This window comes from Rhinolophus sinicus, chromosome 16 (genome assembly GCF_057876585.1).
Source record: "Rhinolophus sinicus isolate RSI-liver-muscle chromosome 16, RSI-T2T, whole genome shotgun sequence".
In the NCBI taxonomy this organism is placed as follows: Eukaryota; Metazoa; Chordata; class Mammalia; order Chiroptera; family Rhinolophidae; genus Rhinolophus; species Rhinolophus sinicus.
This window is the reverse complement of record NC_142516.1, coordinates 134,583,701-134,634,637: the sequence shown is the minus strand read 5'-3', so window position 1 is coordinate 134,634,637 and position 50,937 is coordinate 134,583,701. Positions and strand designations below refer to the sequence as shown.

The 50,937-nt window shown below is 44.9% G+C and overlaps 1 protein-coding gene across 2 annotated transcripts; it reads right to left on the bottom strand.

The window, feature by feature from the left end:
• Window positions 1-14,367: 14,367 nt before the first annotated feature.
• On the bottom strand, window positions 14,368-48,363 carry GPAT4 (glycerol-3-phosphate acyltransferase 4). 2 transcript variants are annotated; one of them, XM_074329605.2, is made up of 14 exons: window positions 48,183-48,319; window positions 39,886-40,080; window positions 33,271-34,223; window positions 25,846-25,915; window positions 25,376-25,676; window positions 24,539-24,613; window positions 23,497-23,586; window positions 23,220-23,313; window positions 22,496-22,611; window positions 21,593-21,648; window positions 20,985-21,070; window positions 17,467-17,595; window positions 17,299-17,378; window positions 14,368-15,349 (listed from the first exon to the last, which is right to left on the bottom strand). In XM_074329605.2, the coding sequence occupies exons 3-14, from the start codon at window positions 33,433-33,435 to the stop codon at window positions 15,241-15,243; spliced, it is 1,371 nt and encodes a 456-aa protein (XP_074185706.1). In that variant the 5' UTR covers window positions 33,436-34,223; window positions 39,886-40,080; window positions 48,183-48,319; the 3' UTR covers window positions 14,368-15,240. The 2 variants fall into 2 exon arrangements, with proteins under 2 accessions (XP_074185706.1, XP_019597659.1); XM_019742100.3 differs by lacking the exon at window positions 39,886-40,080 and having other exon boundaries at window positions 48,183-48,363.
• Between the last annotated feature and the right edge of the window lie 2,574 nt (window positions 48,364-50,937).

The following is a 50,937-nucleotide window of genomic DNA, read 5'->3' as shown; positions in this document are numbered from 1 at the left end:
CATTGCAAACTTTTCACTGATGAGACATGAAGAAAGAAACAGTCCTGTGCTCTCAATAGCCATGGAGTCCTGCTCTGACAGGCAGCCCAGTCAGCTCCACCAGGCAGGCACAGACCCTACCCCACTTCTCACAGCCCTCACATTTGTGACTTTGGATGTTAGAAGGACCTGGGACATGTACCCGGCAGGTCGGGGGTGAAGGTAAGGAATGGCAGTGTCTTACCAGGTTCAGAATGGCCATATCCTGATGTCAATCATCCAGAAGGAGATGGGGCACTGAAATCCCACCTCTGCAACCCCATTTCATACTCAGGCCACCCCTAGGATTTGAGCCCAGAAACCAGCTAACCTGAGTCTCTGTGTGCAGCAAGGCACAGTGGAGCAGGGCTCAAGTCCTGGCTCTGCCACCATGGCCATGGGTGAGTTTAACCTCTGAGCCTCAGTTTGCTCAACTGTAAGACAGGAATAATGATACATACCTTGCAGGGTGTCTGTAAGATTAGAGCTAATGAGTGTGCCTGGCATATACAGACACTCAGCTGCTATATTATTCAAAGAGAGCTTCGGAGGCCCACAATCCTGAGTTTGAGTTCCCACTCCACCGAGTAGTAGCTGGGTCATTGTGACCAAGTCAGTTAACCTCTTGAAATCTAGTTTCTTCATCTGTTAAGTGAAGCCAATGACCAACTCTGCAAGACTGAGGAGATTACATGAAATCATGTACAATGCCAGAATGGCGTGGGCACTTACACATTAGTGCACTTACATGCTCTCTTTCCACCTCAAATTCCTGGGAAGCGTCAAAGCCAGTTCTAAACAGGTCTTCTCAACAAGAGGACAAACTACCTACTTCTGTACGTCTTCAGGCACCACAGGTCAACTGCTACGTAGGAGGTCACGGAAGGACGTGTATGTGTTACCAAATTAGTTCACTTGCAAAATGCCTGAGATTCTGGACTCTCGGGCAAGGAGCTAAACCAGATGCGGAGGGCTGAATTCAGCTTGCAGGTGTGTTTCTCAGGGACAAAGCAGTGCTTTTATGAAAGTTTCAGCTAGCCTTTAGGCAGGGCAAGCCTGGTTCAGTGAGCGACCCCCACCATTCCCCTGGCACTTCCACACGTGAAGTCACCTGCCTGGTCCTTGAAGACATTTGGGTCTGTATATGCTGCTAAAGCCTTGATACTGTAACACATGGACCAGCAGCATTGGCCGCACCTGGGAACTTGTTAGGAATGTGGGCTCTCAGGCCCCATCTCAGACCTCCCGAATCGGAAGCTGCACTTTAACGAGCTGCCCAGTGGTTGGCACGTACATCACGGTGTGAGAAGCCTGTGTGGGTGAGTCTGGATAACATTCCTCTCCCAGAGCCCAGAGCCGGGCCCAAATGTGGTGTTCAGTAAAAAATTTCTAGGCAGTTAAAGATGGATGTAGGTAGAGTCCTAGCCTTTGTGACCATGTAAAACACAGTTGGAGCCTGATTGTGAGGGGGGCGGAAATTCTGAGGACAAGAAAGTGGCGGCCACAGGGCACACACATGACTCTCCCAGGCAAGGCTGGAGCTGCCTCAGGTACAACAGGCCTGGAGCCAAGGTTCAGAGAGGGAACTGCTGGCAGCAGCCACCAAAGGAGAAGGAGGAGTTTCAGGAGCACAGCCCTTTGTGGGCATTTGGTAGTAGGACTGACAAGCCAGATTAGGGCAGACGTCTTTGTGGATGGCAGTGAAGGTCATTATAATGATGTCCCAGAGCTATCAGAAAGATTAAACTTGGTCCTTTGTCTTCTACATGAGTTGGCCAGAAGAATATACTGTTTGAGAAAGATTTTTCATTGGGAAATTATTTTGCTTAGAGCAATTCACTCCCTAATGATGTTCAGATGAACAAAATTGTACCAAATAAAAATCTGCTGTGCCGATTGTTGGATCACGTCCTTTCAGCCTGGTTCAGAAGTTGGGTTGGGAGTTTATGGAGGAATCTCATACAAACATGCAGTGGAAAGGATTTCCATCATTCAGGAGGCAGAAGTCATGGGAATGAGGCTAAGGGATTCCCTGAGGTCACCTTGTCCCCAGGGCCCAGAGCTCCAGCAGGATCCACCAGGCCTCAGGCCAGGATGCCTAAGAGGCATTTCTTTGTTCCCTATAAGGCAGGAGGTCCATGGTGTAGGGAAGATTTCCAAAAAAGAGACTCCTAAATACTTTACTCACATCCAGTCATTTGTCTTCCAATAGCTATGTGTGATTTGGTAGCCCCATTTTCCACATGAAGAAACTGAGGCAGAGAAATGAACTGATGAACCCAGGACCACGAATAGTCAGTAGTGATTCTGTTCAACTTCACAGCCCATGCTCTGTCCTCTCACCACACTGCTGTTGCAATGACCATATCTACCACCACCCCTGCTGTTACTTCCCACTGGTGTTTATTAAACGTTCACTATGCCATGCGCTGTTCTAGGGACTTCACTTAGCTCATTTAACTAAAAAAAATTAAAAAGCCACATAAAATAAGCACTATTGTTATACCCATTTGATAGCCAAGGACACTGGGGTACAGAGAAGTTAAGTAAGTTGCCCTAGGTCACACAGCTTACCCCAGTCAGATTGACTCTGGAGCTTCCACTCTTAACCACCATAAAAGGGGAAAGAGAAAAGGCCCATTTTAAGTAAGCCTGGGCTGTGAACTGTTTAAAAAGAAAAGTAGGATTATATGTGTTATAAATGAAACTCCATGCAATCAACATGAGAGGTCTGCTTTATGCCCGGCACTGCGCTCATTGCTGAGAATACAAACATAGGACAAGCTCCCTAGCCTCTTGCTGCTCAGAGTCTAGACGGAGAGTGCAAGAAAAAAAGGGAATGCAGTGCTGTTAGTGCTCTGACGCATGTCTTCACAGGGAACAGAGGACCCACCGGAGGCAGTGGTTAACAATAAGAGAGAATCTAATTAATGACAAAGCATATTAACAAAAATGCGATTCACAGTTGAGCCACACAGCACCGTATCTCATCAAAAGTATTACAATCCCTTAACATATAAGAAGGAGCACTAGAATAAAGGCAACTTTCATCAGTAAGAGTCACTGTGTCCACACCACCTAAAGTTGAGAATTTATAGAGTTTGAATGGGAAGCAATAACCAAATCCCATTTAAAACAATAATACTGTGCTCACCATGGCATTCTATCCACTCCCATGTACATTATTCCGTTTGATTCACAGACTGGCCATTAGGTTTTATCCCCAACTAGCATATGAGGAAACTGAAGCTTGGAGCATTGAGGACACCTATCCAAGGTCAAAACTCCCTGTTTTCCAACTCTAAATCCAGGGCTGTGTCTCTTCCCTGGGTGTATGAAAACCTGAAAGCTACAGAGGGCACAAGTCCTCTCATCAAAGACACACTGATCAAATGCGTTGTAGTGCACGATTACAGCAAGCGTCATTTTTCTTGGTGTGGTTTCTGCTGTTTTGTAATTGACTGCCGGTGTCCCTGGATGGAGCAGACATGCCACCGCCAGAGAAGATGGTCATTTAGGCACTTTCCCAAGCTTGCCTGACAACAGGACTTGTCAGACATACAGATTCCCAGGGCCCTTCCTGGATATTCTGACTCAGTTGGACAGTGTGCCTGGAAGTGGACAAATTTGGCAAATAGTGATTTTCGAAGCCCAACTCAATTTATTTATTTATTTTATTTTTTAAAAGATTTTATTGGGGAAAGGGAACAGGACTTTATTGGGAAACAGTGTTTACTTCCAGGACTTTTTCCAAGTGTGGGGGCAGAGCCCCAGAAAGTAGTTTCCAGGCTCTCGGCCTCACATAGACAGGTGCCTGGCTCAGGTAGTAAATGGCCATCAACTGTGATTGCATGGCCATCAGCTGTGGCTAGTTGGCTGTCAGCTGTAACTAGTGAGCCATTGGCCACTAATATAACTGCTGTGGCTACGCTAGCAGAGAGAAGAGAGAAGAATGGGGGCTAGCAAGACGATGGCGGCTGGGCTGGCAAGCGCGGATTGCAGTTAGGATGGCTGATTGCGGACAGTGTGGATCCAGCCTCCAGTGAGAGTATAGTGCCGCCAGAGAGAATATACTAGTATGACTCCCCTATCTATTGCTCCGTGGGTGTTCCTTTTTGGCCTCACCATATCCTGCGTTCTTGTATGGGGAGCGGGAGCAGAGACCCCACCGGACGCCCTGTACTACAAATGGCGCAGCGAGCAGGGTCCCCCGCATGACAAATGGCGCAGCGAGCAGGGTCCCCCGCATGACACCAAGTCAAGTTGTTGTCCTTTCAATCTTAGTTGTGGAGGGCACAGCTCAACTCTACATCCAGTTGCCATTGTTAGTTGCAGGGGGTGCAGCCCACCATCCCTTGCGGGAGTCGAGGAATCAAACCGGCAACCTTGTGGTTGAGAGCCCACTGGCCCATGAGGGAATCGAATTGCAGCCTTCAGTGTTGTTAGGAGCATGGAGCTCCAACCACCTGAGCCACTGGGCCGGCCCAGCCCAACTCAATTTAAACCAACACTCCCTGCTTGCTCTGGAGTTGTTCATAAAGACACGTTGAGTTCTATAGCTTGTCCTTCTTCCCCAGGTGACAATGATTTGAAATCAGGGAAGGCAGCCTGGGTGGAAGCAAAGCTACAAAATGTCTGAATCTTCTTCCCAATGAAAGAGGGAGTGGTGGCAGGACCTTTGAGGTTTCTTGTTGCCACTTGCATCAGCCCTGTGACTGTGATTCTTACAGGAAGCTCAAATATAATAAAACTTCCAAGTGCTCTTGGGAGAGACCCTTCTCTAACAAATTTGCTAAACCACTGCCGCTATGTTCTGGAAAAGAAAAGCAACATTGGGTTTGCAGTTCTAGTACTGCACTGCTTTGCTGGGACTGTCACATGCCAAGGTGAAAACAGGGCAGAGGGTGTGGGGACAGAGTCCCAGACAGCAGTTTCCAGGCTCTCGGCCTCACGTGGCAAGGTGCTGGCTCGGGTAGTAGATGGCCATCAGCTGTGACTAGTTGGCCATCAGCTGTTACTGGTTAGCCATTAGCCACTGGTATAACTGCTGTGGCTAAGCTAGCAAGCGTGATTGCAGTTAGCAAGGGGTTGGTTGGCACAGAAGCAGACAGCAGATTGCGGATTGTGTGGCTCCTGCTTCCTGTGTCTCCAACCCAGCCGCCAGCGAGAATATAGTGATATGACTCCCCTATCCATGGCTCTGTTGGGGTTCCTTTTTGGCCTCACCATGTCCTGCGTTCTTGTGCAGGGAGCGGGACTGGAGACCCCGCCTGACACCCTGCATGACAGAGGGGTCTGTGGCCAAGCTGCAGGATACCTGTAAAGTAGACTGCATTGCTCAGTGAATGGCTGCTTCTACCTTAAAAGTAGTAAAAGGGCGCAGTGCGCTTCTGTGGTTTGGGCTTGCTTGGCACTGATCCTTGCCTTCTTCTGGTAATGCCACCTGATTTTTCTAAGGAGAAGCAACCCTCCTGCAGTGTTTGATTGATCTAAGGTGATCAGGCTGACCCCAACCCTATCTACAGGTATCGATGAGTGACACGGTCTTAAGCCAATCATTGAATGCCAACTCTCTGGTCATGTGGTGGATTGGTCCACGGATGGGCCCAGGCTCAATTCCAGCCAATGAGCAAAGGACCCAGGTTGTTCTCAGGAGTGCCTCCTTTACCTCTCTACCTGGAGCTCTTTCTGGCTGCTGCAGCCGTCTTGCCTCTGTGAGGGACACCCACCTGAGAAGGGAGACAAACCAGAGAAAAGTAGATCTGAAAGATGGAGGGAGAGCAAGAGTGAATTGGTAACATTGTTTCAGGCCCCAATTCAGCCAGGCCTGAGATAATAATAATCTTTTGTCTTGAGTCTGGTTTCGTATAATTTATAACAGAAAGAACACTAACAGTAAAAAAAAAACTTTAAGCCTGCTGTTTGTTATAGGCTGGCCCTGCCAGGGAGCCCCCAACATGCGGAGCTGCCCTGGGTTAGAATTCCCCAGCATTCCTTCCCTTGCAACCATGACCTGAGAGCTGGGTCCTACCCTTTCTCTCTCTTTACTCCCCAGCTCTCTACTCAGCTTAGATGGCCAGGTTACAGTGGACCATCCTTAGAGACACGACAGAAAGGAACTGTATTCAAGGATTCCTCCCATCTCCAAGTTGAGTCTTGGTAAAATTCCTAATAAGAGCTGTGGCTGGTTTGCATGGGGAGTGAGCCTGCAGTTCCTTGGGGGGCCTGCCAACACCGGCTGCCTTATGGGAGGTGGCCTGGTCATCCGATTCCACCCCCAGGGGTGAGGAAAGCCTCAAGAGACACTGACAGTCCATGGATGTGGAAGGGCCTTGGGCTGGAGCGACTCCACCCCCTGGCACCTCCTCTACCATCTGCCTGGGCTGTTCTGAAGAGAGACTGTGGTAGGGCTGGTTCCTTCTTGCCCTATTTAAGCTGTGCTGAACCTACGGAGTCACGCAACAGAAGCTTTACAGACCCAATCTTGTTACGTCACCCACAGATCCTGGAGTCTCTTATCCTGAGGTCCTGGGGCATCCTTTGTTGCCCTGATGCTCTTCTACCAGCACCCCACTTCGGGAGCCCCGACCTGACCCCTCCATTACTGTTTGTCACTCTTCAGGGCAATGAAACACAGACTGACTCTTCCTTTGGCAACAGCACTAGGTACCAATGGGGTGAGAAGCCCAGTTGCACAGGTGGGAAGAGAGCTTCAGGTAACAGGCAGGGGGAGGGGCAGGCTGCCCTCCAGGTCCCCATGTGCAGGTCTGAGGAAAAGGTCTCCTTGTCAGTAATAACCCCGGGACAGGACACAGATAACTTTCATTCTTTTACCAATATTTCTTTCATCCTGTTTCTTCCAGGGTGGATGCACCTGCACCCGAATGGGGACAGTGATGTTGGAAGTGACAGAGGTGGCTGGTTTTCCTGCAGAAGAGGCTTTGCCAGCCTGTTTCCTCATAGCCAACCCACGGGGCATGCATTCAAAAGCCCCTCATTAGGCCTCTCTTTGCAGGCAAACAAATACCATTAATCTTGGTAAAGTGAGTGAAAGCACATTCACCTGTCCAGGCAAGAGAATTAATGTTGTGTCAATAGGAAATTAGTGTTTACCTCTGGCCTTTACATCTTCCCTTTGTTATAGAAAGCCCAGGGCGGACCAACCCCAATGCAGAGCCATAAGCAGAAGAGAGAAAAATAGAACTCCCCAAAGTGGGTGCCCGCCGGAACTATTCTGGGGATGGGATGCCAGGTGACAGGAAAGGCCTTGCTGAGAGTGAATTCCCTGGTGCAGGGAAAGGGCAGGAGCCATCCCTGGCCTCGGACAGGGGGAGTGGTGACAGCAGTGCCTTGCGATCAGCGGTTCTCACTGTGAGCCCTAGGGAGACATGCTCCCCCACCCTGCGTGGACACACAGCGTTGGCCGCAGGGGCTCCTTTTTCTTTCCCATGCACGAGGCTACGACCTTTTACACCCGGCAGGTAGTGCACGGCGCTGCTCAGGCTGCAGGGGCAGTGTTACTGACCAAGGAGCTGCTTCTTGCTGAGTGCCCACTAGGTGCCAGGCACATGCGTGCTGACTGACTGATATTCTCTAAGAATCCTTCAAAGCAGGCATTTTGCCTTTTTCTCAGATAATGAAGACACTGCAATGCAGGAAAATTCAATAGGTTAGCCTCAAGGCCACACACAGGGAGAGGTGGATTTAAACCCAGTCTGACTCCAAAGCTGGCGTTTCCCCCAATCATCATCACACACACACACTTCCACACTAGGAAGGATCACAGCACGTGAGAGCAAATGTGAGGACAGGAAGTCTCTGAGAAAGCCCTCTGAGTCATTCTCCTTTCCCCCACCCCCGCCCCCCAGGAATGCCTCCTGGCAAGAGGGTTAGGGAGAGGCAGGGCTGGGCCAACCAACTTGAGAGTGTGAGGGCGTGTGCGTGCCTGTGTGCCCCAGGAAAAGAAACCAAACAGGCCGATAAGATCTCTCGTTTCCAGAGCAAGCACCAATTAAACACAAGGCAGATGTGAGCAAATAAAGCTGTGGCGTCCAGAGAGAAAATCAATACTAGATTGTATGTCCTTGCTCAATCATATACCAATTAATACAGAGCAGGTGGGGCTGGGTGCCGGGGGAAGGTAAATCCAGCCTGCATGGGGGAGACTGACCTGTCTGCCCTCCTCCTTCCCCATAATGCTCGCCCTGATTCTAAAGGGCCTGTAGGGCCTGGGGCCTCTGTGGGGGGCACCTGTGTGAATGTGAAGCAAGAGGGAAGGAGGATAAAAGGCGCTTCCCCTCAGTCCTGCAGGCAGCTGGGAGCGGAAGGAAGAAGGGCAAGGTGGGAGGGTGGGACCCACTGGAAAGGAAGACAACTCAGACCAGGCAGACAGGCTACTTGATACTTAATTTGCCATAGAAAAAAATGAACGGGCTTGCTGTTGGAAATTGACAGAAAATGAGGCAACCTGGAAACCAAATTTCTACCCCCAAGAAATGATATGGAAGCCCCTGGTTATTCTATCCATGTTTTATTTAATTCAGAATGTACGGTCAAGCTGTCAGTAAATAATTTTCAAGAGGGGTGATAAAAGCACAGGACCAGGAGACCGTGGGATGGGGTGGTTCAGAACCTTCCATGGAAGGGCTTCAGGCTTATCACCATGCCAGGGACGAGGCTGTGGGACGCACAGCCACCTGCCATCAGTTACCAGGTTGAGCGGGCTCCTAACCTGGGGAGGTGGCTTAACATCATCAGGGTAAGTCAAAAGTGCCAATGTCCAGGGCGAGGAGATCTGGCTGCCGTCTGGGTGCATGGCCCCAAGGGCAGTGACAGACGGTGAAGTTCTGCCCTTGTGGGCACCGGGTCCCACACCTGGTCCAGAGCAAGCACACCTTTCCTCAAACACTCCCAACACTCTTGGGAAAAGGAGACCCAAGGTTGTGTGGGAAGCAGAGAACAAAAAATAGAAGGAAAGATGGCAAAACTGTGATGAGAAGGGTTTCTGCTTCTGTTTTTCCCACAGGAAGCCTCTCTGGCCAGAGTCCCTCCTGTACCCTGAATATGCCTGGACGCAAACCTCAGACACAGAGGCCCTTTTTCAAGTGGGAGTTCTGTGGGCCGAGGACTGTTGCTTGCCAAAGAAAGGCGAAATTTGCTAGCTGAATATTTTTTAGACATTTTGCAAGATGCACGGCCTCTCTGACAATTTTTAATGTACTAACTGCCTGGTCCAGTGAGCTGATTAATTGGTGCTGGAGAGATCAATAAAAAACAGAAAATTAAAACAATTTTAAAGTGATTAAGTAGTTTAACACCTGTCTCCCGTCACGTCAGCGCAGGAAGAAAAATAAAGCAGGTGTCGAAGGGGCCTTCTGAAGCAAGAGAAAACAGCGCCTGCCTCGGAGAAATGACAAATCACAGCTGGTGGATCAATCTGAGTTGCAAGCAGCCCTTCCCCGAGCCCCCTGCTACAGCAGCAGGAACCAGGGACCCCAAAAAGCCCTTCCCTGAGACTAGTGCCACAGTAGCAGAAACCAGGGGCCCCAAGACATGGGGCACCTTCCCTGGCCAGTCCTGCAGAGGAGCGCTCCTCAGTGAGGGAGGCAAATGTCTGTCCAGACACCAAACCAGGTCGGGAGGGAGCACAGAGCACTGAAGAATATCTTGGCCTAAAACTCCAGATGGGATCACATGGGACGGCACCAGCTAACCTTCTCTTGACCTCATTTTCAGCCATTCAGAGCTGAGTCTGCAATATGTGGAGGGGTTCAAGTGCAATGAAAATGTATTTTGGGAGCCGTAAGGGGGTCAAGAGAAGTAAACACACTGTCCTAACTCTCTACAATCACCAGATCCTCCATTCTGGAAGCGTCAGGTCTCCATCCTTACTCTCAGGGGAGACAGCCTCCCGACCACCACCTTCCCCTGGTCTCCTGCTGCCTAGTTATACCTACAGGGGGTGCAGGTCCCTGCTGGATGGTGGTCCAAGTGCCCTTGTAATTCCTTTATGCCAATCTCATTCCCTTCGCGTCACCCCAACCCCCACCCAGTAGCTATCATGGAAACTGCACAGCAAGTCACTCCTTTCCCATAGTTTAATGTACTTGACTCAAAATCACCGGAAGTAAACTCGCCGAGTGCAGGAAACTCGAAGATGATTCCAACTTCCCCGCCAAAGTCTTAACAACAGAGTGGAACGAATATGAACAGGGGAAGCAGAGTAAGGGAGAATTAACAAAAGCTAGAGGTAAACCCCAAGGGAAACAAAAGCCTCCTGTTTAACCTTGAAAGTGGACTTGAAGTTTGCATGTGTAAAATGCAGATAGACTTGATGTGACTCATGTTCCAGAAAACTGTGAACATGCTGGAGAATGGGCCACTCTCCAGAAAACCCCTACGTTAATACTTACCAACTGGGCAGGACAGTCATGTTTGTTTTCTGCTCTCCAGCTTCCTGTTCCCCTTCCAGGTCCCCTGGTGCAGCAGCTTCCACCCCCAACACCAGGACAGAAGAGGAACTCCAAACCACAACAGAGAAAACTTGCAGCAGGTTTAAAACATCATTTAACAAACTTTTAAATGTGATTTAAACATGTTTGAAAACATCAAAATGCTTAGCTGAACTTACTAGCAATCCTCACTTCAAAAGCCCTTCTCTTGTTAACACGTCACAGAAATATTAATGGAAAAGAAGCCAGCAGCAGTGGCCTGCATAAGGGCAGGGCCGAGGAGGCGTTCCAACTAGTGTTTAGTCATAAAAACATTTAACTAGCCAGATTTTTTCCCTTTCTCAGACTTGCCTCTGAGCTGGGAGTTCTGGTTCTGTAGTCAGTGGTTGAGCCACTCTAAATTCATGTTTGGGGCTGTTATTAATCTCAATAAAAAGGTGTCAAAACCTTTACAGGGAATTTTGTCAGTGACAATCTCACAAAAAAGATGTCCAATCGCCAGCTATTGGCTTTTTAAAATAATCTATACAGCCAAATCTCTACATAACAAAACATAGACCATCTCTCGGCATGTCCTGCCACAAGATGTGACTTTGGGGGTTTGGCCAGGAAGGAAGCTCAAAGGTCCTGCAGTCCAGCTTGCCTCATGGATCGCAAATGTTTGCCAAAGGTTGCCATCCTCAGGGTGCATCTCTCAGCCGGGGAGAGCTGACCAGGGGACCCGTCTGTGGAACCCGCAAAAGTCTGTGCTACCCAGAAGGCACGGAGGGGGGTGCCCAGCCCGGGGACCTCACCACTCTCAGAAGTAAACACAAAGTTCTTGACACGGAGCCCTCAGGCCTGCTGCTCCCTGCAGAGTAAGCCTCAGACTGACGGAGATAAAGTTTCCCTGGGTCCAAGTTCCAAACTCGGCTGTTTTGTTTCTGTTAAAATGCAATTGTTTTTCTCTGGAGTGTGTGGTGACTGCTCAGCGTCAGGAAGATGTATGAAAACCTCCACTTCAATTCAGCATTCCTTTTCTCCCAGACAAACACGGTCGGATTTTAATAAATCAAAGAGCCACACTGTTTAATAAAAATTTATTGACTTACAAGTGATTATTTATCAAAAGACCATTAATAGCCGGTACTGAAATGATGTGTTACTGGGTGGTGCTGGGAGACTAATAGGAAATCAATGCAGCTGGCCAGCCAGAATGCATATGAGAAGCCCACCCCGCCGACAGCTAGCGCAATTCCACCAGCAAAATACACCAGACGCTACCCCTGGTGCAATGAAAAGTTCCCCCTTTTTATTTATCGTTTACAAATGAAATGATCAATACTTTTAATCTAGAGCAAAATTTATTAACTTTCCCATCGGAGAGAGACATATTGACTGGGGGGAGAAGGGGTGTTAGTGCAATGGAAGATGGATGGCTGGATGGTCGTCTCTTAACCTGTCCAAGAGTCAGTGTGCATGCAGCTCCCCTTCTAGTCCCAACGACCCAGGCCACACAGGTTGACACAACTGGAGAAACCGAGTCTGGCCACGCCACATGCACAACAGGCAGATGGGACCTATGACACAGTAGACTCTCATGCATCAGGGACAGTGGGAAGCATTATCCTACAGACCACTGAGTTTTTGGTCAATTCCAGGAAGGAAATGGCAGGCTATCCATAGTCTCAGATTTCGAAGGACAGCAGTGAGAGCCACCGTTGGTAGGGTGCTGCTGTGAAGGGCTGACACAGGACAGTGCCCGAGGACTCGTCACTGGGCCGGTCGAGGCATTCAGGGCTCGGAACCCTCACCTCCTCCTCACATCAAGCAACAGGGAGTGGGGCTTGACATTAGGTAAAGAAGCAAGTTGCAAAGTTGGTTCTACTACGTCACAAGGATGTCATCTCAAACTGCTCCGTCAAGCTCAGCTTGCTGCACCCTGGCCTGGCTGACAGCTTCCTAGTCCTCTGGCAGGGGAATTTTACCAGCCTTTTTAGAAAGTTCCTTATCTAACTGGCTGGGGAAAAAAAAAATCTCATGTTTGAGTGAAAAGTCTTTCCAGGATCCACAATCAAACCCACCCAGGCCCACAATCCAATCACCTGAAACACTGGGGACTGTCTTTCACACGTGGGACTCCCGCTACCTAGTGGAGTGTCACTAGCCCCATTGTTTCAGAGGAAGCAAATGCCTTTGAACTGATTTCTCTTTATTTCTGAACCCAGAGGACTTTAGAGCTTAAAGCCAACGTTTGAACTATGTATGGGCTTAAGAATTACAGAAACTAAGGAGGTGGAAAGGGCCTTAGAGACCATCCAGCCGAAGTCTGTGGTTATGGATCACGGAAGTGAGACAGAGAAATAAAGTCCGAACAGCAAAGGAGGAGCAGGTTTGCAAGTGGGATTAGTGCTCATCCCACTAATTAATGCCCCTTGGTTTTACTCCGAGAGCGTCCTCATCACTGCTGGGGTCACAGGAGTGAGTGTATTTTGTCCTTTACATGCTTCTCGTTGCTATTCCTAAGTGCCAAGTGGTGTTACCACACAAGAACTCGGTTATCCCAAACCAAGTATTTTGGCTACGGATAAACTAGAGGCCTGCAGGCTCCCCAAGGAAAAGAACAAAGCAGTCTGATGAGTCCGCATGCGTATAGCAAGCACCAAATTAAAACTTTAAGATACTTTTTTTTGGGGGGGGTGGGGATGTTAATTCACATCCCCTCTTCTTACTTAGTAGGAGGAAAAGAATCATTGCTTAGTCTCCACAAGTATTTCTTTACATAGTGGTGATTCTAAACCAGGTACCTGCAATACTGTTATGTCATCAACAGACAGGTTTGTTGAAAAGAATGTGAGAAACGTTAAAATATTACAAAATACCTATGAAAATCATGAAATAAATGTACTAATCATCAGAAGGCTTTTAAAGGAAACATTTAAAAAGGGAACTTGGTTTTCAAGACCAATTTTTAAAGATCATTCCAGATAGCTTTTAAACACTGTAAATATCACTTATAAAGACTGAAAACCACAGTTTACTCTTGATTATTTTGCAAAACAGTTCATAAGAGGCTGTTCTTACAGTCATGATAGTGTATTTTAGTTGAGAGGAAAAAGAATTTCCCACTGGTTAGCACAAGGGCAGGTGAGAGGAAAGGGGACGCTATTCGGGGAGGCAAAGCAACAGGCAGGCAGTTGGGGTGAGAATCACAGCACCGTCCGTTGAGACCTAGTGCTCCTGGCCCAGGAACCGACGGAGCAGGCTTCGCTGCCACCACGTCCCCAAATCGCAGGCTGGAGGGTGGCCTCAGAAACGACACTTACCATGGCTGCTGGCACAGGTGTGGGGACTGTCATGAGGCAGTCAGGCAGGGAGGGGGTGAGGCCTCTTCTGAGGGCTTTGAACCTGCTGGACCCTAGCAGCGGTCGGGGGGGCTGGCTTTGGACCTGCCTTTAGTGACTGCATGTGCAGGAGGCCGGGAAGCCTGGTTCCCTCTGGCCACACGGAAGCCCACGGTGCACCAAATGCCCACTGCCCATCCTACCACCCTCACGGATGCAGAACCTCCGCTCCTACCTCGCCCCTGCAGCTTCTCGTGGCTTCCCACAGTCCTTACACACTGTCCCCCCCCCCCACCCCGACCTCAACAAATGGTGCCCCAATTACACACCTCTAACCCCACGGCACCCATCTGTGCAGAAATCCACATCCCAGTCTGTGGTGGGGATTCTAAATGAACCAGCGAATTCTAAATGAAGCATTCGATATGAGTAGTTTACCTTCTCCTAAACAATACTCCTCATTCAGAAGTCAGGCTGGACTCCCTCCAACCCCGGGGTTTTCTGTGATTCTGATAAGAAACAAGTTGCTTAGGGCTACGTCTAGGGGAGAAAGAGTGAAGGGAAAAACCCCTCAATTCATTCACCATCAAAGACAATTTTATTTACTCACAAAACAACTGCCAAGCCCTGGGCAGGATCAGAGCTGGTCCTGCCACATCTCAGGGACCTGTACTTGTAACACTGCGCTTTACTGTCCTTCACTCACTGCAGCGCTTTAATCCCCACAACAACCCTGTGAGGTAGGTATCACCACCCTTCCCCCTCCCACTCCAGGTTACAGATGGGGAACTGAGGCACGTGTTAACAAACAGCAAGTCACATGGGAGTTCAGGGTCAGCACTGGACTTTAAATGTGGAAATGACTCCTGGCTCCCACCACACTAGCCAGTGGTCCATCCTGCCTCTTCCCATCCCCTTTGGTGACTGCACGAGAATTTAAAACTTCATTTTGCCGAAAGCACCTGCAGACAAGTTTTATTTTTATCAAGTCTGCAGAGCTCCAAGGCTGGGGTTAGGCTGGGGGGGCCATGTTGAGGCTGGCAAGCCACATGCCTCTCGGTGCCTCCCCTTCCCTCAGCCAAGGCCCTGGCCTGAGGGCGTCCGTAACAGACCAACGTCCTACTGTGTCCTACTGTTCCCGGGAACGGGCCGATTCTCCCCACCCACTCAGCCCCGCGTGCACAGGTGGGGAGCTGACTTTAATGGCATGCCTCCAATGGGCTTATCGTAAAAGAAACAAGAAGGCCTCTCATCCTGAGCAGAACACCCAGCAGCATTCACTTCAGATGGCAAGGCCAGGGGTCCAGGCGGCTCTGAAGAAGCTGGAGTCCTGGGATCCAGAGCAGCCCGAAGACCCGGAGTGTGGCAAGAATGCAGCAGTGGGGGCTCTGGCGGGCCCCGCGCCAGGACTTCAGGCATAGTGGATCCAGCCAGCGCAAGGCGCAGGCTCAGGACCGGCTCCTGTCCTCGTGGTTCCCAACAATCATTTTGCTGTACAGCTTCTGCTGCTCCTCTTTGAATGTATCCTTCACCTTTTCCCTCTTCAGACCACCATCCCTGATGAGACAAAGGCGCAGGTAAGATTTCCAGCCCCCCTGTAGCACAGCCAACACACCATGCTGCTCAAACACAAAGAAAAACCTGCCAGAAATCAAAGTCCTCCATGGCTCTCTCATCTGAATGAGCTCAGAAACTGGCTCTGGATTCTTGGAATCCACGCTTTCTACCTCAAAACTCTCATTCTTGCCCTGGGTCAAAATTCACCGCTTCTATTTAAGATACTCTGTAATTGCTTAAACCTACCAAGGAGTGAAAAGTTCTTTCTACTTGCACATTCATCCCCACCTTACACAAGATGAAGGAGGTACTCCGGCATTATAGATGGTGGACCAAGTTTTAGGAAATATTGAGACTTACAAGGAATCTATAAAGCAGATCTGTGAAATAAAACCTGTAAAATTCAGACCCAAGGATTCTCCAAATTCATGCAAACAACGGACACAAGGGGAAACACGCTCTTCCTTCCTCCGTCCACGCTCAAGGATGGTGCCGCAGGGGAATCCCAGCACCTCCCTCCATGTGCACCAAGCAAATCCTCTCAACTTGAGATTTCCTTTCTCAAAGTCTGACTCCCAGCCATCTTTCACCCCAACTTCTTGCCTACACCCTAGAATTATCCTCACCTTCAATGACTAATGACAATCCAAGCCTACTTTCTGCTACATGTTGTTTTTTTGAGACAGTCGGGTGGGAAGGTCTCTGCTGAAGCCCCATGACCAGCAGACCTTCCACGGGGAGACCAGACATCTGCTGCACCCTTTCAAATCCACAGCAAAGGCATCCTTTCCAAACACCACCCTTGTCTTTCTGAGGCCTCAGGGAGAAGGAATGTGGGGCAGTGGGTTGACATTCGAGCTCCACAAGCCGAGCTTGGTCAGACCTGAGGCAAAATCTGGCCCCAGTGTTTGTTCTGTGGCTTTGAGAAACAGTTACTTAACCTGAGTTTCAGTTTCTCAAATGAAAAATGGGAGTAATGATTCCCATACTCCATGGAGTTACTGTGAGGATGAAAGGGGATCATACAGAGAGTCAGCAGCAGGGTCTGGCACACGGTGAGTACTCAGTAAATGTCAGCATTTTTAAAAAGGCTATCATCTGAGGGCCATGCTATTACCTAAGAACCCACAGGTTCGCTTAAAATTTGAATTTCCACACTTTCCCCACAATGCCCACTTTAGCCAAATGCCCTCCAGAGCTGACCCTTACGCTTAAACCTAGGGATCCTAAGAGGCTGGAATGTTTTCCCCAAACCAGCAGTCATTCCTACCACTCCTGTATTGCTCGAGTGTAACCATCTCATACTCTAGCATAGAGGGCCGCGAAGTATGGCCACGGGCCAATCCAGTGCGACACCTGTTGTTGTGAATAAAGCTGTACTGGAACACAGACACACTCACTCGCTGATGTATCATCTCTGTTGCTTTCACACTATAATGGCAGCTGCAACAGGGGCCACATGGCCACAAAGTCTAAAATATGTACTGACTACAGAAAAAGTTTGCCAACTCCTACTCTAGTAGGTAACAAACAAAAAGCAACAAATGAAACCTCTGCCTTTCTAAGGATGGTCTGGTTTTGCCAAGTACACAAGATCCGAGAGCCCAGTACTCCTATGAGGTTTCCAGGTCAGTATCAGGGCGACCCTCCCGAAAGAGACAAGTCCTCTTTGGGTGCCCTGGTCGACTGGCGCAAACCCCAGAGAGGGACACACAATCAGGTGCTTTAGGCCAAGCATCCCAGGCTGCATGTTCCCCGAGATCAAGGTCACAGAGGGAAGTTGAGTTGAAACTAGGAGAAAGGAGTCAAACTGCTCCCACTCCAGGGCTGGTGAGCTTCCTTCTCCGCGCCAGGGAGAGAAGCCTTTGTAAATGGAGTCAGTGATTCAACATCCTTCTGAAATTCACGTTCTCCTAGACTCGGGTGATAAAAATCTGGCTCTGACTCACCACAGCAGATCCACAAGTCCTCCCTGCCTGGCAATGGCGGACTTCACCCTATTTGCAAACTGGACAGCATCTTCGTCTGTCTGTAAGAAAGAGTGAATGAGACCACTCAACCCAGGCTCACGGTCACCCAGAGCTAAGCGAAGACCTCTGCCCACTGCGGACACCTACCTCTCTGGTCATGGGAGGCAGGTACCAAACACTGCAGACAATGGCCCAGCTGGTCATCATTCTCAGCAGGTACGTCACCATCCCATATTTGCTGCTGTTCCAGAAGGCATCCCCGAATTGAGGGTCGTACTGAAACACAATGGAAAGCTGGAGTCTCACGACGAATACAATCAGTAGTTCTGACCGCATCCCGTGGGGCAGTATCTGTACAAGAAAGCTGCTCCCAGGCATCCCATGAACTTCAGTCATGCTAGGCCTAGGTAGTGCTGAAACATCAACCTAGAAACATCAACCTCCCTTGACTGACTCAACATTTTTCTGTAGAGCATTAGGGAGGACTCCCCTAACAGCGGGCCACAAACAAATGCCCTTCCTCTTTGATTAGTGTCACATCTTGCTCACTCATTGGTGCATAGAATCTATTATTTAAGTTTTCAAGCATATCCAAAAACAGAGAACAGGATAATAGACTCCCATACACCCATCCCCTAGATACAATAATTACCAACATTTCACCATACTTGCTTCATCTATCCCCTCCCCTCTTATAAGCCCAATCCCCAACATAATGTCATTCACTCATAAATACTTTACATGTAACTCCCCCAACTAAAGGTATTTTCCTACATAACAACCAACTTTTAAACGTCAGATCTACTTCCCCAGACCAAAGAGAAAATAATAGAAAAGTTTACGATATGCTTCTGGAATTACACTTCTAACAAAGCTAAGTATCTGTTTAAGCCGGAGACCTTGCTTTGATTAAATCATGTGTTAGGGACACACATTGACAGTTCACAAGGTCGCCACCACATACCGTGTTTCCCTGAAAATAAGACCTAGCCGGACCATCAGCTCTAATGCATCTTTTGGAGCGAAAATTAATATGAGACCCAGTCTTATATATTATATTATGTAAGACCCGGTCTTATATTATAGTAAAGACCGGGTCTCATATTAATTTTCGCTCCAAAAGACATTAGAGCTGATGGTCCGGCTAGGTCTTATTTTCGGAAAAACACGGTAGGTACTGTATTTCCTGCCAAGAAGCAGGCTTATCAAATACTTTCATTTGCCAACGACTCTAATGGAGGCAAAGGCTGTACTTCAATGGCATTTTTGTGGGAAATGTGGCAAAGCTGTGACCCTCATTCTCACCAAACAGAAGAATAATTGAAGTGGCAGGTAAGCAGGGTGGGAGGTGCTGGAGAAAATTATATAAGCAACAAAGGAACCGAGTCCTTGAGAATGCCTGAACGAAGCACCATGGGACTGTTACCAAATGTTTGAAGGGCTATCACAGACAAGACCTTAGACTAATTTTATGCAATTAGTCTAAGGAACCAGAAAAGCAAAGACTTGGAACCAGAAAGTGGAAAAAAATAAAAAGAGACAGCATTTCAAGAGTTGTCCCACCGGACCAAGCCGCCACCAGCGTGGAAAATGCCCTTTGACTGGAAGAGTTGGAGAAGCAACACTCAAGGGCGTGGGGGTAGGTCTGAACTGCATGATTTTTGAGGCCTTTCAAAACCTAAACTTCATGATTCTCAGAATAGAAATTGGATAATTGTGCCCAGTTATGGACCTGACTACTGAAATGAAGACACTTAGATTTAATTTAAAAAACTAAGAAATTTAACTATAGAAGGCTTAATGAGTTGACATCATAATATCAAAAGGAAATAAGGGAGAAGAATGAGTTTTAAACAGAAGCTAATGCGTATGATTTGAAGAAAGTGTTGTTCTATTTTACAAAGCACTATATGGATAAAAAATTGTGATACGTGTGAGACAGAGTGTGAGAGTTTGTTTAGGGCTCATTCTCTACTCCGTGCGGGGCAGACACTGTAGAGAGAAAAACAAGGCAAAAGCTCAAAATAGCAATCAATTCCCAAAATCAGATAATGATTTAACTTTGAGGGAAATGTAGTAAGAGTCTTGAAATTGCTAAGGTTATCCAAATTTGGTTATCAAAAACTTCACAAAAACTCTATTAAGTATCTGTGTGGCAGAAGTTCTTAATCTTATATGGGCTTTAATCTGTGAATGGAATGAAATTATATGTAGAATTTGTATGACTCCTTCTTTGGAGGAGTCGTAACTGTACCAAAGGTCCATGTTCCAAAACTGGTTAAACACCAGTGCCCCAGAACAGGGCTCACAGAGTGTGGCTCCCAACCAGCAGTGTCAGCAGCACCCAGGAACGGGTTAGAAATGCAAGTTTAGAAATATTGGGCGTGGGGCCCAGCCCTCTGCATTTTCACAATCCCTCCATGTGACACTGACACAGCTAAGATGCAAGAACCACTGTTCTGGAGTGAGCAAGAAGGGCTTCTATCCAGTAGTTTGCTTTTAATAAACACAGATGGCGAACCACTGGACTCAATATATTAAAACGCAGGTTGGCACGCACGCGATGCAAACAACACTCCCCATCCTACACCACAGCAGACACTGCTAGTAGACTGTTCTCTTTCTTGCTGTTCCCAGACACAGCATCCCCAAGAAATCGCTCGAGCAGCCCTGACCCATGGATCAGTTACCCCGCAGCCACTATTCACCTGCCGTCCCTGCTCTGATGCGTTGCCTACCTGGTAAAGGGGAGTGGCTGGTAAGCGTTTGCTCAACCAGGAGGAGCATCTCTTGCCCCACCTGAACCAGCTGTGCTGGCAAGGTGAAAATAAGAAGTATTTCTACGGAATGCTCTGCAGTTAACAAACAGACTGCCAAAGTATGGAGACTAAATTCTAAGCACGACTCAAATTTTACTCACTGTTTTACCCTGATATTTGAACCTAAATACTTTAAGCATACTCATAACAGCCTGTGTTTTTCCAATGTAATAATGCTGCTTTAGCACACTTTTAGAAATACTACACATCTATTTAGAAAATCAGATAGAGATGAAGGGGGAGATGGAGGAAGGAAAAGAAAGGGAAACTATTAACTGAATCCCATCTCTCTAGGTGAATTTGAACAGTTAGAGCTACAAGTTCCTGAAAGGTGGGAGATAGCCTAGACAAGCTCTTAAGATCCATTTCACTTTCATAGGCTGTTCTTGGTATTACATAAGATGAGACCACCACCCGAAGCAGTGTTGTTTCCTCCTTCAGTGTCAAGGACACATCTGTACTCATCGGCCTCACCTCTCCACCAAAAGCACAAATCCAGCTGGGCAGTCACACCCTCCCCGCCCCTCCCTGCAGTACGCCACCTCTTCAGGTTTATGAAAAAAGTGGGGGAAATATATAAAGTTACAAAGGGCTTGCCATTTCCTGAATCTGGTGGGGGAGGTGAGGTGTGGGCTGGAATTTGGCTGTTCCTGGTTCAAATACAACCCGGGCCCTTCTAATTGGTTATGAACAATGTCCCATTCTCGTCCTCTAGCACTCAACCCACGCTCGCCCGGCCCGAGGCAGCTCTACTGGAGGATCCACCAACGGACGGGACATCAGCACCTTCCTCCACCTTCACAGCAGCAGCGAGAACAACCACATGCACCCTCAGAGGTCTTGTACCTTGATGGCAACAGGGTAAACCGTGGCTCCAATCTCAAAACTTCCCTTTTTGAACATCATCACCGATGTATTATTGATGCAGGTTCCTAAAATGCAGGAGAGAGTAAAATGCTATTTCTTTTGGTCCTTTACCCCAGAGATTAGGAGTTTAAGGACCAAATATAATAATGACAATTCTATTGACTCTTCAAACAGGGTAAATCTGTCATCTCCCTAGTTTATGGATGATCACTTACAAGAGAGGAACAAAACACTGTGTTGCTTCCTGTTCTTATTACAGGGCCGCTTCCCCTGAGGAACACACCCCAGCCTACAGAAAGACTTGGCAGGCCCCAGCAAGAACTCTCCGAGACGCAGAGAGACCATGTCAACACTATTCCACAGGGGTCCCTGCACTGGGGAAGTCCACACTACGGCACTCGTAGTCCAGATCCTGAGTCCCTGCGAGTTTTTAGACCCACAACCAATCTAAAGAGACCTAACATTACTCAGTGAGAGCAAATGACCCCACCAGAAGCAGAGGGACTTGGTTCCGAGGCAATAGCGGAGTCCTCGGCCTGCACGGCCACCCCCTAGAGAAGCCCTCGTGGCGCTCAGTGCCTTCTTACCCTCTGGGAAGATGAGGATAGGTAGCTTGCTTTTATCCTGCACGTGCTCAGTCAGTCTTTAGGAGAGAAAAGTAAAAGGAAGGGTCAGACAGCCTTACGTCCATTATCACCAAGACGCATTTATAAATAACCTACATACATGTGATACCAGATGTTGTGTAAAAGCAAGGGAACAAATATGACCCTACCTTTTATAAGCCCGTAATCTAAATCTCACAAAGACAAAACTTATGAGAACAGGGAAAATCAGATAACTACTATTTAATTCATACAACTGTTGAATTAAGTATGAAAGTCTGTGCACAGAGGACATTGCTCAGACTTGGGACACGTCTGCCAGAGGGCCTGGCAGAGGGCACCCTCAATAAACGCTTGCTACTGACCTTCCTAACAGCCATGCTAGGCTGGGCCTACAGTCCACCTGGCTTAACACTGTCCCTGAGAGATGCAGCAAAGAGACTTTAGTGGCGGGTTCATTTGTCCCTATGGAAGATGGTCCCAGTTGAATCTTGATTCCTCTCAATTTACTGCAAAGCTCTTGCCATTACTTGTTACCACATTTACTAACCCTTTTCTCAAGCTTGAAAATGGAGCAGCACTTTGTTCCATTGTCTTCAGTTTGTTTTTATTTTTGATAATGAATTCATTTTGAAATTTCAAATAGCATTGAAAGTGCGTATGTTGTTTGTTACAATGGGTACAAGAAGAAAGGTTTAGAAACACTACTGCCTTGGTAAATAATACTAGGGTTTCTATACTTTTTGTATTCCCTGTTTCAGAAAAAAACTTTTTATTAAGAAAGCAGTGTAGAAGTCACTATCATTCCACTATGGAGGGGCACTACCTCTAAAACGCATCCTTTCTCTGTAACTGGTCATACAGAATAGCATTCCATTGATTTACCTTTTAGCCACCAGGTGGCGATCTTTCACCTCAGACCGCTCAAACCAGACGTGAGGGCAGGCCTTCACCATGGCTCTCTGAATCACACCCATGAGTCCCCCGTGCACTTGACCCACCTAATCTCAGACAAAGGAGTAACTGGTAGTGAAGCCATCCTCACACAAATCCCCCACTCTGTGGAGGGAGCCCCAGATTCCACAAGATAAGCACCCCAAACTCGCACCCTCTAACATTTTATTAATAACCATAGGTTTCTCACTATCTAAGAAACCACTATTAAGACCCCCTGAAACTTAAATTTCTCCTTTTAATTAGTGATACCAGAGACACGTAATTGAAAACAGCTGAAAACTCTAAAAGGGAATAATGAAGCTGAGCAATAACGTGTGTAAAATGTCCTCCCTGGGCAGATTCTCCAATGCCCTTGAACCCAGCTCTTTCAAATCCTCCCTCCCCATCTTTACCCCTTTCCATGACACCTAAACATCCAAAGTCTAATCCCCCACCACACTCTCAGTTACTCTATCAGAATATCTCCTATCAAAGTCGCAAGGAGTTCCCAAAAGCAACAGGAACAAAAGTGACAATCTAGCTTGGAGCACACTCATAAAAACATGTTTCCCTGTTTATACCCTTAAGAGCGAGTTTGGTGAAGGGTCCAAAAGCCTCCCCGCCCTGACCAGCAAGAAGTCTTGCCCCAAGAAAGCAACAGAAAGACACTTACCATTGCATAATAGCCGTCACTAGCCAAAATGATGACATCAATAGGAGAGGTATGATTGGCCACACAGATGCCGCCATTTCTAGGCCTATTTGTCCTGTGTTTAGAATGTATGCAAAACAACAAAAATTTGCATGAAACAATTCATTTGGAGCTCATCCTCACCTCACCAGCTTTATCAAGCCTAACTGAAAATTCAGAAGAGCCCCCGTTGGCTGCTTGTAGCTGGGTTGTGTTTTGCCAGCGCCATTTCCCTTTGTATCAGACCAAGAGACCTTACCTGTCGTGGTAGGTAATGATGGCTGTCAGAGCGCGCACGCAGATCCGGTAACACATTAAGTGAACATGTTTACTCAGGAACTCCTTAAACCTGCAACAACAGGACAAAGATGTTTGTTTTTATTTTACATGTAGGAAAACAGGAAAAGTTGCTGACTCTAACAATTTAACTATCACTGTCCTTTAAGACTGCAAAGTATTTTTATAAATTTTAGTGTATAGTAAAACCCTGTAATATATTAGCATCTTTATGTCTACATATGAGAAAACAAAGCAATGAGGAAAACTGCTTAAATTTACCTAAGTTAATGGGTTTAGAATTCATAGCCTTAGAATTTCCAGCACAGGTGAGTCTCCTAGATTCCTTTCCTTTCCAGTCAACACCTAGAGGCAGGGCAAAGGCCAGAGAGTCAAACCTCCTCGCCAGCCTGGGCAGAAGAGAGGTTTGCCAGCTCCAGAATTCCCCAAAAGGAGCAAATTTCTCCTTAGAAGAACACAACAGGGGGCGGCCGGTTAGCTCAGTTGGTTAGAGCCTGGTGCTCTTAACAACAAGGTTGCCGGTTCAATCCCCACATGGGCCACTGTGAGCTGTGCCCTCCACAACTAGGTTGAAACAACTACTTGACTTGGAGCTGATGGTTCCTGGAAAAATACACTTAAATAAAAAAGTTTTAAAAAAAAGAACAAAATAAACAAACAAAAGCCCTACCTACATTTCTTACCCTGTTACCAATTTATCAACCCAGTAGAATGCTCAAAATTAAACACGCTGTGAAATCTGCTCGCCTTAGACTGTGGGTTCTCCTTTTGTCTTTAAAATGGGAAGAGTATGAGCGTTGGAGGGCACAAAAAAAAGTCATAGATCAAGATCAATAAAAAAAGAAAAGACTTTACTTAATGCTGATGTCACTGTCATCACAGGTCATTTGATCCACTTGAGAGTCTGTGGTTTGGCTACACCCAGAGACGCAGCCTGACCTTTAGCAGAACTGCCATTCCCAGAACTAAGTCCCTTTAGACATGCACACTCTCACCGTACTCACCTCCCGTTTGGCAAGTATCCCACCACGGTTGTGCTCACCACCAGAAGGCTAATCCCTGTGAAAGCGAGCGCTATCCTGTAATAAGAAGACAAACTGAAACACACAAATCCTTGCACCATGTACAGAACTGAATGTGTGAAAATGAAAGTGGGCATCATGAAAACCACTCCCAAGATCTAAGCACCTAGGACCCAGATTAGAGTTCCATCTAGAAATGCAAGCAGGCCTGTCAGAACCAGAGATTGTTTTGATTCCAAACTGAGGGTGACTATGGATTTGGCTCTCAGCTGACACTATCTCCTCAGGCATCAGGCAGCCAGGATGATAGAAAATCCTAACACTGGCTGTTCTGCCCTCAGGCACCTGCTGTCCTGCTGTCTTACCCTTCCCTTTGGCTGTAAACCCTGGCAGAAGCACAGCTTCTCTGTGAAGCAAAAGGAAGGAGATAGAGCCTGAAGGTACGGCAACGCATACTCTCAGAAAGCACCTGGTACAGAAAACTGAGAGATCAATACTGCCTCTGTACTAGAGAAGCAAGCAGCAGGAAAGAGTGCCCAGGGAGGGGTGGCCAGAAGCAGATCATGTTCCCTGCCCCTATGATAAGTCCAGCTAGACAAGTAATTTGTCTTTAGAAACCCAACTGTTTCTGTCTGACATGCAGAGAATCCAAGGATAATCACCAGTGTACCCTTCCAAGGGTCACACCAACTAGCCCGTAAAAGAATATCATCCTTGTTTCTAAAATGGGAAACATAGCAGGGACATAGGTAGGAAGATCGTGCATCAGGCTCAGGCAGCTGTAGCTCAAGTCCTTTGTCCCTCAGGCCGTGCTCTCACCTGAGTGGCAGGAGGAAGCAATACCGGATCAGCACACCTAAGCCCCATAGGACAGTGAGCCGAAGGCTGATGTACTGGAAGTTGTAATTGGTTCTGCTCAGCAGGTTCCAGGACTCCAACTCTTCTGCTGAGAACCTCTTTGTCACCTCATCATCCATAATAGTCTCCATTCCTTTCCGGCAAAAGTAGAAAATGTCAGAGAGCTCAAACTCTGGAGTATTGTCCAGAGCCTTACTGCTACCACTTCGGCGAATTTCTTTGATCTCTTCTTCTAGTGAAGTGGGATCTTTTGCGATGATTCCTGCAAAAGAGAACACCTTGTCAAGCAGCATGCTGGGAAAAAGCCTGTTAAAAATACTCAGAGGACATAGCCTACCTTTTTTATAGTGAAGAGTCTGTGTGAAATTAAAAGCATTCAGGAATATATTTCAAAGGGACCTTTTAGGAAGAGGATGGAGACCCAGTCTTACCATTGGTATAGGGCTTGTAGAGTTGGTGGTTCTTCTCCTTGGCTCCTCTCTCCATTCTCAAGGTCGCCCACTGCAGGAGGAAAATGGCCACAAACAAGAATGAGATCCTTTGAATTCAGTGAATACCTCCATCTCTATTCTGTGAAAGCCTTAAGCCCAGTCACCTAAGATCAGACTGCACTCCAAAAAGCACCCATTCTAAAGGTAAAAGGCCTCTCTTCCCAGAACAGTCACCCTCCTTGACAACTAGGTCCAAAAGTTAAGTCATCTATAGTAAAGAGCCTTGGAAATCAAGGCGCTTGGGTAAGTTCCTCAGGCCTAGCTTCTCACTGCCTCATCTCTTTGTCTCCGGTTCCTTAAGGAACTCCCTAGCTGACCTCACACGTTCCTTCACTACTGACAAACAGCAGCTATTCAAGCAAAATCAAGCATCCTTTAAGCTACTGCCTGCCACTCAATGCTGTCCCCCTCCCAAATTATTCTAAGAAAGCAACAATTTTAGTTTTCAAGTAGATAAAAATTTAAATTACATACATGTATTTATACACACACACACACACACACACACACACACAAATGTCTGGACTGTGCATTCACCCCTTGAATAACCTTTTAACAGGGGGACCCAGAACCTGATATAGAAAGGCCTGAGAGTGCCTCAATGCTTAAAAAAAAAGTGTTAGAAAAAGGAATACTATTTGGAGATTTAAAAAATCTAGGTTCAAATTCCAAGTTTGACACACTTATGCTATGTCCCTTAAGTAACGCATTACAACACTCTGAATGTTGGTTTCTGTATCTACAAAATAGTATGACAGTATGTCAACCTCCTACATCATGAGGTCACTTAGAATCAAATGAGATTATATATGTGACAGAACTTTGGCAACTGCAAAACACCCTAACTGTCCTCTATTACCGAAATAACAATGAACCCTGGAAGAGACCTAGAAAAACAGAGGCTTGTCCTGGAGCCTCCCTTCCTCGTGAAAATCCTTTTAACTAAAGAAAGACAGCCAGAGGCTGAGTCTCTCGCACTGTCAAATAATGAGGTGAAAACATGAGCTCACTTATGCCCTACTGGGATATGTTACAACCAAACAGAAAGTTATGTCCTCGGTGAGTCAAAGAAATACAACAGGTATCTTAAAAGGTCTTTTCAAACTTCTGTTTCCACAGTTACGTAAGGCAGGGGGCAAAAAAACCCTATTATTCCACGACACAGCAAACCCACACAGCCCAAAGCATTTGGTGTGGATTTTGCTGGCAGAGCCTGAAGTATTAGCAAGACTGCTCTGCATGGTCACAGAGCCAAAAGCTGGACACGAGTTTAATCAGCCATCTGACCTCATCTGGAAATTTCTTCAAATGCCACTGTCTAGAAAAAAATAGGTAATTTACAGCATCACCCACTCAAATGAAGGTCTAAGGCAAGAAAACTCATATAACCCACTGCAGATATTCAGCCACTGATGTCTTTGGGCTCTAGGCATGGATGATCTTTTCTAGAAGAAAATGTAAATATAACTCCTAAAATGGAGGAAGGTGAATTCCACCAGGAAATTCCATTTAGGACAGAGGTGAATAAAGGTCAAGAGAGTTTACAACAACCCTGCTATACAGACAGGTCACTCGACAAGAGTTTAGGACTTTCCATTTTGGCCAAGACTTGGTATTGCAAGTCCAATCAGAATCAGAATTGGTTCTGTACTGCCAATTCTGATACTGAGATAGGATGCAACAGGTAGGTAACATATGGCGTCAGCTCTCCTGAGCACGAGAACTGATGTCTGTGAGGACTGCTTCACTCTGCAAAATTCAAGACGGCTGTGGGTTTTCTTCCTTGGAAAGGTACTGGTTAAATGTGATTCTATGTCTCCAAGCTCTGTAACAAAGCTGTCATAAACATCCCCTTGCCCTCACAGTTTGTACTTCCAGCTTTACTTTTTCAGACTTCAGGTACATCACCAAATGCTCTGTGTTTAGGAAAGAACTGCCCAGTCACAAGAGTCAGAGGAAAAAGGGCAGGGTTGGAGGAAACTGGCTGTTAGCTGGGAACAGAATGGCTGGGTTACTTCACCCTGGCACACGTCAGCAACATACAGTAACATAACACAACTGGCTTCTGTGAGCTGCCACTTTAAGAAATACAGTGCTCAGAGACCCAGAATAAAACTGAGAGCCCTAGGTTCAGAGTTCATTTCCCTATAAACCCCCTCTCCCTTCCCCTGTCGGATGCCATTTACTGCTGTCAGTATCAGATTACTAAATTATTCTCTTTTCAGCTTCTCCCAGACAGAGAAGAGACCATTTAAGGGCATTAACAATGCTGCACCCTTAGGGAACATTAAACCCAATGCAGACCTTGGCAGGTGAAATGCAGGCCCAGCCCTTAGAAATGCAGACAGTTAATGGTAAATTTTTGCTAGTTATTCATTCTACTGGACACTACAATTTAGGAACTAATCGCAAGGGTAAAGTCTAACAGTCTTAGCAACATTAATCTCAGCAGAAACCTTCCCTTCCACTTCAGCCAGCCTCCACTGCATTTTCCCATGAACTAGGTACACCCAAGAAATCAGACCCTAAAAAAATCCAGCTCCTGGCATCCGTCATCTTCTATTTCCCATGAGAAGGTTACGTATTTTAACAATTCTCTTCTCTCCCTGCTTTAGCTATAATTGCTAAGCAGCTACTGTCAAATCTAGAAATCCTGACTTCACAAAAGTGCCAATCTCACATTTCCAGTCACCTGCCTGTCATCTCCACACCAAATCCAACCCGCTGTCACCACCCACATGTGGAGAATTTAAGGCAGCACACCTCCTCCCAACCCATGTGCTCCCCTCCCTCCGGGCCCCTCTGTGGCGCTGGGATCACTATCCCTGTCACCCAAGCTTTCAGGCTTCCCATCTGTCACCAAATCCTATCAACACTCCCCTGAAATGGCACTTTCACAGCTGCCTCGTGTCAGGCCATTACCTTGGTTCACTCACTTTTTCACTTGCCTATACTAATGCAACAGCTATTTAATTGCTCTTTCCTTCCTGCCGTCCATCCGAACACATGCTGCCAGTCTGACCATGTCAATTACTTGCTCAAAAACCTTCAGTCACTCACTTCTCAACGCCTAAGGAAATAGTTGGCTTTATGATCTACCTCATTCTTTCTATGCACCCAACATTTTGCTTTACAGAACCTCAAACCGTCTCTAAACAAGACTATACTTTCCCAGAGGCACTTCCAGAATACTTTTTCAAGATATAGTTCAAATGACACTCTTGTATGAAATACTACCTATCCAATTCCTGCAGTCAGAATTGATCTTTGCCCAGGTCATATTCTGCATCATATTCTGGAGCAGTTATGTGTGCATATACATATTTGTCCTCTGACTAGACTATAAATACCTTGAGGGGCAGAGCCAGAACCTACCCATATTTGCATTCGAGCACAGTCTGACATAGTACTTGCACTTAGTAGGCAGTCAACAGGGCTGCGTTTAATTAATCAACTTCCAGTATTTTTCTCCCTCAAGGTATATACCAAGGTTCTTTTATACAGAAAAATGAACCACTCATGGGAAACTAGTTGTTCAGCCAGGGCTTACTTAGGTCCGCCAAAACCACAGGTATAGAGACTGATATCCAGTTTTAATCATCTTTATATATAAAGATTATCTAGTAAAATGCAAATATGGCCTATAAAGTCCCAAAAGAAAACACACAAAATGTTATGTATATGCTATTAACACAACCATAAAATATGGATGTGGTGCCAAAGATTGAAGATAATATAACATAAAAAAATGTTTAAGGTGTTGTAAGCTGTAGGACATGAATGAAATGTTTATCTATTGCTACATAACAAATCACCCCACAACTCAGTGGCTTAAACCACCATCTTTATTTTACTCAGGAATCGGCAAATTGCACGGCAAATTGCACAGCGTGTGGCATCAGCTGGGTGGCTCCAAGGCTGGGGGCTGGACTCCGCCCAGGGCTTGCTCACTCCTGCGGGGGCAGTTGACGCTGGTTGTCAGAGCCTCCCTGGGGCTGGGAGTTGAACACCTCCACAAGGCCTAGGCTTCCTCACATGATGCTGGGGTCCAGCCTCCCCCGAGTCAAGACAGAAGGTACAGCGCCAGTTTTAACCTCATGTCACAGGTCACACAGCATCATGCATGCTACATTCTACACATTCTACTTGTTAAAAACAAGTCGTAAAGCAGGTCCCCATTCAAGAGGACGTGAATCAGACCCTATCTTTTGATGGCAGACATAAGCATCACTTTTAGGGAGCTTTTAAAAATGCCCATCCTGACCAATTAAATCAGAATCTCTGGGGAGACTCTAGTGCTCCCAAGTACATACTTTTAAAATGTTTTCTCAGGTGATTCATTGTGTAGCTGGGGGGAGACCCATGGAATTAAGATATCTCTGGCTTCTTTCCAGCTCCAAAATTATATGCCCCAGCCCAATTTAGGGGGGGGGATGAAGAGGCTATAAAAGGCAAAATAAAGATTTCTCCTCTATTAAAAAACACCCACAAATGTAAGGGTATTTTAGATGTATACATCCCAAGATCTAAAACCAGTTTGGCCAAATCCAACCTGTATCTACTACTACTGCTGACAAAAACAGCATTCAGTTCTTACTGTGTGTTAAGATCAACTCAGAGCAGTAACCCTTCTTAGAGGGTGAGATGAGACCTGACACACGTACAGAGCCACCTGGTGCCCTGCTGGTCTGGAGCAGCTCTTCCTCGCCCAGCCCTTCCTCTAGCTTATCGCCACGTTGTCATTATCCACGATGCTCAACAGGACGGGCCACAGGGCCCCCCGAATGCCTGGTACACACCTCTAGGAAATAAGAGGTGCAAGTCTAGTACTTGAAATTCTAAACCTTGAGGTCGAAACTGGATACACATGTGTACACACACACATAATACAACACATTACCTCCATCACCACTTCTAAGTCACTGTGCCCTGAACCAGTGGTTTTCAAGCTGTGGTCAGTGAGGGGTCTGATGGCTGAAGGTTCCCTGTCCTGTGGACTGGCCCCCAAATATACATACATACATATATATATATATATATAATTTTCCATTGTTATTTACAATCTACATTAAAAGTCGTAAGAATGTACATTTAAAAATATCACAATAAGAAGCATTTACTTGGCTATGAACTTTAAAATATTAATTTTGGGGGACATTTTCAACAGAGTAGGGAATATACATGGATTCTAGGCCTTCTGTCCCACCCAAAGTGATCAAGTTAAAAAAATTTTAGCTACTACAGAAAAACCCCAGGCTGATAACTCCTATTTCTATGTTTTAAAAATAAAGATCTCCATGGGTCTATGAATAATCACTTGCTTATAAACTTGAATAAAAGCTAGACATTGCTCACGCTTGTCTCCTGGAAGTTTACCAGCTGTTCTACTAAGTCTATACTGGTGTGTGTTCTTCAGTGGCAAAAGGGCAGGTAGTACGTTGTATGGTCCAAAGGAACCCTGGGCTCTACTGAAGATTTTCTTGGACTTAAATTTAAGAAAATTACATTTCCTAATGAATTAAATATTATACATTAGTAAAGCAACTAGTCCAAAGACTGATTAGATTACCACCTCTCAAACCTGAATGTGCAGACGAATCGCCTGGATCTTGCTGAAATGCAAATTCTAACTCACTGGTCTGGAGCGGGCCTGAGCCCTCCTTTCTAAGCAGCTCTTAGGTGATGCTCACGCTCGGGTCTCCAGACCCCACCCTGAGCAAGGAACTCACAAAAGCGCATGGAGACCACAGCAGCGCCAGCAGGACAGCCAGAGCGGGCCCCCAGTCCATTAGCGGGTAAGAAAGTTGTGGTACAGACACACACTGAAATATTGATCAGCCAGTTTTTAAAAAGTACCAGAATATGTTACAATGTGGATGAATCTCAAAAACGTTATGCTAAATGAAAGAAGCCAGTCAGGCACAAAAGAGCACTTTCTATATCATTCCATTTATATGAAATATCCAAAATAGGTACATCCAGAGACAGAACACAGGCTCCTGGTTGCCAGGAGCTGGGGGAGGCAAAAATGGGGGGCAGCTGCTCCATGAGTATGGGGTTTCCTTCTGGAGTGATGAAAATGTTGTGGAACTGGATCGAGTTGGTGGTTGTACAACATCGTGAATACAGTAAATGTCACTGAATTGTTGTTCACTTTAAAGTGGTTAATTTTATGTCAATTTCACCTCAATTTTTTAAAATGTGAAAAAGAAAAGATTCTTATAGGAATATTAAATACCAAAAGACAGCATTCAAGATTCCATAATATGTATAAAAAATTTCCCACTGTAGGGGCAGACAGTTGGCTCAGGTGGTTGGAGCACACTGCTCATAACACCAAGGTCACTGGTTCAATTTCCACATGGGCCAGTGAGCTGCGCCCTCCATAACTAGACTGAAAACAATGACTTGACTTGGAGCTGATGGGTCCTGGAAAAACACACGGTCCCCCAATACTCCCCAATAAAAATTTTTTAAAAATCCCACTGTAATATAACATTTCATATAGCTCACCATCTTTCTGAGTCTCTCGTTCTTCACTGATAAAATGTAGCTACCCTGTCCACTTCAGAATGATAAGGAACCAAAAGGAAATGAATGAAATTATTCTGAAAACCACTAGATACTATATGAACAAATAATACTGTATTATTTTTGCTATTATGAGTGCATTTCTCAAATTACACGTTATGAGTGCATTTCTCAGTTGTGGAAAAGAATACCTCAAGATTTGGTGATGACTAAAAACAGGTATTGTTAATAAATTACCAAATCTTTGGATATTAAAAGTCCTGGGGCACAGCTCAACTTCCAGGAAACACCACCTCTCAGCCATTTCCTTTACAGCACGGCCAGTGCTGGTCAGCAGTACAATTAGTTACGTTCTGACATATGTTAGGAAATTTATCATCCTTCTCCTCTGTCTTTAAGGAAATAAAACAATTCATCAAATGCCCTTTTTTTGTTTTTTTTTTGTCTGAAATGCAAGAACCTATTTAAGAAAAATGTCTGAAAGAGAAAAAAGACTCCTATACGTTACAGTAAAGGAGTATTTCAGCAGCACCTTTGTGTTTCAGATCTGGCAGTGATCTCTTTAACTCTAAGCCCCTCTTTTGGAAATAAACAGGCAAGGTACGTTGTCATGGAATAGGTTCCTTTGCTAAGGAGAATCAGACATAAAGTACTGTAGCTCAAAAAAAGATTGCTGAAGGCTTTCACAAGTGCACAGTCAGTTATTCTTTTTACTCAAAATGCCATTTGCCATTCTCCCAACTTTCTCCACAGCCAATACTGAGGTAACACCCAGAGAAGAACAACTCTTTTCCCTCCTTTGTGAAGCCACCACCAGTAAACAGCACAACTCACCGCAAAGATTTTTAACAAAGTTTTCATGTAGAGCTTTCGTATACCAAAGGAGACTCCAAAAATAGCGGGGACTATGATGAAAACCAGGAGGAGGGTGAAGAGGACCGTCAGGGAGATGCCCAGAAGGTTGACAATCAGGCTGTCAAAGGGCAGCAACAGGAACATGGTGGAGGATCCAGGCGAGGCCAACGCCCCCTCCCCAAGAATGAAGCGCGGCCTTCAGATCAGCCTCTCAGACAGCACCAGCCTGGGACAAGAGGCCAGTTCCCAGCGGAAAACAAACTCCATTCCAAAGTTCAATCATTGGACAGCCTGCATGGAAAGCGTGAGAGCAGGAAGGTAGTAGGGGCCACGAAAGGCCGCTGCAAACGCCAGGATCAGTCTTCAGCACCAGCACAGGAGTCCAGGCTGCAGCTGTGACAGCGAGCAGTGAGGGAGGGATCTCTGTCCGCTCCCCTCACGCTGCTTCCACAAGTTTTACTTTTTCTCCTGCCCAAGAACATTTAGCACATAAATCTGTCCTGAAGAGCTGTCATTGCCAGAAGTACCAAGAAGAGTTCAACTTGGTGCCAGAAAAATCCTGATAACTCCTGTGGAGGGGGGTGGCTGCTGGCACTTCACACAGAAGAGTATTGAACTTGAATATGTAGAAACTAAATAGTTGTTTTATTTAACATTCCTTCATAAGGTGAATATTGTGTTCATTGTGGAGAGTTCATATCTGGCCCCATTTTTCCTCTAGAGAGGCTCCTGGCGCGCGCTGCTTCCAGGACCCTCCTACCTGGAGAGCTACAGTCTGTGCCAGTGGGACACAGATGCTGGCACAGAATGTCTCATGCTGCCTGTGGTGAGTGTAATTCCAGACGTTTCTGGCATCGGATATTCTTCTCCCGAAGGACCTTCTCAGCGGCGACCTGGGTTCTTGGCAAGAAGTTGCTTATATGCTGCCAAAGCTGGGGGTGGAAACAGAAACAATGTCAGTCATACAAATCAAGAGAACAAGTATCAATATGCGTTGGAGGTGGGGGGCTGTTTTAGGGTAAGCCTGGAGTCAGTGCCAGCTTCTCAAGTCATCAAGGCCAAAGGAACTGGGCAGAGCAACAGGTGGCAGGCCCAGACGTGGGAAGAAAACACACAGATGTTTCATACAGTTTTCAACTCCAATGATATGACTTGTGGCCACTCGAATTTTATGAATAGAAAATACATAAATATAAGACATATTTAAAAGATAAAGAGGATATACTGTGAAAAGTAAATTTGCCTCCTACTTGACCCCCGGCTCCCCCGTTTTTGTCCACAGTACAACCACATTACCACTTTGTATTCTTCCTGCTATTCGATGCTTACAGTAATATCATAGTAAATCATAATTGATATTTTCTATCCACCCCCCTCAACCTGGCACCAATAAATAATGGCATACTATGAACACTGTTCTTCACCTTGCTTTTGTTGTTGTTGTTGTTTTTTCAGCTTAATATATGAAAGAATGTTCAATCAGCACGCACATATTCCCTTGCTTTTCCCAGGTGCATCGTTTTCAATTTTAAGAATGCACCATGATTTAGTTAACTCGTTTCCTGGGGGTGGACACCCATGTGTCCACTTTTTCGTTTGTTTATAAAGAATGTAATGAACAAGCACGTGCTTACATGATTTAGCAAACAAAATGAACAAGCAAATATATGTTCAGGATATTAGAAAGGGAATATATAGTCTTAATTTCACAAGGCATAGTCACATTTTCTACATAGAGACTAAATTCCTCCAGCCTATCTCCCCACACTGGCCACTTTTTATTTTTTAAAGACTTTTTCTTTAGAGAAGTTTTGGGTTCATAGAAAAATTAAGAGGGAGGTACAGATATTTCCTATGTACCCCTTACCTCCCACATATGTAACAGCCTTCCCTCCCCATTACCAACACCCCCTACCAGAGAGGTACACTTGTGACAACTGATGAACCTATATTAACACATAATGACCTGACGTCCATACTTTACATTACGATTCACTCTTGGTGTTGTACAGTCTATGGATTTGAATGAATGTATAATGACATCCATCCATCACTATAGCATCATACAGAATATTTTCTCTGTGCTCTGATTATGCAGCCTTCCCTGCCCCCAACCCCTGGCAATCAATGATCTTTTTACTGTCTCCATAGTTTTGTCTTTTCCAGAATGTCATAGTTGGGATCATAGAGTATGTAGTTGGGATCATACGATATATAGCTTTTTTAGATTGGCTTCTTCCATTTAATATAGCCACTATTTTTTTTTTTAATTCTGCTATTTCAAATAACTCACAAAAGTATTCCAATTTTGTATCACTCGTTCCTAACTACAAGTTACCAGTGCAAGTCCTGAACTTGGGAGCGTCCTATCAAGTCCCTTTGGGAAACATTTTGGCCTCACACTAATCACCTTCTGGCTCTGTTCCAGTACATTTAGAAGTTCAAGAAATTGAACAAATGAACAGTTTATTGACTTTACCTTAAAGTTTGTCCCATGCTTTATAGAACTCAAAGCCCTTTCACACGTGGTCTCACAACCTGTCAACACGTAGTATTTCCATTTTACCAATTAGGAAACCAAGCAAGGTAGACACAGATCCAACTCTTCTGACTCCTAACCCACGGCTGCTCCCATTACATCCCCACACGTCTAGTGATTAAAAGACAAGATAGCTCATGGCACTGAGTCACAAATCCTAGTTCCTGTATCTGATCATCCACACCTTCCACTTTCACATAATCATTAGCATTGCTAATTTACTAATACAGGACAGACACTGAGCTAATATGTAAGCATTTTACATATACTATCCTCACTTAATTCTCACAACCCTATGGAGTCGCTGCTATTTACAGGTGAAGAAACTGAGGCTTAGAGGATGAAGTACATTATCCAGGATCACAGAGCTAGTAAGTGGTAGTGTAGGAATCTGACAAGTGCATCTAGTATCTCACAGCTCACGCTCTTCAACCGCTATGCACTCGTATCTCCTCGACTACCCTGAAATAAACTAACACTTCCTTCACCCCAACCCTGCTCTACACAACTTCTTGTGATCAGAGGAAAACCACAGGGCAAATCTAGACTCACGTATCAGAATTGGTGTTCTTCTCAGAACCCAAGGTACAAACCTGCTTTAATTTTCATAAACTGGCCAAAGAGACTGTACATGTCAGATTTCTAACTACATCCCAACAGAGGGTCAGGAAGTTAGATGTGTTCCTCAGAGTGAATCAACGTAACGTGCTGTCTGAGTCACCGTATTCCTTTAACCTAATTCCAGCCTATTTTAGAGCCACACCTCCATTCCACTCTTCCATCCCTGTCACCTTTGGCCACCATTCCATGGGAAAGAGTCAGCAAGATCCCTCTGTCCCACTGAACAGATGCCGTCACACTAGCCAAGGTTACCTTGAATTCCATGGGTCCAGGGTGACTGACAACAGGGTCACTTTGACTTCCCACGCCAGACTTTCTTTGGATCACAATCAACTGAGAATTCCCAAGGTTATTCTGGGGTCATGTCCCCAAAATATTAAAGTAAACACATTTAGCAATAGACTAATTTCTTCACCTAGTTCAAACTATCATCACCCATGGGCCAAATCTGGCTATGGCCTGTTTTTATAACGCTTATGACCTAGGAATGGTTTTTACATCTTTCAAGAGCTGTAAAAAACAAAGAGTAATATGTGACAGAGACCTCGGCCTGCAAAGCCTGACATATATACTATCTGATCCTTTATAAAAGGAAGAGTTTGCCAACTCATGACCCAGCAGCTCTTCCTCCCCTCAGAGGTAGTGAACTTCCCCTTGTTGTCCTGCCCCACGCTTGAGTTTTTTTTTTTTTAACGAGTGCCAGACTCCAGAACAGAGAACAGGAAACTAGCCAAACAAGTTATCTGGCCAACACTAAACAATGACCTTCAGATAAATTCTTAGAAGTAGAGAAAAGCAAGTGCTGTTATCAAACAGGGTTGCAAACCTCTTGCTGGATGAGCAGAGCAGTCATTAAAGCCAGAAGTAAAAGTGGGTCTTAAGTTACTCTTAACCCAGACTTTGATCTCTGGAAATACTGGAAAATTGCTCACATCAGAACTCCATCACAGCACAATTTCTAGGTAACTGATCATTGGAGAGGATTTGCCTCAAATAAACCTAACTATGATTCCTTAAGCACGAGGCAGGGGAAGCCACTGAGTCAAAGGAATATTTCATTCATTCTCTTAACTTCCATAGCTTTCAGCCAGACTCACTAACAGTGATTTAGACCAAAGTTCCCACAATAGCCCAAATGGTCCAGAGAAAAATATAAGAACCAATTAGTCTGACCCTTTTAGGAGGGAAGACGGTTTCATCCTAGGGATGTGAAAGAGCCACTGCTAAGCAACTAAACTCTTCAACCCTCTGAAAGGCAAATCTGGGCTTTCAGGATTTCTCAAATAACCCAATTTCCAGTGCACCTCAGTTCTCAGTTGATGATGACTAGTTCATTCATCAACAAATATTCACTGGGCACATACTGTATGCCACACATTATGTTAGGTATTAGATATTTAGTGAACAAATATGCCTAGAGACAAGCATTAAGCAAATAAGCATACACAATTGTAACTTCACACTTTGATGATTAACAAGGAAAAGAAGAGAGTCCTGGAAGAAGAAGTAACAGAGGGAACTTACAAACTTCAAATTGGGGCACCTAAACCAATTCTGACCCAATCACAACACGGGGACTATTATGATTCCTAACTGCAGAATCAAATACTACTTTGCAGACAGCCCTCTGTGATGCTTCCTACTTCAGGGGAACATGACTAACAGAATATGTTCAGAGATACTACACACCAACTCAAAAGGAAGAAGATGTGGCATTTTATTACAAATAAATGCTTGGGTTACAAAGGAATAATGCATGTTTAAAGCACACCAAGCACAACGTGTGTCTTATGTGCAATCTCAATAAATGGTACGTGTTATCATTTCATTACGATCAGAAGAAACTCAGAGTACTGTCTTCAGCTTTAGGTACCAAACTTTAAGAGGGCTAGACAGAGATCTCAGAAGGCATTTCAAAGTATGTCACAAAACCCAAAGCCAAAAAATACTACGTGCCTAGCAAGCACTAAGTGCTCAATAAGAAAGGTTAGCTGTAAAGGACAGAAATATGAATCAAAACTATAGTAAGAGGGCAAAAAAATAATTTTTATAAACCAACTTATTGGTGAAAATGAGAAAATACCCTCAATTACTGCTGGTTGGAGTATAAAATGGTACAACCTCTATGGAGAATTTAGCATTCACCATCAGAAGTTTAAATGCACAGAACCCTAGATAAATTAGAACAATGTTTCTTAATCAGGGGTAATTTTTTTTTTTTTTTTTACTCCCTCCTGGAACAACTGGTAATATCTGCAGATATTTTTGGTTGTCACAATTTGGGATGGGGCTGCTACTGGCATGTAGTACACAGAGGGCAGGGATGTGCTAGACATCCAATAATGCACAGGCCAGCTTCCACAGCAAAGACTTATCCAGCCACAAGTGACAAAGTGCTGAGGAAATGGAAGGTAGAGGTCACTATCTTTTTGGTATCTTTAAAATTATATTTATCATTTTGAATAGGTAATAGTCGCATCGTTCAAAAATGAAAAGAAACACACCAGGTAAATTACTTAATCTCTTTATGTTCAACACCTACTAAATGTTCCAAAGATTACCAGGTAACAAACGAAAAGCACTTTTACAGTGCCTAGAGCAAGGTAAGTGATCAAAATATATTATATTGTTACTATTCTAAGCTCCTGTTATTGGGAGGAGAAGGAGCATTTGAAGGTATTTCCCAAGAAGTCATGACACTGCACTCATGAGAAGTCTGTTCTCAACTGCTACCTGCTAAAGGTGCTTATAAAACGCTAAAATGGCTGGAGCATGCTGATCCCATTCAGAAACTGCAGGTGGCCGGCCTGACAGGGAGCAAAACAGCCCCTGCCAGTTTCAGCAGGGCACACTGTGGGGAAACAAGGCCTCTGTGGAAATCAGGAAAATGTTTGATGCTTAAAGATGGCACCCTGTGTGAGTGCTCCAGCCCAGAGTAAGACTGGCACAGTGACTCTGAGTCAATAAAACTGATATCCACACCCAGATGGCTGGGATGTGAGCCCTGAGGGTCCTCAGGAGACCCACCAGAACCATTCCCATGGCCACTGCTGGGTGCACTGGTTCTCCACCCAGGATGCACGTTAGGCTCGCCTAGGCTTCGGCCCAGGTGAAAGCTATCAGAATCTGTGGGTGGGACCTGGATTTGTTTCTAAGAGATTTGGGTGATTCTAATGTGTGGCCTGTAAACTTCTGGGTTGAGGGTTTTTACCAGTCAGTTAACTCAGCAAAGAACAACTGGAAACTGAAAAGGCAACCCACTATATATCTTTGATTATAAATTACCCATAAGTAAGTAAATAAAATGTATCTACTTCTCTAAAGAAGACGGGAGAGAATATAGACAAAATGAAGTACACTTGTAAGAGAGTTGGTGAGAAGATCTAAACTATTAATACATCACAGGACCATGAACACTGGTAGAAGCCACTTACTTAGCATTAGAGAGCACGCAGAAGATCAGGTTGGCTGCCATCTAGAAAAAGCGGATTTGGGGCGGCTGGTTGGCTCAGTTGGTTAGAGCGCGGTGCTCTTAACAACAAGGTTGCCGGTTTGATCCCTGCATAGGTCACTGTGAGCTGCGCCCTCCACTAGATTGAAACAACTACTTGACTTGGAGCTGATGGGTCCTGGAAAAACAGACTTAAAATAAATAAAAGTTCTTTTTTAAAAAAAAGAAAATAAAAAGCAGATTTGCTCTGGATACCCCAAGACCAGAGAATTGGTATTATGGTTATCAGCTACAGGGGTGCAAATTTTAGCTTAACATTAAAAATGTAACCCTCACAATGCTGGTGGGAATGTAAGATAGTGTAACCACCTTGGAAAACAGTCTGGTAGTTCCTCAAATGGTTAAGCAGTTACCATATAACCCAGCAGTTCCCCTCCTAGAGAAAGAAAAACTGTCCACACAAAACCTGTACAAATGTTTATAGCAGCATTATTCAGAATAGCTAAAAGGTGGAAATAATCCAAATGTCCATCAACTGAATCAATAAACAAAATGTGCTCTATCCATACAATGTATGGATGAAAAAGGGGTTCTATGCAAAGTAACTTCACAGGGTGATCTGATCATAGTCCTAACCGGGCGGGTCATAGTAGGTAGTCACGTCCCCGGCATGTAACTTCTTTAGTAAAAGGCTTATCTCTGCCTCAAACAAGCCATCTGTTGTTTCTGTGCATCTGGGTTAACTAACTTGCCTTTGAAATGCCGCCTTTCAGACCCCTCCTTCTAAAGTGTGACCACCTTCACGAGAGCACATAATGAATCCTGTAATCCATCCCTGCCTTGCTTTCTCCCATCTTCCAGTAATCTTCCTTACATTCCCTCCTTAATATCAAATGCAAAAAATAAACTGCAAACTGTTGTTCTCTGAAGAATTTTTCTCAGTGTTGACATCTTGCTTCCAGGTGCAGCTTCTGTTTGACTCAAGTAAATGTTAAAGACCACGTATTATGTGATTCCATAACATAAATTTTAACCTTTAGGGACAGAAAGTAGCCTGGTGGTTGATGAGGCAAAAAAGAGGTTAATAAAAGTGACCCTAAAGGGGAACTGCCCAGGCCTGCATCCCCGCCCCAGGAACCACCCCCGCTCATCCCCTACAAATCATTCTAAGATGTCTAAACCCCTATACAAAGGGGAGATAAGATCTAACTGCCATTAACTGGCTCTTTGCACATGTGCAAACCGCCAAAAACTGTCTTTTAGTTGAACTGTAGCCTGATTATAATGCAATTGGAATGGAATGAACATTAAGGCCCCCCCCCCATGGGTTTTTCTGTGTGCATTCTGGGTAAGAGCATGCGCAGAAAGAAACTAGTTACATAACCAACGTACCATGTTTCCCCGAAAATAAGACCTAGCCAGACCATCAGCTCTAATGCGTCTTTTGGAGCAAAAATTAATATAAGACTCAGTCTTATTTTACTACAAGTATTATAACATAACATAAAAAAAAAGCAGCTATTATATTACACTGTATTATATTATATAAGACCTGGTCTTACATTATAGTAAAATAAGATCAGTCTTATATTAATTTTTGCTCCAAAAGACGCCTTAGCTGATGGTCTGCCTAGGTCTTATTTTCGGGGAAACAAGATATGTCAATCAAATGACTTCAGTCTATACGTCACATCTCCTGCCATAAGGAAATCAACCTACCCTTTCCTATATAAGCAAAAGCTAACCTAAAGTTAGGGGCAGTCATCTGTCCCAGCAACTTCTACGCTGGCATCTTGAATAAACATACTTCCTTGCTCTCATTTCAGGTTGAGTCTGTGAATTCTTTTCACCTTTTGCAAACAACGAGGGATTAATTCCAATGAAACAAACAGTGGTTACTCAGGGCTGGGGAAAATGGGGGAGATAGGGAAGGAAGTGATAACTAAAGAGTATGAGTTTTCTTTTTGAGTTGATGAAAATATTCTAAAATTGACTGTGGTAATGGTTATATATACCTGTGAATATAATAAAAACCATTGAACTGTACACTTTCAATGGGTGACTTACATAGTATGTGAATTGTATCTCAATAAAGCTGTTTTAAAAAAGAATCTAAGATTGAGTTGTTCAAGAAAGAATAGACTGTTGAGGGAGATGTAGGGTGGCAGATACATCATGGTGGTTAGACAGATGTCTTTTAAAATTTGTCTACTCCAAGATGTCTGGCTATGTGTCCTTACTTAGAATGTCAGAGAAGCAGTAAAGCAATCAGACAAGCCATTCAAAACCAGCCTCCATTACCTTCTAGCTGTGTGACCTTAGGAAAGTAAATCAACTTTCCACGCTTCCGTTTTCTTATCCGTAGAATGGGACTATGCATCCTGTGGTATCATTATGAAGACTGAACATAACGCGTATCAAGTGATCAGTACAGTGCTTGACACAAAGTCCTCAATAAACAGAAGCTACTACTAATTAATCGTCACTACAAAGCTGGAGGCAGTAATAAAATAATATACTACAACTTTATTGATCAATCATTGAGAATGCTAGTCTAACTTTTTTATGGCTCAAATAACTGAGCCTTGGAAGGGTTAAATTAACTGGGACAAGTTACAAAATTGGCCAGTAAAAGAGGCAGAACTAGAACTCAGACCTGTCCCCTAGTCTAATGGTCTTTCTGCTCCCTAGGCTGACCTTTCATTTGCTTTTGGGGGGGTTATACTCCAGAGGAAAGCCATCCACTTCTCCTAGTGTACTCTGTCAGGGCATAGATATATTGAATACCCTAATTCTGAACAAACACGTACACAAACACAATAGAAATATGCACTGGGGTGAATTTAGCATCAAGTGTGTTAGAGTAGTGGAGTATAAGAAATTTGTTTGAATACGATGCTGCTGCTTAGGAGGCAAAATGGACAAATGTTTCCAAGGATACAGGGCAGTACTCAAGAGCTAATAGGCTGAAGTGAAACTGAAGTGCTGAAAAACCAAGAATATGCCAACAGCCGATATAAATCCTGAATAAAATAAATGGTCCAAGACAAAACCAGGCAGGATACAACAGGCTAAAGGATGACTCAACTCACTAGAAAGAAGAAGGAATATGATCAGTTTCAGGGTCATGGTTTTAACTAAGGTCATTCTGATCTTACCTATTTTCTCATTGCCTAGAAAGGCCTAATTTGAGTTGGAACTGGGTAACAAGTAACACGGTGTCAAGTTCGCCCCAAAGCAACATAAGTCAAAGTTGGAAAAGAAAAAAGGGATATAGGATACTTTGATATTTTGGGGCCATTAGTTTAAGAAAGGACAATTTGATTTGCTGGAGCTGTCAGACCCAAGATGTTTGTTTCATTACCAAACCTGGACACTGCTCTGAGAGCTCAATTTCAAAATTGGTGTTTTTATATTTGCATATTGTATATGTAATTGGAAGCAACTTCCGGGCCTTTTTTTTCTTTAAAAACCTTTTGTTTCATTTATTTGACTCATTATAATTATTCTGAGAATCATTCAAGTTGCCGCATGTGCCACTAGTTCATTCCTTTTTATCGCTGAGCTGTATTCTACTGTATGGATACAGCATAATGTCTATCCATTCACCTACTGATGAACATCTGGGTTTTTCCAGTTTGGGACTGTTACAAATAAAGCTGTCTACAAGCCCTGTATGGACACATGCTTTCATTTCTCGTGGGTAAATACCTAGGAGTGGAATGACTGAGCCTAAGGTAGGTTGTATGGTTAGCTTTTTAGGAAACTGCCAAATTGCTTTCTAAACTGGTTGTACCATTTTGCATTCTCACTAGCCGTGTATTAAAGTTCCATTCGCTCTACATCTTCACCAACACTTGATATGATCAGTATTTTAATTTTGGACATACTGGATGTGAGGTGGTATCTCATAGTTTTAACCTGCATTTCCCTAATGATCAATGATATGAAGCACCTTTTTCACGTGCTCATTTGCCATTTGTATATCTTCTTTGGTGAAGTGTTCAAATCTTTTGCCAATTTTTTAATTAGGTTATTTTATTAATGAGTTTCATTACTAGCCATTTTTTTAAAGTCAAGCAAGCATTTCCCCCCCTCTACCCAATGACTAAGCAGTCTTATTTAAAATGAGAAAGCGTTACCACCAAACTATACATTTAAAAATGGTTAAAATAGTTAAATGAGACTGATCCCACAGATAGAAAAAGGATGAGAAAGCATTTCATCACAAAGGTACAAAATTTATGAAATGGATTTCTTTGTTCAACTCACCACAAACTTGAAACAATCCTAACTGTGCAAAGAAAAATCACTAGAACATGAAAGAAAAACAAAACAATGACCACAAACTCTAACTTCAGAACTCAATGTTACCAAATAACATAAGACATTCCTTCATCTTTATGTTCAGCTGACAGTGATTCTGTGCTGTGCAGCACAGCAGCCACTAACCACATGTGCCTCCTGAGTACCTGAAACGTGGCTAGTCCAAAATGAAATGTGCTGTAAAGTATGTACTGGATTTCAATGACTTAGGATGAAAAAAATGAATATAAAGACCTCATTAATAATGTATATATTGATTACATTTTGAAGTGATATTCTGGATAATTTGGGTTAAATAAAATATATTCTTAAAATTATTTTCAACTGTTTTTACCTTTTTAAAGTGGCTACTATAAAATTTAAAATTATACATGTGGCTTATATTTCTACTGGATAGTACTTATCAGTAACTTTTAAAGCAGACCCTAGAAATAATATATCTCCAACTGGTAAGGAAAAAGAAATACATATATATAATCTTTTCCCTCCCTACTCCTCCGAGGTGTGCAGAAAATGGCACAATGGAAGGATCTTACACCTGGAACTCAGGAGTCGGCTTACGTCAGAGCCACAATTCTGCTATTGTACGTCTATTAATCAATTCAACTTCCCTGGATTTAAGCTCCTTACCCGTTTTTTTGGTTTTTAATTAAAAAAAATCAACAAAAATGTACCATGCTCCTACTTTTTACCAAACATTCTAGTACTGGAGATCATGAGCTTATAGTTTAATAGGAGGTGCAATCCAAACACACTAACAACTATTATGCAAGACAAAATAAAGAGCCCAAAGAAAGGAGATAAGACCCTGTGATTGAATGGCATGTGCACATGTATGTATGTGTTTTAAAGGAGAAAGAGCACCTTAAAGGAGTTAGGAAAACTCCAAGAACTTACAACCTTCCTAACTCTAAAACTCTGTGCTCTTTAAAAGCTTTCGTCATGCTACAGTAAGCATCAGGTGGCTTAGCGATACACGGAATTGGTGGTATTTGGTCACATCCGCCCCCGGAGCATAATGACACAGTAAGAAGTAAAGGACACACCATAATAAGGTTCTTTTACTTGAAGCAATAATTCTGCAGTACAGTTCAAGCTTAACCAGGACCAATAATCTCTCGCTTCTATCTCCAGAAAGTAAGAGATTCTTAAAAGTTAACTTTTTGTGATGTGCACACAGATGACAGAAGTAGTTTATTCTTTAGCAGAAACCAGTTAGCAAGTTAGGCTAGAACCCTGATAGACTAACTGCAGCACTCTTTCTGACACAACGAACACAAAAAGAACCACATAAAACACACAATGCCCCCCACTACGTCTTCAGGGGTGATGATTTACAAAGACATCCAGATGCTGTTATTTCAATGGTACGTCCATACACTGGATGTGCATGACAACTACTGTATTTAGGTCCAAACTCACAAAAGTCCTTCCTGAGAGTAAATTTATAAACAATTATGTCACATCATAAACTGAACTTATAAGCAAACTCAAAGAACTCTGTATACAAAGATTCCCTTGGTCACAGCATTCCTCAGAGGTAGAATATCCCCATTTTAAGGGTAAGAAAACTGAGGCACAAGTACAAGTACTGAATTTACTGGCAAGTACAGAATTACTGGTCTTTCTTGAGATAACAATTTAACAGCATAAAGTGTGCTAGGAAATCTATACCATGGTTTTCTTTAATTAAAAAAAAAGCCTAACCCACTCTTCATCCAGCCCATGATTCTTATCTGTTAATGGCAAGAATGTTTTATGAGAGAGTGCAATTGTTCTCCCTGCTATCACGAGCAAAACCTCAGGGGTGTACTCCTAACCATTCCAGTTTCCCTTAGTAACCACTAAATAGCTGCCAATGTTATCTAAATCTTTTAAAAGCTTGTTCTTAATCCCTATTCTACTTCTAGAGTCACAATTTCCCCATGTTTTCTAAAAGCTATTCGAAATCTGTCCCAAGTGTAGTTTAACAAAAAAAATTTAAGGCATATCCCCTAATTGTATTATTCCAGAATTTGGTGGAAAATTTCGTCTTTGGTGGAAAATTTCATCTTTACCCATCCCAACACTTAAGAGTTTTCTGGGCCGGCCCAGTGGCTCGGGCGGTTAGAGCTCCATGCTCCTAACGCCGAAGGCTGAGGGTTCAATTTCCACATGGGCCAGTGGGCTCTCAACCACAAGGTTGCTGGTTCCACTCCTCGACTCCCACAAGGGATGGTGGGCTCCTGCAACTAACAACTGGCAACTGGACCTGGAGCTGAACTGTGCCCACCACAACTAAGATCGAAAGGACAACAACTTGACTTGGAAAAGTGTTGGAAGTACACACTGTTCCCCAATAGTTCTGGTCCACTTCCCCAATAGCTTTAAAAAAAAAAAAAAAAGTTTTCTGTCATAGCCCTTCCACACATTTCTCTTTCCTGAAGATGACCCAAAGGCAAGCAGTACGGACCAGTAGGAAGACTGGCTGCAGAGTTGGGAGATGTCTCCCCAGCCTTAGTTTGCTCTCTTATTTCCTGTACATCTGGGTAAATCACTGAACCTCTGTGGACCTTGAGGGCTCATCAAAAATGAAAACTTAGACAAGAAGTTGTCTTCTAGATCTGAAAGATTTTTGTTTTAACCTGCCCTCCATCAGCTTGATCATTTGAGATACCCTTTTCTGGTTCTTTTCCAATGCTATTATACGTTTCTTAGTTGACGGACTTAGAATAGTAGACTGTGTCCTAAAAAAAAGTACATTATGACTTTATTCAATAATAAGATTTTTATTTTAAATCTCAAGCTACTTTTGACATCCAGGATTTATCCCAGATATAGGGAAGGGGCAATGGATAGGGATGTGGATGGGACAGGCTTAGCCATGCAGCGAGATGTTGGGGCTGGATGATAGGTTCACTAGTCTATCTACTTTTGTCTGTCTGAAATTCTCCATAACATAAAATGGGGGGGACGGGGGACGACATCACTGTTAAACTGAGAAAAGAATACCGAACTGGGTATTACAGGGATCTTTCCTACACAGTCCTGGCATAAGAATAACTGCTTTTTCACACCATTTCCCTTGGGTTGAGATAGCATCTACAAGACATGAAACTAAGCAGAGCTACTTAAAGTTCAGCATAATTAAGGAAAATGAACCAGAAAGCAAATTCTTCAACTGATCTCAAGGTTATCACCGAGAAAATCCAAGGGGGGCGGGGTGTGAAGGGAGCATGAGAAGCGATGAAAGGCACTGACATCTAGAGCCCTATGGAACTTACTCCCAGAGCTATGCTGTATGTTTCCTATAGCATATTTCCCCTAACTTTGCAACAGCAAAAGTTAAAGCCCTATGTGAAGTGCAGAGTGAGGAAATAAACAAGACCCTCTGGTAGGAGGATGCCTCGCAGGGTGTGAAATCAAAACGGAAAGGCAAGGGATTTCAGGAGTAAAGAAATCCCAAAGAAAGAAAAAATGGGCCCCTTTGGAGAACAAGAGAGTATACATCCCAGGGAAGCGAAAAGACATAGGAAAAGAAATGATAGGTGAAGGCGCTTCCTCGTGATGTCTAAGACGCCTTCAACCCTCACGCACTGCATTCCTCCGCGCTAGAGGAAGGAGGGCGCCCCTGGGATTCGGGTAGACCCCGAGGGGTCCACCTCAAGAGGAACCGGCCAGAACCGGGAGGACGGGGCAAAAGGGCGCAGCGCCGCGTTGGGGGACCAGGTTGCAGGCACTGCGGCGGCGGGTGGGGTAAGGACTGTTCCACTGCGGCCGAGGGGGCGGAACGTTCCGACGGGCCGGGCAACCCCAGGAAGCGGCAATGGTGTCTCCTGACGCCGGCGCGGCGTAGGGAGGGCGTCCCCGGACCGCAGGCCCTTCGCGGGGAGCCTGGCCCCGAACCCCACGCTCCACTCTCGGCTCCCTTGAGGCCAGTGACCTTCAGGAAGGGGGCGGCTCGGTCATACTCACCGACCGCGAGGCTCCGGGGAGCCAAATCCCTCCGGTGCCGTCTCCTCCTGCCCTGGCCCGCCGCCGCCTACCCAGGCGTACGTAAGGACGTGCGCGCGCCCGCCCTTTGTCTACGCTGCTTTGACGTGACCCCTCGCTCCCATCCCCACCCCACCCGCCGTCTAATCTCACGCCCCGCACCCTCGCGCCGGGCGCGCGCCGGGCTAGGCGGGGACCCCGAGGGGCGGGGCGACGCGGGGAGGTGGCGCTGCGTCGGCCACCTCGGGTGGGAGCGCCCGGGGACCGCCGGGTCTTCCCCGGAGGGCGAGGGGCGGCTGCCCCAGGCGGGCCTGGTGCTGACTGTGGCTGTGCGCTCTAGGCCCTGGTCGCCTGCTCCTCGCGTGGCATGTGCCCCCACGACTCCTGCTCTGATAAAGGGAGCGCTTCCTAAAGAGAGATTGTCACGTTTCTGAGCTGCGCCAGGGCCCGAATACTGGCTACTGCCCTAAGGTAGAGTAGCCTAGGTGCTGGAGAGGGTCGATCAGTCCTGATTAGTGAGAAGAGGCTTGAGTCACTAAATTACCTTGTCATCTTGGGGCTGTCGTGAATATGCAGTGAGGTACAGTTCTGTATGTAAAGAACTTAGCTCACGGCTGGCATGCTCAAGAAATGTTAGCTGCCATCACCATCACTGCCACCCTCATTCTCCCTGAGTCTCATTTGTGTTACTAGTGAAGCCAAAGCATTCAAGCGGTTGGTATACACAACCCCTGCGTTCCCTCACAGCTGCAACTTTCCAACGCCCACCTCAACTTGGAACCAATCTCTCCACTAAAGTCTAGCTGATGTTTGCTGGAGTTTGCACGTGGATTTCTCTCCATCTCTTCCGACTTAAAACGCCTAATTTATCAAAAGCCAAGTTTATAATCTTCCCTAAAATCGGTCTTCCTTAAAAAAAAAAAAAAAAAATTCAACGGTTCTCTTTCCTGTTCTTAAAAGACGTTTATTTTTTTTTGGCTCCCGTACCAAGCCCTGCAGCCCTAGTTTATTCTACGTACTATTGTCAGATTGCCATTCCATCCTAAATAATCTGATAATAAATCTTGAGGGTCAAGTCTACATTCTTAGACCTCAAAATCTGACAAGAAGAATGATGGCTCTGCTCTAAAACACTGGATCACTCATCCCCTCACTAAATGTCACCACACCTATTTGGGACTTATCACATGTTCCTGAACTCTTATTTATCCATTCATTTAATAAAACTTCATCAAGCCCTTACTATATGGCTAGTTTTTGCCAGGGTCTCAATGATACAACGTTGAATAATGAATGCCTGGGTATGTCTAATCTTCAACTAAATTAAGTTCCATTAAAGAATAAATTGGACTGCATACAGTTTTGTGTCCTCCCCAATGCTAGCGATAGGGTGTTAAAGTGGCCACCACCATCTTAGATCTCTTTGAGTTCTTAGATCTGATCTTTTTTTCCTGCCTGTCGTGCGGGAGACCCTGCTCGCTGCGCCATTTGTCGTGCTGGGCGGCCTGCGGGGTCTCTGCTCCCACTCCCCACACAAGAACGCAGGATATGGTGAGGCCGAAAAGGAACACCCACGGAGCCATAGGTAGGGGAGTCATACCACTATGGTCTCACTGGAGGCTGGGCCCACCGGACAAGTGACCTGCCGTCCGCCTTTCCGCCAACCGACCGACCAACGACTCTCCACTCTCTCCACTCTGTTCCTCTCTCTCGGCTCTCCTCGGCCCTCCGTAGTTGCAGTAGTTATACCAGCGGCCAATTGGCTAACCGGCCACAGCCAACGGCCAATCAGCCACAGCCGAAGGCCATTCACCACCCGAGCCAGCACCCCTTCACGTGAGGCCGAGAACCTGTAAACTACTCTCTGGGGCTCTGTCCCCACACTGCCCCATAATCAGTTGGAATTTAGAAGTAGTCCATTATCTCTGCTCTCCTTGTGTATTCATGTTTACATTTTTTTCACAATTTTTACCGTTGATTACAGTTTTGTATATAATAATTTTGAAATGAATGTTTCACATATATTAGAAACTCAGCAAAAATGGTGTTGATTCTTTGCTGAACCAAATAGGCTCAGTTGTGGGGTATACACACACAACAGTATGCACACATTCACTAACACATTCTCTAAACTTCTTTAGTACAGGAGGGCAATCAAATTTCGTTCTGAAAAGTAAGCCAACAAGAACTGTGTTAATATAGTTCCCTTAGGCTTCAAAGTTTTGTTTGCAAAGGTCAATGATCTGTGTCGTATTCATTTCTAAGCACGAGTAATACAAGTGGGAAAGATAAAATGAGCAGGTAGTGCTGGAAAAATTAGACACAAAGCAGGTTTATCTACAGAGAAGGCCTACTGCCTATAGCATGAACAGGCTTATATCTTACACTAAATTCCTTGTCACTGTGAATTTGGACTTTAGATTATTGTTGAAGGTATTTTTACATTCTGAAATGAAAATACTCTTGTACTACAAAAACGATGTGGATAAATTTTAAAACCTGATGAAGGATAGTCCATTCAAAGAAGGGCATCACAGTGTTTAAGGTCTCAGTGAGAGGTTTAACAACCCTCATCACATACTAACTTTGAGCTCATTTCCCAAAATGTGCCTCTACAATCATTGTGTTTGCTGTGTATGTGGCACACAGTGCTACGCACCTGGAGAGATACTCCTTTTAACAGCTACTCCTTCCCACAGTAGAATATTACCACAAGTGTGCTGTAGAACTTCTCTCC

Coding starts and splice junctions, on each gene's coding strand:
- GPAT4 (XM_019742100.3), bottom strand. CDS start 33,435: ATGTTCCTGTTGCTGCCCTTTGACAGCCTGATTGTCAACCTTCTGGGC. Junction 22,612..23,219: donor GTGACGGCTATTATGCAATG/GTAAGTGTCTTT, acceptor GTCTGAGATTAG/GTGGGTCAAGTGCACGGGGG. Junction 17,379..17,466: donor TGCCTCCCATGACCAGAGAG/GTAGGTGTCCGC, acceptor TCTTTCTTACAG/ACAGACGAAGATGCTGTCCA.